Below are 72,089 nucleotides of genomic sequence, written 5' to 3'. Positions count from 1 at the left end.
ATTGCTGACTGCTGAAGTAGTTATGATAGACCCTTTCGTTCAGCCGTGCATTGGTCACCATCATCTTTCCATTCTTTGGTAATTGGTATAATATATCTTGTACTAGTATTTCTTCCAACTGTACCATGTATAATGAGAGTTCTAACTTCTAACCTCAGAAATAAAAAAAAAAAGGTAATAGCTAAGTGGCGGTGAGCTTGGTAGCATGGTCATAGACGTTTATTGTAAATGGGATCTCTGGTAACATATTAGCTGCTCAATTGTACATCTGCAAGTAAGGTAACTTGATAAAACAATAATTAGCTTCTTAATGGTGCCAAATGCTATGTATGTACCCAAGCAATAAGGATACCCGGCTAATTATGTTATTTATTGGATATTAATGATGGATGGAGCCTTCTGCTCTCGAGGATCACTTATCTTTCTGTGTTAGAGGATGGATATATAACTGTGCTCTTGGCTTGGACTGCTATATTCTGATTTGATAGGCTTTGAGACTTGGAGTTAGATATTTAATGGGCATTTTGACAATGGTTTGGTACTTAGGGCAGCGATGCCGATAGTAACGTTCTGAAGGTCCATTATAACTTGCTCATTTACAACTGATGTAGGGTTTAGAAATATAGCAAGTTTTTGTCTATTACAACTGATTTACGGTTTAGAAAAATAGCAAGCTTAATGTACATGATAATTGTCATTTCATATCGAATGTTGAAAGTAGATCGAGGACTGATTTTATCGGAGAGTGGAGAAAAAAGACATTTTGGTCAATTTGTAAACTATTGATCTTGTGGCTTGCATCTCCGATGTCTTGGTCTGTAAAATATTTTATGGGATGTGAATTAACCCATGAATTATGTGTTACAGAGACAGAAGATTTCTGGTGATGTACGGGCTCCAACAGATATATTAGCAACAGGCGATTCCAATGTGGGCACAAAGAACTCAGGTTTACATCTCTACTCTTCATTTCTTCTTTTATGACATTATCTACTGATGTGTGTGTGTGTGTGTGTGTATTATTTTAACTACAACATCATGCTTTTTGAGTTTCAAGTTTGCTGTGTCCACACCTAGTCTGTTTTCCAGTGATGGAATGTCCAAAATGTTTAGATGATATCAGTAGTTGCAAAAGAGTAGGCTTTGGAATAATGAATAAAGCAAAATGACTCATTAAACTTGTTGCGCTTTTCGTTCCGTGAAGCAGTAGGCAATACTCGATTCTGTTATCATGTTTTGATCTTACTGATCGTAATCAGTCTCTGTCCTACTGACATAAGCTTCGGCTCATCGGCTGTATGTATCCAAACCCTTATAGCCTGCTTAGTCACAGGCCCTGAGTTCAAGATACTAGGATAATGTTGCTGATAAATAAAGTGAGCTTTGTCTGACAGTCAAACAAGCCTGATCTTGAATGTGATTGTTGCTCTCACATGGCCACATGTAAGATTGCCTTATATGAGCGTTTGTGTGACATAATTTCTTTTGATGGTTTTCAGATTCGTTGAGTAGTAAACCCATCATTAAGCCTCCAATGATCACATTTAAGGTTAAGAAAAAGCAGGACGAGAAACAAATCTGCGTGAAGAAAGATGAAAGCAAACAGGAAGTTCCTGAGAACACTGTTGGTAGCAATGTACTTGGTTCACTCGCCCATTATGATAGTAGTGAAGATGATGATTAGGGCTGATGACCCTGGTATTATCTTCTGGGATCTTTTCCTCTATATTGCTTTCGGCTCTTGATAACATAATTCTGAGTGGAATCTTCGAAATTGTAGTTTCTACTCTTATGTTGTAGTTGTGTACATACCTCTTGATATCGATACGAGTTTACTGTCAATTGTGCCATTATGTAAAAATGATAGATATTTTGTACCGTAGTGAAGTGAAGCGCTATTATTCTTACATTCAGTTTAATTTGCGCATTGCTTGTGCCGTTAAGGATTAACACGTTAAATTTTTAAAAAATTGGCTGGGCAGCTCCTGTTTTGGGTTGAAGATTATGTACCTCTGTTCTTGAAATTCCATTAGGTCGGCCAATTAAGTAAATGAATTTATGATCTGTAATCAAAATATATAGATTACAGTTTTATGAGGTTTTATAATCTAGAGTAAATTAAAAATTACTCCCTTTTAAGTTGCATTTTTCTAAACTTACTCCCTTATAAGGTTTATTTTATTTTATTTTATTTTATTTTATTTTTTTTACTCCCTTGAGTTGACCTTAGACAAAAAGTTGCTACCATTTTTCAACTCTGGTGAGTATTTCCGTCTCTTTTTGATTTTTTTTACCTCCATTTCTCTAAATTTAGGACGAAAATACCCCTAGATTCTTTCACCTTGTGTAAAAATCACTAATCTTCCTCCTTATCTTGTCAAACTGCCTCACCAACCACCGCCACGCCCTCCTTCCTCTCTAACACCCCACCACCAGCCCTTCCCCTTCCTCATGCGAACCCCGCTAGCCGCCCTTATCTCTCCTTTCTCGCCCTATTTGCGTTTTATTTTGCCGACGCCCTCGAAGATATTTGCTAAATTTTTGAATTTGTGCGGTGGGGCTGGTTGAGATAATCATCAGTGTGTTAGGTGGGAAAAGGAGGTGTTGCTTGTTGTCGGCAAATTCAAATAAGGATGGTCGCGCGTGGAGTGGGCCATTGACGTACGTACATCAGGTAATGAGAGGGAGATCGTCGGAGAAGTATGGAAGTCGTTGGGGGTGACGGTGGTACGATGGTGAAGGTTGTGCGGTGGTGGTGGCTGGTGGCAGCAGGGTGGATCAGGGATATGAGGAAGAGAATGAAGAGAGTGTCTGAGAAGTTGCTTGGTTAGAGGAAGAGAGTAATTTTCTCAAAGGGTAATTTCGCCCATTTACATATTTTTTTCACCTGAGAACTAGTTTGGTAGCAATTTTTTGCCCGAGATCAACTTAAGGGAGTAATTTTAAAAAAAAAAAAAACTTATAAGGGAGTAAGTTTAGAAAAGTGCAACTTAAAAGAGAGTAATTTTTAATTTACTCTATAATCTATAATCATCGAAACATGAACCAAGTAATTGGGGAGATAAAGTGGGAAAAACGGACTTGTACTTCCTCTTTCCCGGTCATTTGTTTACCTATTTTATTCTGGGGCTTCCTGGTCAATTGTTTATCTTTTTATTTTAGGAATGCGTTTGATAGGCAACTAAATCTTCTGCACTTAATTTGGTCAATTTGTTATCTTATAATTAATTTGTTTCCACTGCAAACTCACGAGTTCTATTCTTTGAGTAGAATTCATATCATTTGGCATCAGAGACAGGTTTGAGATCCTTGTTTGATATGGATTGGTTTGACGATCCAATTTTTCTGAATAGCGTCCGTGACGCTTTGCGAATTCTTTATGAAAAATCCAGACCGTCGAAGAAGAAGGAGAATACAAAAATTTCTGAGAGTTTATTCACATAAGGAGATCTTAAAAAGGACAATAATTATTCTCTAAATCTCGATTTACCTCCTATTTTTAACGATTATGGTGACGAGGAGTTTGAATCTGAATTAGATGAGACGGCAGGATACAACAATATTGATTCTTCAATTGAAGTAGGGCGTGAATGGGTGTTAGATAGGGTGAAGTTACATGACAACCCCTTTGGTTCGCAGGTTGGATTCAATCAACCACCTATCTTCGACAGTTGTGTGGATGATGATGCGTGTGTTGCTAATGCTAAGGGACCATATGATTCACTCAGATTTGGCCATAAGTTCGAATTGCAAGGCCTACTAAGCACGAATGCATTCACTTCTATCGAGTTTCAAGATCAAACAGGTGGTCTTTTATTCGAGTTTCAAACAACAATTTGTGCAGCAGCTATGTGCAATTCTCTTGGTGGTGTTTATAATCTCGGTCTGATTTCTGAGCCAAGTATAAGTGTAGCTGATTCAATGGAGTTGACAGAGCAAGCAAATTGTTCTTTGATCGAGTTTCAAATGAAGAAATACGCAGCAGCTAAGGAGGAATCAGCATGTTCACTATGGTGGGTCGACAATCAGATTCGTGACATTATGGCTATGCTTGTGCTCGGAGGGAGGAGGGGTGGTAAGCACAAGTTGATTTGGCACAATGGGATTCTGAAATTAAAGAGAAAGAACGAGCTTAAGGTTTATATCGAGGACGATGACGTAAAAGATGGCACAAGATCATTGCTCATGTCCTTCATCGATCGTGCTTTCAAAACGGTGAGGTTCGTCTTTGATCCTGGCGGTTTCAAGCTACATGAATTGAGGACAATTCCTTTCAAAGTGGGAGGGGATGATCTAAAAATAACGAGCTCAAATGAAGGAGATGACGGAGTAGAAACTGAAGTAAAACGCTCAAGACTCGGGTTTTGATTAAATGACGCGAATTGGACAATGTTTCGGACTGTTTAAGTATTATAAAAATGACTAAAAATCGGACAGAAACTTTGAGACTCGATTTTTGAACACTCTGCTGGACTGTTCGAAATCACGAATTAACACGAGGGAATGGGGGATTGCAAGAATGATTAGAATTGAGTGACTTGGGATATGACTTAATCTAAGCACTAAGCCACTAGATTAAGCCTAAGAGGGATCCAAGCACTAAGCAATGGAGTCACTCAACTCTAAGCACTAAGCAATAGAGGGTCTTCTTGCACTAAGCAAAGAATGTTTGGGAAAAACAAAGTTTTCACTCTTAAGTTTTAATTCATCAAATCTGAATTTTTCCATGTCCAACCTTGGCTTTTATACTACAAGCCATACAATCTTGACCCTTGATTACAAATTAAGATCTAAGGCTCACATAAGAGCTGAAAAGACAACAAGAAAAATGGTCTTCTAGACCTTACATGACTTACACAACTCTACACAAGACAATGACATAAAGCATAAAGATACAACCTCCCTTTGGCATGTTCTATTGACTTATTTATGATCACAATGGACCTTTTAGAAGCTCACAAAACCGGCACATGCTCTTGGTAGCCTTCCAAAGGTGTTTTAGAACTTGCTTGTTCAAAAGAGGAAAGGTTGAAAGCGACCCCTTGATAAGTCTCTTAAACCGTGTAGATGTCCCCATCACTCGGTTTTATCTCCTTTGTTCTACATGGTTCAATTTCTTTTAAGACAAAAAATCTTATGCAAGAATCCTCCAACTCTTTATATGAAGATCCTAGGCCAAAAGTTACACATTTTCTTAGACGGGTTTGGTTTTGGACCTCAAATTGCGTGATGGTCCAAAACCGGGCTCAATGGGACTAGGTGTGCCTTGTTTTGCTTCAATTTCCCCTTCTTGAAAAGGATTTGTCCTCAAATCCTCGACATGATCATCACTAAGTTCTTCATAATAAGGACTTAAATCCCCAATGTTGAATGTACCATGGACTTCATAATCCCCGGGGAGGTTGAGCTTGTAGGCATTAGGTCCAATTTTCTCAAGTATTTCTAAAGGACCGTCGGCTCTTGGCATGAGTTTGTTCTTTCTCTTGTCGGAAAATCTCCTTTCTTAGATGTAACCATACAAGATCTCCGGGCTCAAAATTCTTGGACCTCCTAGAACCCTTGGACTTAGCTTTGTGAACCTCATTACTCTTCTCAATTTGCTTCTTGACTTGCTCATGGATATGGAGCATTTGCTCAACTCTTTTCTTGGCATCATAATCAATAGTGTTCTTCTTGATGGGTGCCAAATCCGTGGGCATCATTGGGTTGACACCATAGACTACCTCGAATGGTGACTTGCCCGTGGTGGTAGAAGGAGCTCGGTTGAATGCAAATTCGGCTTGAGCTAGCTTGAGGTCCCAATCTTTCAAAGACTTAGTAACGGTGCACCTTAGTATCCTTCCCAAGGTTTTGTTGGTAATTTCGGTTTGACCGTCGGTTTGGGGGTGGTGGGAGGTGTTAAAGAGCAACCTAGTCTTGAGTAGTTTCCATAAAGTCCTCCAAAAGTGGCTTATGAATTTTGAGTCCCTATCCGAGACAATCGACTTGGGGATGCCATGGAGTTTGACCACTTCCTTGAAATAGAGCTCGGACACACTAGTTGCATCCTCCGTTTTCTTACAAGCAATAAAGTGAGCCATTTTGCTAAAACGGTCCACAACCACCATGATGGAATCATTACCTCTTGAAGTTCTTGGTAAGGCAACAATGAAATCCATGCTAATATCTTCCCATGGTTGATTTGGGACGGGTAGAGGAGTATAAGGACCTGTTTGGAAGTAGGCCTTTGATTGTTGGCAAGGGGCACACCTCTTGATCACATCTTGGACATCCCCAAGCATCTTGGGCCAATAGAATTGCTCTTGTAGGATGTCATAAGTCTTTTGGATGCCAAAGTGACCGGTAAGACCATTAGAGTGGACTTCCCTCACTAATAGACTTCTATAAGATCCCCTTGGTATGCACAACCGGTTTCCATAAAACAAGAAGTCATTTTGAGTTAAGTACTTGCTCTTGATTTTGATTTGGCCCCCTTGAAGTATTTCCCATTCCTCTTTGAAATCCGGATCCTCTTGGTATAACTCCTTCACGTGCTCAAATCCAAGGACTCTTTGCTCCATGAAACTCACATAATGAACCTCCTAGATAGAGCATCCGCTACCACATTGTCCTTCCCTTCAATATACTTGCTTGAAAAGTTAAAGGATTGTAGAAATTCTACCCACTTGGCGTGCCTATGATTGAGCTTGTGTTGACCATTTATGTATTTGAGAGCCTCATGGTCCGAATGGAGGACAAAGGGCCGTGGCTTCAAGTAGTGACTCCAAAGGGTTAGGGCTCAAACAATAGCATATAATTCCTTGTCATATGTTGAATAATTGAGCTTGGCACCACTCAACTTCTCACTAAAGTAGGCAATAGGCTTGTGTTCTTGCAAGAGGACGGCTCCTATCCCAATTTCACTAGCATCACACTCAACTTCAAATAGCTTATTGAAATTGGGTAAGGAAAGAATAGGCGACTCACAAAGTAACCGTTTGATGGTGTTGAAGGACTCCTCTGCTTTCTCTCCCTATTTGAACTCACCCTTCTTCATACATTCGGTTATGGGAGCCATGACGGTGCTAAAATCTTTGATGAACCTCCTATAAAAAGAGGCTAAGCCGTGGAAACTTCTCACATCCGTGATGGTCTTTGGTGTTGGCCACGTCTTGATTGCCTTAACTTTCTCTTGATCAACAAGAATGCCTTGGTTGGAGATGATGAAACCCAATAATTGAACTTCACCTTGAAAAAATGAACACTTCTCGAGTTTACCATACAACTTGTGTTCTCTAAGGGTTTCGAACAGTGCTTGCAAATGTTTGAAATGCTCCTCCTTGGAAGGACTATAGACCAAGATATCATCAAAATAAACAACCACAAATCAACCCAAATAAGGCCTAAGTACCTCGGTCATGAGCCTCATGAACGTACTAGGTGCATTAGAGAGACCAAATGGCATCACAAGCCATTCATATAACCCATACTTAGTCTTGAAAGCCGTTTTCCACTCATCTCCTTCCTTGATCCTCACTTGATGGTATCCTTGCCTCAAATCTATTTTTGAGAACACTTGAGCTCCACTAAGTTCATCTAGAATGTCGTCAAGTCTAGGGATAGGAAACCTATACTTAATGGTAATGTTGTTAATGGCTCTACTATCGGTACACATTCTCCAAGACCCATCTTTCTTTGGCACAAGCAAGGCCGGAACGGCACAAGGACTAAGGCTCTCCCTCACAAAACCCTTACTCATGAGTTCCCCAATTTGTTGTTGCAACTCTTGAGAAGCTTTTGGATCACTCCGATATGCGGCCTTGTTGGGGAGTGTAGCACCCGGAATGAAATCAATTTGATGTTCAATTCCCCTAAGGGGAGGCAAGCCACTTGGGAGCTCACTAGGAAACACATCTTCATAGTCATTTAAGAGCTCTCGGATTTCTAAAGGGAGGGTCATCTCGTTTTCCCCAAGCATGTCCTTGGCCACTAGGACATAGATATCATCTTCCCCTTTCAACTCTTGTAACATCTTGGCCTCATTGACTAACAAAACCTCTCTTGTCGGTTCAACCATGGATGGTGGAGTTGTTGGTTTGATAGGTGGGGGTAGTGGTGAAAGGATATTTTTTCTTGGACCGAATTTGAAAGTATATGTGTTATCCCTCCCATGATGTACCGAATCCCTATCAAACTCCCAAGGCCTACCAAGTAAAAGATGACAAGCATCCATGGGTAGAACATCACAAAGAGCCTCATCTACATAGTTTTTACCAATGGAAAAGGACACCAAGCATTGCTTATCAACCCTCACCTCGGCCCCTTTGTTGAGCCATCTCAATTTATAAGGACATGGGTGGTCTTGTGTGGGTAAAGAAAGCTTTTCGACAAGGGTACTAGATGCTACATTGGTACAACTCCCCCCATCAATGATTAGATTATAAACCTTTCCCTTTATGGTACATCTAGACCGAAATATTTGTTGCCTTTGATCCATCTCTAAGGGTTGGGGTTGTGTATGCATTACTCTCCATGTTACTAAGTTAAGACCCACATTCGGATTTAAACTATCATGAAGGCTAGGACTTTGTACCTTTAAGTTTTTGTTGAGGACCCTTGAATCCGAGTATGGCCCTTGTGTTTTTCCCATCCGGTTATGGCTCCTTTCCCTATCACGGAGTGGTCTTCCTTTCTTTGATGATGTTGGAATGAAAACATTGAGGGCATTCAACACATGGTCACATTTCTCGGAGAGTCGTGTTACTTGAGTTTCAATTCCAAGTAGTCTTTCTTCACTCATGGTTGTTTTTGTGTTTTTGGATGTGGTTAAAGTTTATATTGAACTCACAAGAAGGTTTCTTCCCAAGACTAACACAACAATGGAATTGTGTTAAACCTTTGCTCTGATAACCAATTTGAAGTAAAACGCTCAAGACTCGGGTTTTGATTAAATATGACGCGAATTGGACAGTGTTTCAGACTGTTTAAGTATTATAAAAATGACTAAAAATCGGACAGAAACTTTTAGACTCGATTTTTGAACACTCTGCTGGACTGTTCGAAATCATGAATTAACACGAGGGAATGGAGGATTGCAAGAATGATTAGAATTGAGTGACTTGGGATATGACTTAATCTAAGCACTAAACCACTAGATTAAGCCTAAGAGGGATCCAAGAACTAAGCAATGGAGTCACTCAACTCTAAGCACTAAGCAATAGAGGGTCTTCTTGCATTAAGCAAAGAATGTTTGGGAATAACAAAGTTTTCACTCTTAACTCTACACAAGACAATGACATAAAGCATAAAGATACAACCTCCCTTTGGCATGTTCTATTGACTTATTTATGATCACAATGGACCTTTTAGAAGCTCACAAAACCGGCACATGCTCTTGGTAGCCTTCCAAAGGTGTTTTAGAACTTGCTTGTTCAAAAGAGGAAAGGTTGAAAGCGACCCCTTGATAAGTCTCTTAAACCGTGTAGATGTCCCAATCACTCGGTTTTATCTCCTTTGTTCCACATTGTTCAATTCCTTTTAAGACAAAAGATCTTATACAAGAATCCTCCAACTCTTTATATGAGGATCCTAGGCCAAAAGTTACACATTTTCTTAGACGGGTTTGGTTTTGGACCTCAAATTGTGTGATGGTCCAAAACCGGGCTCAATGGGACTAGGTGTGCCTTGTTTTGCTTCAGAAACAAAGCAACAGTGCACGCCAATCAAGGAGCTGATGTTTCATACTTGGGTTTGGAAATTAGCAAAGCTCGATGAGTTCTAGTTCAATTCGGATTAGAATACTATATCATCATTAGTATTTCTATTATTATTTGGAGTAGGAATAAAGGTTTCCTAAAACCGTTAGCATTAGTTTTCCTAATTGTAATAGAATTTCCTATTTCCTAGTTTAATTAGGAGCCTAGTTTATTTCCTAATTCTAGTCGGATTAAAATAAGGCAAAGATGCCAGGTCAAGGTCAGTTTAGGCATGTTTCCTAGTTGCTTTAGCTTGGTTTATTAACTCCTATATAAGGAGGTCTTTGGATTGTTATTTTAGACATGTTGAATTAATAAAAGAAAACAGAACTTTGCTTTGCTGCGTGCAATTGTGAAGTTCCGGATCGACGCGTTTCGTTCCAACTCCAGTTCTTGTTTGACACGTTCAAGCATTAACTTAATTGTCTAGCAATAGATCTTGCGAAAATAATCACCATTGGTCGATCTATAGATCTAGATCGAGCAAATATCCCTTATTCTTTATTTCGTTCATATTATCAAAACCACATAAAAATTACCAGATTTCCGAATTCATTAACAGACAAAGACGGTTACTTTTGATTAAAATCATACCAGAATCGTTATACAGACAATTTAACCGACAGTTCAGTTTAGTTAATCCCGCTGCAAGCTCACGGATCTTATTCTTTCGAGTAATTTTCGTATCATTTGTTCCTCTTTTCTTGGTGTTTATGCCAAAACAAAAGGTAAACAAACTGACTTACCATTCTCCCAAAGTGAGTCTTAGGTATACAAATTCAACGAGTGTGAATTTGTCCCTTTATTATTCAGAATTTTTAACACGTAATACATTAACACATAACAAATCGAATAAAATATCTTAATATAAGAGTATGTAAAAAATAAATACATTTTAAAAATGCAAAAATAAAAAAATACAACAAATTACTATTTATTTTAATACAAAGAGGACTCATCCTAAAACTGGCCTCTTAACAAATAGAATCCAACTAATCACCTTATTTATGGTAAAAATCAAATAATTTTACTAATTACTCCTTGAATTGGTTTGGTTCTTGGGGTAACATCTATTCTCTTTTTCTTTAATTTAATCTCATCAAAACATATTTCTTGTTCACGACAATCTTCAGAGCAAAATGACTTGTCACCCCTGTAATTAATTAATTAAACTAATAATTAGGGTGAAATATTGTGAGATAAGTTCTTGGGAGTAAATCCATAGTTTAAGTTGAAAGCATAATCAAAACATTTGCTACAAGAAATGCCTCACTTCGCGACAATATCCCGACTAAATCACAATTAATCGCTTGAAAATATTTGCAATTGGTATTAGACAGACCACAGACGCTATCTTTAAAATGACAGTTATAATAAACTCGTATATAGAAAAAAGGCTATGTTGAAGGATGTACTATACCTATATATATAAATATCTTGGCTATGATCCAATTCCTTCATGCAAGAATGACAATAGCTCATGAACTCTCTCGGAGGTAAAAAGTGGTCATCTTCCGGGGAAGTAACTATTGAGAAAGTTACCATTTCATTTGCATTCTCCTCTTGATAACATCCCACTTCACCTTTAACATAACTTGTAAAACAATTTAACCATCAAACTACAAGTTAATTAAAGTGTCATTTCAAAAAAAAAAAAAAAAAAAAAAAACTACAAGTAATAAATTGCTAAGAGTTCTTATTAAAATAATACTCCCTCTATTCAACATTTATCACCCCATTTCAATATAATACCTCTCACATATAATGGAGAAATGGGGTGATAATTGTTGAATAGAGGGAGTATTCTCCTTGTTTGGATAGAAAATTGTTTACCGTTTTCAAAATTCTCTATTTTCTTATTAGATATTTCCCCTTTACATTTGATTGTATACGTTTTTCAAAATATTTAAAGGAGATTTAAAAGAATGTGCGTATACAATAAAAAGGAAAAAAGAAGCAGAATGAAATTTGTCGAAGGCTTTAAAGTAAGGTACATACCCTTTGGATGGATCAATAGGTAGGCTAAAGAAACCCTTATTGTTGTCTTCCTCAAATAAGGGATTTGTAGATGAATGACTCGAAATGTGATCATTAGATAAGAACAATAATGGCCTATGAACCACATTTTTCGCGGTCATATGGACATTGTCATGCTCTAGGTCTGGGTCTGAGACAAGATCATCGGTCCTCTTCAAAGTCGCAACACCAAGACCGACCTTGTTAGGGACCCATCTCTTAAGGCTCTTGGTTGGTTTGGGCGGTCTTGGTGTCACAAGGTTGGAAGCGTCTGAAGGTGGGGCCACGGTTTTAAGAGAATTGCAAGCGTCTACAAAAAATTGACCACTAAAAACGCGACTAGATAAGCGTAAAAAAGAGCTAAAGCCTTGTTTCGAATCGTTATGTATTGGATTCTCCATGCTCTCAACCTTGTGATTTCCTTCTGATCTTGCCCTCTTCCATGACAACATCCTGCAATTATCACATTGTTCGTAGAAATATGTGAGCGAGTACTCCACACTCTCTTATCCACATTATAACACTCCAATTTACTTTGACATTAGTGACATTGGTTAAATTCTGACTATACTTAAATGACCCAATAATTTCACTTAAATCACCGACATCTAATTAAGATGGATTTCGCATAATAAGGTAAATTATAAAAACAAAATCAACATTTTAACCGAGAAATTTCAGTTTTTAATAATAATAATAATAATAATAATAAGGGATGACCACCTATACTAACCTCCTCTCATTCCTTTATTGCATGAGAATTATTCCCCCTAGGGATGAAGTTAGGGCTGAAACATCAATCTTACCTATATTTTGAAAAAGTTGTTTTTTTTTTTCAAAAAATTAGTGTGTATTGTATTTTTTCTGAAAAATTCGCCTGAATCATGGTCTGATCAGCCTGTGCTTAGCTTCATCTCTACTCTTAACATAGTTGTGTTATTTTTCAAAATATTTGTACAACTATCATGACACAAAAAGGTAACAAACCTTGAGATTTCTTCATTCTTAGAAAGCAAAGCTGTAAATGTAAGGGATATGCAACTTCAACTTCCTTTTTTAAAGTTATTAAGATTTGTTATCTACGAACATGGTCCAAAATCAAAAATTTCACACGACCATATTGAATTCAAGAACTACATGAAAAAGATTTATGGAAATCCTAATTGGATTGCGGATTTTCAATTTCTCATTTTCGATAGGACATAGTATCGAACTAAATAAAAGAATTCACATGGTATCGAACTAAAAAAGAATACATATACACGCGTCAAAATTTCATCCTCGATAGTAAAATAAAAACAAGCCATTTAAAATTATAAAATAAATTGACAATTTGTGTACCAGAAATTCACCTGATTTTTCCTTTCTTCTAATTAAAGGAGTTTTTCACGGTACGACTCCAGCCAAGAGAGACCAAAATTAACTAGTCACTATATATAGTTACACTCCCTTTTAAAGCTCGTTTTCTCGATATATAAAGTATTTTCTCCGTTTTACAAATACCTTTAGGTTTCGAATTTATTGAATGCCGAATGTGTTTGTGGATTAAAGGAAGTAACTTATGTGTCCCTTGACTAACAATGTAACAAAGAAGTTAAGTTTATCAAACTTAGGATTTAGGTGGTTGTATACTAAGAAATAAATAGAAGTTACACATAAATGAGAGCAGTCTTATACAGAAAGAGATGAGAATGATATTTTACCATATACGGAGTAACTAATCCAAATTTAATAAAGTTTAAAAAGGGACTAAGAATTTACGAGTTGAACACCATCAAAGTAGAATGACGCAGTCTGTTGAATGTGCGGCTAGTTCACTCTCAAAATACATATTTCTTCATTTATTTACCTTTTATTTTGACACTAAAACCCAGGAAATAAAAGAGAATGTTTTATGAATAACAAGTGGACCATAATGGAGATATATGATCAAAGTATCCTTCTGTAAAACATCAATACCTTGTATTAATGTAATTGATGAATATGATTTTATTCAATATGAACTTAGTTCTTACAATCTGATATGAGCTAGTATTTATAGCCCAAGTATAACCGACCTAACTAACTATTAACAACCCAACTATAGTTAGTTTATGCTAGTTTAGTTTGTTAGGAAGTTAGTTACTTATAACTAACTTCTATTAACTATCTCTATATGTCAATATCCCCCCCTCAAGCTGGATTTTGGGTAGGAATTAATCCAAGCTTGGAGGATAGAAACCTGTGCTGTTCTGCCCCTAATGCTTTAGTCATGATGTCAGCTAGCTGTAGGCCTGTTCGAACATGCTTTGTGATCAAAAAGCCCTCATCTTGCTTGTCTCGAACATAATGGCAATCTATAGATAGATGTTTGGTTCTCTCATGAAAAACTGGGTTCTGAGAGATGTGTTGAGCTGCTTTGTTATCACAGTTAAGAGGAATGGGTTTAGGAACAATGATTCTAAAGTCTTGCAACAGATTATCCAACCAGACTAGCTCAGATGTAGTATATGACATGCTTCTGTACTCGGATTCGGCACTGCTTTTAGAAACCGTCCTCTGCTTCTTAGTCTTCCAGGAGATGAGGGACTGCCCTAGGAAAACACAGTAACCACTGAGGGACTTGCAGGAATATGCACACTGACCCCAATCAGCATCAGTGAATGCATTCAACCTCAGGTCTGAATTAGCACTGTAAAACAATCCTGTATTAACAGTCTTCTTGAGATACTTTAGGACATGTATAGCAGCTTGCATATGAGGCATCCTAGGCTGACTAACAAATTGGCTTAAGTGTTGAACTGAGTAGCTTATGTCAGGCCTAGTCATATTGAGATATAACAATCTTCCAACTAGGCGCCTGTACTTTTCTGGTTCTTCTAAAAGATCACCAGTGTCAGTACTTAACTTCAAGCCTCGTGGCATAGGAAATTCTGAAACTGTTGCATTCTCCATGTTCATGTCAGCCAATATATCTAGGATATACTTCCTCTAGTTGATGAGCAGACCAGTTGCATTTCTGGAGATCTCTAAACCAAGGAAATACCTCGCATTTCCTAAGTCTTTTATTGAAAATTCTTTGTCTAAACCATGTTTAATCTGCTGGATTTCTTGTGCATCATTCCCAGACAAGAGGACATCATCTACATAGACCAAGGCAACAGCAAAGGCCTTTGTCACAGGATTTAGTTTAGTAAACAAGGAATAATCTTGTCTTGATTGAGTGTATCCTTGACTGAGCAAGAATTTAGTAAACTCCTTGTTCCATTGCCTGGATGCCTTTTTGAGTCCATATAAGGATTTTTTTAATCTGCAAACTTGGCCTTCTTTAACTCTATAACCTTCTGGTGGTTTCATGTAAACCTCTTCATCCAAATACCCATGGAGAAAGGCATTGTTGATATCTAGTTGATACAATGGCCATCCCTGAGCTGCTACAATAGCTAACAAACATCTGACAGTTGTGAACTTAGCCACTGGTGAGAATGTATGTGTATAGTCCCTATCCTTGACTTGATTATAGCCTTTGGCAACCAGTCTAGCCTTAAACCTTTCCACGCTACCATCAGCTTTGTATTTGATTTTGAAAACCCATTTTGATCCAATGGATTTCTTATCTTTTGGTAGAGTAACAAGATCCCATGTGTGATTGTCCTCTAGGGCCTTGATTTCTTTGTTCATGGCCTCAATCCATCTAGGATCCTTGCTGGCTTGGTAATAGGTATATGGCTCATGCTCTTGTAGAGTATTAGCCAAGGACACTATATAATTCTCATCAAAATCCTGCAATTCCTGTAACACAGCAGCATGTAGTGCACTGGATACTATGGCAACATTACTTTCAGGTTGCTGTCTTGATAACTTCAGTGGACAGTGATACCCCTGCAAGACCACAGAGGGCTGTCTAGGTCGTGCAGACCTTCTTATGTTCACAATAGGACCAGTGGTCCTTGGAACAACATCAGGAGTCACAGATGCAGTGACTGCAGGACTCACAACCTCAGTATGAGGTATATTCTCAGTATTATTGCTATTCTGATCAGTATTTAAATTTGCAGTTGGACTGCTGATATGTGTTGACACTAATAAAGTAGAAGTAGCAGGATTAACAAGACAAGAAGCATCATTTGTTTTAGGTTCATGAAAAGGAAATTCGTCTTCTTTAAATATGACATCCCTACTAACAAAAATTTTCCTTGAATTAATGTCATATAATCTATATCCCTTTTGATTATGTGGGTATCCTAAAAATACACATTTCCTAGCCCTTGTCCCAAACTTATCAGAATAGGTCGGGGGCATAGTATAGTAGAATAACAACTACAACCAAAAACTTTTAAGATAGTATAATCAGGAGCCTTTTTATATAACAACTCATAAGGTGTCTTCCAACCAATAACATGAGAAGGCATAAGATTAATAAGGTGTGTGGCAGTTAGAATGCAGTCACCCCAGAACCTAATTGGTAAAGATGCATGAATTCTTAAAGATCTAGCAGTATCCAAAAGATGTCTATGCTTTCTTTCAACTCGGCCATTCTGCTGTGGCCTGCCAACAATGCTCGTTTGATGCAAAATACCCCTCTCTCTAAACAAATGACCACAAACATGATGAAGGAACTCACTACCATTATCACTTCTGACTAGCCTAACTTTAGCACTGAACTGTCTTTCAATATAAGCAAGGAAATCTTTAACTAAACCAGGAACCTGGTCCTTTGTCTGAAATAGTATGGTCCAAGTACTTCTAGAGAAATCATCTAATATAGTCAAGAAAAATTTAGCACCAGATAAAGCAGGAGTCTTGTAAGGTCCCCAAACATCCATGTGAATAAGATCAAAAATGCAAGAAGCTCTTGAATTACTATGTGGAAAAGGTAACAAGTGATGTTTAGCCAAGATACAAGTTTCACAATGAAATCCAGATACATCATTAGCATGAACTTTGTGAGCAAATTTCAATTTATCCATGGAAATGTGTCCTAATCTAGAATGCAAAAGAGATACATCTTTAGTTACTTTATTACATTGTCCTGAACATGAACCAAAAGATGATTTCTGAAGTAAAATAGTTACTACAGCAGCTATATGCTTGACTAAGCTTTGAGTAGAAGTGTCCTGAAATCTATATAAGTCCCCTATTATGGTTCCTGTAGCTATACATTTTTTACTGGAAAGGTCCTGAAACAAACATTTTTGAGACAAGAAAACAGCAGATAAAGAGTTATGATCAATCAACTTACTAACAGATAACAGGTTTTGTTTAAAATCAGGTATTAATAAAACATTTTGCAGCACTAATTCTGATGTTAATTGTACAGTGCCAGATATAGTCACAGTTTTACTCGTGCCATCAGGTAATCCAATTATTTAAACACTGAAAAGAATGAGCAGAATGGGCATGATGTATACCTGCAAAATTAGAGGATGAAATACCCTGATTAGAATCAGAAATGCGTTTTAAAACCTGATCCACTACAGATGTAACCAGTCCATTGATCACAGAAGAATCAAAAGAAACAGACTGTGTTGTGCCTGCTGCAGTACTGTCATTGCCTCCATCAATTGGTGATTCTTCTTCCAGAACATCAACAGCATTAGCAGACCTCCTGGGATTAGCACCAGTCTTGTTATTACCCATCTTGCCCTTCCCTTTAGCTGTCTTCTTAGGAAAACCAACAACCAGGAAGCACTTATCAGAAGAATGTCCTAGCTTCCCACAAGAAGAGCATTCATTGACCCAAAAACATTCCTCAATATTATGATTATTCATTTTACAATGGCTGCAGTACTTAGAACTGGAAGTAGCAGCATTCTGATTCTGAAATTTCTTGGGTGGATTTGATACATCAGATGCTTTGTAAGTTGCATATGCAGTAACATCAGAAATATTAGTGACAGCATCAGTGAGCTGTTTCTGCTTCTCAATTTTTTGTAAGAGACCCAAGACTTTACTGAGAGAAGGAACTGGATCCATTGACAGTATTTGAGTCCTAATAGTGTCATACCCAGAGTTAAGACCCATCAAGAACTTGATTAGCTTGGCATGTTGATCACGAGCATGCATTCTTTTGAGTAAGGAACATGAACAAGCTGCAAGTTTTCCACAAGAACAGTCTGGTACTGGATCCAAGCTGTCCAATGTTTCCCATAAATGTTTCATTCTTCCATAATATTCAATGAGAGAAGAATTAGATTGAACAGTACCATTCAATTCTTGAGTAAGCTGATAAGTCTCAATAGAATTTGATTGCCCATATCTTTCCATTATCTCGTCCCATAATTCTTTGGCAGTTCTTATGTATTTCAGATTCTCACGCAGTGGTTTATCAATGGAGTTAAGAATCCACTTGAGAACCATAAGATCACACCTGATATGCTAATGATATTTCTTGTCTGAACTGGCAGGTTTAACCAGAGAACCATTGATGAAACCATCTTTGTTCTTCGCAGCAAGAGCCATGAGAACATCCTGCTTCCAACTCAAGAAATCAGACCCATCAAACAACGAGGCAGTGAGTTGAGAGAGATGAAAATGTAAAGAAGAAAGATGAAGATTAGTTGAAGATATGAATGAATGTTTGATGAAGATTGTATACGAGTATTGATGATTAATGCGGAAGCGTGTAACCGATTCTTGATTGTTCAAGAACCTGATACCATGTAAAACATCAATACCTTGTATTGATGTAATTGATGAATATGATTTTATTCAATATGAACTTAGTTCTTACAATCTGATATGAGCTAGTATTTATAGCCCAAGTATAACCGACCTAACTAACTATTAACAACCCAACTATAGTTAGTTTATGCTAGTTTAGTTTGTTAGGAAGTTAGTTACTTATAACTAACTTCTATTAACTATCTCTATATGTCAATACCTTCATTTGTTTACGTTTGATATATGTTTTCATGCCAATCGTACCTATTTTATCATATATTGTAATCATTTTTATCAATACCTGATTTTATAGCATACGTACCTATTTTATTACTTTTTGTACCACTTTTCCATGAAGTTGTAATAGGTCTCTCAATAAGTTTAGTAAGCGACCGTCTCTCAGAAGACCTACTCTTAAAATAGAACAGGTAGACAAATAATCGGAACGGAGCGAATAATTTAGTAGCACCATCCTTTAAATGAATAAGCACCAACTACTATTAAAAACATCTGCTATGACATAATAATGGAGATTTTTTGAACTTTTACTTAGTTTCATATACTATTTCGTGGGTTAATGAGTAATTCGGCGAACTAATAAGTAAATGATTAGGTTATCGAGTAATTGGAATGATAAATAGACGATTTAATAGGTCATTTATGAAACTAAATTAGCAAAGACAAGAAACAAGGTCATGGTATAGAGTAATGTATAGAGTTTAGGGGTAAGCCATAGAATATAAAAAAAGAAGGGGTACAACGTAGAAAACCGAAAATCATAAGGGTACACCGTAGAATATCCCTTTTTAATAATATATAACAAAAGATATGAACAAAAGAAAACAAACATTGGCATACGGGCATAAAACAAACGTAAACTATCATATGGAACAGAGGAAGTATTTGCTTAGAAAAATTTCGTGACCATCATGTTTAGTTTCAAATAATAATAATAATAATGAAATATTTCTATCACATCATACCCTATAATTAGTGCAATTTCATTTATGTAACAAAATAAAAAAATCGTTTCAATATGTTCATACAAATTGAAAAATATTACCCTTTTTAAACGGAATAAAATTATCTATTGCATAGAATAGTTGTCTCAGTTATAGATATGATATAATTTATAATGAAGCATATTTATAGCAAGTCATTTAGGCGGGAAATTTTTAAGAAACTCTTATTCTTTTAGTATAAGGAGAATTCGTTAAACAAAAAATGACGAAGAGCGTGCTAAATCCCGCACACCATTTTACTAAATTCCGCACATTTTTTCTCCTTATTCCAAATGTACCCTCCTCATTTCTAACACCCAGCCAAGAGAAAATGAAAAAACCCAAAAAATTAACACATCTCATTCTCCCTTCGTCCCTCCCAATCACCCACCCCTCTCTCAATGATGAATATTTAGAGCAACCAAATCTGGCTAATGCTTCAAAATATAAAGTAAGAGAACACGCACTATCTTCCATTAGCATCAATTAAATCAATTAGCACCAATTATTAAAATGAAAAGCGCAAGAGTTTAAATATGGGCATCTTAAATTTGCAGCAACCTGCAATTTGCAGGTGTTTTTCATTTGTCAAAAGGCGTTTCTCATTTCAATTTAGTCTCTCCAACTAATCGTGTAATTGACATATTGTCTAATCAAATTAATTCAAACCCTAATTAAAAAAAAAACATTTTCGAAATAAATAAATTAATTAATTAAATCAATTTAAAGAATGTATTAATAAAATTGTTGATATTATGGAGAAATTACATGTAGTATGTGCGAAATACGATCCATAATCGTTGACTTGTTAATGAATTGGTTAGGTTTGTGAGAGAGGAGGAAATAACTCTTTTTAGGGTGAAGGTTAAATGTGGAATATTAGGACAAAATGTGTGGGATTTAGCAAAAGAGTGTGCGGGATTTAGCAATTGCGTAATTCTTATTCTTAAGAGGTTATTTGAATTATGGAAATATGGAGTTAACCGAAGAAATTATGACCTATTTAGTGTCATGTTCGTGTCAAAAAATCTCAATTCCAACCCAACCTGTATAAGTTTTATGTCGTGTCCGTGTCAATAGAACTACATAATGGACTAGTGGGTTCACTACTTCACTTCATCATAACCTAAACCCACTGATCTTTTGCCAAGTTCATATCATATTTTGAACGGATCAACAATTGCCATCTCTAGATATTACTTCGTACAATAACACTTTTGACTACAAATGTCCCAAATTGGTTATGTAAATGATTTACGTGGGCCGTGGGGTTTATATAGAATCAGGATTTATCACCCTTTGGGCTAGTTTTTGAGGTGGATTCTTCCATTTATATCAATGGTATCAGAGCTAAACACCACGTACAAAAAAAAAAAAGAAAATACCGAACAGCCTATTGCTGGAGACGCCTGCATTGCATTGTTGGCCCAGCCAGTAAGCGAGAGGCGCTTCGATGTGGAGCGCGGTGGAATGATACGACCCATTGCAAATGTCCCACACAGGTCATGTAAACGACTTAACAAGCAGAAGCAAACATGAAAGCCAGCAACGTAAAAGTTTTATTGCCAGGCGTTGAAAACATTCGAGTCACCAACTTTCCTCCACCTTCAAAATATATAGTTCGCTTTCTCTGTGTCTCAGCCCTTCTTTCGAGGTTTAACACTAGCATGTATTCCCAAGAATGTCTGGCATCATCAGGATCCTTCTCCCTTCACAGGTAAACACTGCAAAAAAAATGAGAGAAATGAAAGGTCTTGTTGACCCAGAAAATAAACACAGAGCTTGAGATGTTCGTAAAATCTACAAGATTCCTGATACTACCCTACTTTCCAAAGGGGATGATTCACGAGAGTTGTCCCGGTACTTTCCATCCTTCTCATTTATATTATCCTTGCGCTTTTGTTATTAACTAGAGATAGTATATGAAGTGATGATACAGAATGGGCTCGGTTATTTTGGAATGGACCAAAAAGAAAATAGAGATAATATAAATGGGGCGTAGGGAGAACACGACTGCAGTCCATTTCATTTATGTCATCTAGTACAATGAAATAAAGCAAAATGGTTCACTAAACTATCGGTGTTTTTCATCAGGTGAGGATTGTGCCTCTCTCCTTTTGACACTTAAAATCAATGAACACATTTATGATAACATTTTTGAAGGTGGTTTTTGGGTCAAATGAGATGAGAATGAGACACTAAAATTGGACACAGGATCCTTACTCCCCGTAAAGAGGTTTTTACAAGCAGTTTTCAAATGGGTCATCCGAAAACAACTTTTTTTATGCTTTTAGGACAGAGGTAAGGTTGCATACATCTTACTACCCACCTCGTCACGAGTGAGGGGCTTAGCGCATTTGGGTAATGTACTCATTCTCATTTGCTCTCTCTCCATTAGTCATTAGACAATATTCTACACACTAGTCAGATGCATGAATTATAACATCTTCAGGAATATCCAAACCTTTTCAAAATAAATTTGTCAATAAATATGACATCACGTTGTGAATATATTGAACTCCTGTCCTAGAGAGCAATAAAAAGGGTAACAATAGGATATAGCATAAGAACACCAAGAAACATACGCAACATCAGCAATGAATATGAACGATCAAGGCTTCAAGAAAAGGTACTTAATTCGGAACTTGGAATTATCTACCAATCTGTTACCAAACTTGTACTCCTTTTCACCTAAAAATGACTTGCAAATAAAATTCTGTTGATGTTTGATTGCCATTCAATGACCTAAAGAATAAAAAAATACTCGAAAATTTAGTTCTAAGCTATTGAGATACTATGCCATTTTGAAAAGAGAACTCTGGGAAGAAACACACCTGACACGCTTGTGCTAAAAGCTGCAAAGAACATTAAGCAAATCCAATGAAATGCTCCGATGACCTGTAGCAATCAAGCCATAAGTCCATAACCACAAAAGGCAAACTGATAAGGAAGTCGCCCAAATTCATAAAATGACAACAAAAGAAGCTCCATAGACTGCAAAATGAATCCTTGAAAGGTTGAACAGAGTTGGGCTTCAATATGAATGTAAGTACATATCCCAACTTTTCAACAGAGACTCTCATCAAAACATGGTAAAAGAAGCCAGATATAAAAAGCATTTGATGAGTAAAACATTGACTTATTTATGAACTTTCAATATATATGGGGCAGAGTAGCAACAGTTTAGTTAGCCACCTTATTTATACTAGCACTATTTTACACCCAAAATACCGAAGAGAAAAAGTCTATTGATCATTAAAAATGCACAAAAATTTAAGAAAAATTAAAGTTTAAAAGATAAGTTGGTTTACAGAACAAGTTATTCAACTTTGGTAACTCAACACAAAAATGGTTGGAAAACTTATACAACACCATTAGTATAGTAGCCCAAAGAAGTAATAGACCATCAAAAGCAACTGGTTACAGTTTATAAGGAATCTTTAGTTCAAGAATCAAGGCAGGTCACGGTAAAGCCAGAAACAATTTATTGACGGATGGTAAATCCATCTAAGAAGAAAGATGTCAGAAAATATGTCTGTTGTATTAATTACAATAAGACTTGCAAATAATTCAAGCCCAATTTTTCGTTGGAAATTCTAGTGGCATCTGATAGCACATTACATAACTTTTGAAGCCCTTAGTTTCTTACAATGACATTACTCACACAAAGCGACAGTTATCAACTGTTAGATAACTTCTCATATACAATTTCATAAACTGACTTAAAAGACAATTCACTAGTGATCCAAAACAGATACCCGTACAATGTAATTCTGAGTGAAGAGAAAGTAACATGACGTTCATCAACATTATGACTCGACATAAAAACAATTCACGAATAAAAAAGGTAACTTTCACATGAGGCCATGAAAGAATTTTCAACTATGACCACACCCTCTCCTCTATATGATACAACAAAATACACTCCGTCTACTCAATCTGGGTTCACTACATTTTGTTTCTCGGGACATACAAATCAATCACTACGTTTTCATTGTGAATAAAAATTACATAACCCACAAGAACACTCTTACATGAGTGTGGGCCTCATTCTCCTTTCACATATTTTTACTCCTAACACTTTGATTCAAATGCAAATGTAGTGAGTTCAAGTGGATGGACGGAGTATATTTACTGACCATCTCTGCGAAATTAAGCTGAAGTTAGAAGTAAGCAAAGCAAGAACAATCATGTGCAATACCTGGTCATTGTCATGAATTAGCACAAGCAGGTTCATCATCAACTGTTCCCACTGCCTCAAGAAGTGAAGAGTAAGTGATCTGATCATACTTCAAACCATTTCTATCCATTTCCTTGATTAACTTTACTGACTCCTCAAACATACCAGCTCGACTTAGACAGCTAAGGACAGTATTGTAGGAAACTGCATCTGGCTTCATTTTTGAATTTTTCATTGTCTCAAACATTTCCATGGCCCTTTTGGGACCACCTGTTCTAGCTAAGCCATTTAATATTATATTATGAGAATTCAAATCCGGAGCACAACCATTCTCATCCATAGTACGAAGTAGAGTTTGTGCTTCATCAAACATGCCACCCCTCACCAAAGCAGACATGAGAGCATTGTAAGCATATACATCAGGAGTGCACCCAAGTTTCTTCATCTCATTAAATAGATCTACTGCTTCACTTAAGCAGCCACATTTACCAAACTGTTTTATCATTACAGCGTAAACTCTTGCACTAGAAGTACCCGAGTTTTCCCGCAACTCTTGGAATAACTCCTTTGCAGCGTCATAACGCTTTGCTTTCCCTAGGCTGTTAATCAGGCTACAATAAGCTGCTGGGCAAGGCGGAAAGCCCTTCTCATCCATCTCCTCAAGAAGTAATAGTGCTTTCTCAACTCTGTTTTTCTTGCAAAGACCGTCAATCAAAATTGAGTAAGTGTAAGAGCTCGGGGCAATTCCAGCCGTCTTCATTTTCTCAAACATTGCAGAAGCCTGAGCTACTGGAGCATTGGCATCAAATAAGCTTTTAATTACAGTGTTATAGGTAACCACAGTTGGTATACACTCCAAAGTTTCTATATCTCCAAACAACTTAAGAGCCTCAGGTAAACGACCTGACTTGCCTAAAACATTAATTAAATTGTTTATTAGAACAACATCAGGTTTGCATCCCTCATTTAGCATACTCAAAAATGTATCATATGCTTCATCGACTCGACCAATTTTTCCAAGTCCCTTTATCAGTTCAGTGTATGTATAGACAGTCGGAGCACAACCCTTTTCTTTCATTTCTTTGAGTACATCTAAAGCCTTATCAGCTCGGGCCTTCTTGAAATGAATGGCCAGTACAGTTGTATAGATCTTTGCATTGGCATGTAATCCATTTTCCTTCATCTCATCAAAAAGCCTTATAGCAGAATCATCACGACCCAGTTTCCCATAAGATTGTATTAAAGCACCATATGTCATTGTGTCAGGAAAGCAGTTCCCATCATTGCACATCTCATTATATAGCTCATGCACCTTTTCATAATGACCCCCTTGCATCAACATCAAAATAATAGAGTTGTAAGTTGCCGTTGTAGGTTGGCACTTGCGCGCCTTGATTTGATAAAAGATTGAGACGGCTTTGTTCACCATCTTAGCAGACCCAAGCATTCTCATGATTTCAGAAAATTCAGATGGGCTAATGGCACACGGACTTCGAACAAAATCTTGGATTGTTTTCCATAGTTCACCATATGATCCAGCTTCAAGCAAACAATGAATGAGAGACATGTACGTCGTAGAGTCATGCTCAAAGTTCCTCCTCTTCCCTGCCCACTTGAAGAACTGAACCTTGACATTAATGTCAACCTCAATTTTCAGAACTTCGCGCACCAACCTGTGATCCACTTTCAGCTTAAGTACTTCTAGAGCCTTTTCTGCATCAGGGCCCCACTTGAATATTTTCAAAATTCTTATAAATCTTTCATCCAAAGTCCGAGTAGAACTGTTTCGATTCGATGAAGACACAGGGGAGTCATCTCCGGGAGTTTGTACAAGAAACATCTTAACTATCTCCCTCTCTGTTGCATACAAATTCACAAATAAGTCAAGTGAATGGCTTCATTGGATATTTGGAGGCATAAAAAGTAAGGGAACACATGACATAAACAAAATCAGGGCATGTTAGCCGAAAAATGCATTGAAGTTCCCTTTAGTTTTTGTATATCACTAGCATTTTGGGTTAACCGAGTCATTATGGCAGTCACGTTCGATTTACATACCTTCCCATAATTTGTTGCTATTGTTAACTTAGATGAGTACAAGGTACATCCACAATATACATTTGACTCATCTTGGAAATTCTAAAGCAACTTGGAAAGAGAAAAGGCCACGAGAAAGTAGCTTTGCCTCTCACAATGTCAACATTACCCTAGAGGCTACAAGCTCATTCAAATGGTAGGGTAAGGGGGTCATACATACGCAGCCTCACCTCTATGTTAACAACAAAGAGAGGCCTTTTCCGTTTTGCCCTCCTACATATTCAAATTCTAACAAATCAGAAGCTCAAATGTAGACACTTACATAGTACTCCATATGTGTTGATATATAGGCAAGATGTCAACAACAATGGCATATCGAACCATGCAAAGAGCAAACAACTTAGTACTAATCAAAGGCTTTTCTATTACAGATATCATCAAAAACCCCGATCATATGCTAAACATCTCTTAACACAACACATGACAAGTGAACACCTAAAAATGCATATAAAAAAGATAGCAATCACCAGATTTACAACTTAGGGCTCGCTTGGAATGGAAGTAACTATTACCGGAGTAATAGACCTTAAATGAACTAAAAAATGGAGGGAAGTGATGGAGGTTGAACTATTGAATATAGAAAGGGGGAAGAAAAATGGAAGATTAAGGGGGTAATAGTTACCCACCTCTCCCCCAAAGTAATTCATTAGCTCCATATCGAGGTAATAATTCCTCCTCTACCTCCTCTTTCCACCCTCCACAACCACCACTAACCACCCAACTCCTCCCATTTCTTCTTATTTTAGCCTCCGTTACTCCAGTAATAGTTACTCTCATTCCAAGCGAGCCAACCACGAACAATGTCAACAAACCAACAAATTCAATCACTAACTCATAATCAATCCGTAACACGGCGATTGCATAAACCTCTAACAATTAGAAAAGGATATGAATGTATGAATTTGCAATAAAACAATGAAACCTACATAATAATCCCAAATTCAAATAACCAGGAAAGTACCTGTTTGCTTAATTCGTCGACATAAACCAGGAAAAGTTGATATTGCTCGTCTACCAACCGCCATTCCGAACACCATGTCTCCCAAAATTCAATTACCCTGCTAAGAATAAAGACTAGCATGTAATTTCCACCATTAAAATTGCACCCTTATCATTATAACATGATTTCACACCCAAAGTATACAAATGAACAAACTTTTTCCAAATCAAAGCTAAAATAATTCACAGAAATAGTGGGTTTTCAAGAATGGCAGAAAAAATGTAGGAAACCATCAATTCAATCATTTACTTAGTTGCGGTTTTACACTAATATAGTCTAAAGTCGGATTCCACCGATAAGGAAACGACCCGTAAAATGTTAGGAGGGGAGTAATATGTATTTTAGGATATGGGAGAACAAATTTACCTTTTCTCCGACAAAATAATGGTCCTGTTCTTGTTAGCGTAGTAAGAGTTTCAGACTTATACGGATAGTGTCCGTTTAAAGTGAGAATTTGTGCTAAAACTGTGTTGATACGTGAAATAGACTTCACAAATGAGATTTGCTCGAACTCAAATTATTTGGGAAGGTTTGATTTAAATCGTGTTTTTTTTTATAGAGTTTTCACTCTTCTTACATCTAATTCAAACAAACAAATGTAAAATTTTCATATCTATATATATATAAAAGAGAGTTTTTTCGAGCGATCTGAGAGCGTCCACATCATCCAAATTCAATTTAGGAAAGTATAATTTTTGATGTAAAAAATAAAGTAGAGAATCTTTTAATTATTATAATATGTATATTTCCTAAATTATATTCAAGTGATATTTCTAATTTTTATATCAAACTTTTACATTTCATTTGCCAAAAAAATATCGTTAAAAAAATTATGAAAATAATATAATTAGCTTTGTGGTAAAAAATGCTATCATTAGAGTATAGATTTCATATTATTTGCACATATTAAAGATGGTGTACTTTTTAATATGTAAATGTAATACTCCGTATTTATGGTCTTGGGGGTACTCTATCGAGTAGCCCTTACTCTGTCGAGTAAGGGTACGTTGCAGAATAAAATAGTTTCTGACCTGTTGGGCACTCGATCGAGTAGCTGGGGCACTCGATCGAGTAGGGGGGTACTCATCGAGTACCTTGGGTACTCGATCGAGTGTCCGGTTTTACGGGGGAGTTTTCTCGGGTTTTGTTAATTACGCGATTAAGGTATTTAAACCAATTCGTCTTTGTTCTAAATCACTTTTTACAAAACCTAAAACCTGTTTAAGAGAGAGAGCAACTTGTCTTCTTCCTAATCGCGTTCTTGACAATTCCCGGAGTTCAGACGGTCGGTTTGCATCGTAGTTTGTGTCGTTGGATTCCTTGCGTCGAGGGTAAGCTTTTAATGTAATTTATATAATGTTTTGTTAAGATTAGTGAAACCCTAATTTAGGAATTGGGGGTTTTTATGAATAGTAATTGAATAGTAGTATCTATGTGTTGTATGGTAGGAGGAGAGTTCATAGAAGAGGCGTTTTGAGACAGCTGTAGATACCGTCTGCGTGTTGTGCTTTCCAGGTAGGATTTCCTACTCAGTATTAGTCCCATAATGGGATATTGGTTGATGTGTTGAGATTGATTGTTGATATAGTAATTGTATTGTGACGGTTGTGATTGCGATTGTGTTTGTGATTGTTGTCTGTGGTTCTTGAGGCGTGTCCTCGGCTGAGTGGGGTCACTTGCGGGAGTGATATCACGCCCTAGTTTCGCCCTTCGTGGAACCCGCCACGAAAGGGGATGTGCACATTAATGGACAGGGTTATCGCTCGTACGATGAGCGGGGCTTAGGTGGGAACAGCTGCGGTCCCCCATCGGGCGGTGGTCCAAAGGGACGGTCGATATTGAGATGATGGGAGTTGGTGGTGTTTGTGTGTGTGTGATTCAAAATTTGTCTGTTTGTCTTATTGTTGTTATCTATTTTGATTGTGTGATTAGTACTGACCCGGTGTTGTTTTGTAAACCTGCGGTGATCCATTCGGGGATGGTGAGCGGATATTGAACAGTATAGAGATGATACGGTATAGCCGGGACGGCCACGACATGACGATAGAGTCTTCCGCCGTAGTTTAGCATTTATTTACATTTCGATTGAGAACGATTAGTTTTGGAATAATGTATTGTACTTTCGATTTGGTTTCGAGGATTGTACTTATTCATTAAACTACTTATAATAAATGTTGTTTTCGTTTTGTCTATTTGATTATCATACCTCGGGCAACCGAGATGGTGATGTCTTCATACCCGAGTGGTCCTGGTAAGGCACTCGGAGTATGGGGTGTTACAAATGGTATCGAGCGACGATCCCGAAACCCGTAACCAATGAACTTAATGAACATAGGGAGTCAATTAAAATGAACCCGGGGTAAAAGTTGTAGGAGCTAGTGCAAAGGCTTGGGAGACGTCCTAAAGTCGCGGGGTCGCCCTACAACTTTGAACCGGACACATGGGAACGTGTTTGTTGAGTCGTCTGTGTGATTGTTTAACTTGTGCAACAAAGCGATGAAGTGTGTTGATTGTTTGGTGTTGAAGTAGGAGGTTGAGCATGTGAAAGAGAATGATTATATGTTGAACATGTTAATGAGTGATAACAAGTTGAATGATTTACGATGTGGCTTTTAATAGCGTAATGAAATGATTTCGTAGTTAGTAGAAGGATGCGTAACATGTTTATGATGATATAATATGATTTATAAATTTAGCATGTTAGTATGTGACGTAATATGCGGGTATCTCTTACGTATTGGGGGTACTTGATCGAGTGAGGTGACTCGATCGGGTAGGTTTTTGCGATTTTGAGTCCGAATCGAGTTTTGGGGCACTCGATCGAGTAACTAGGGGTACTCGATCGAGTAGAAAATCACTCGATCGAGTAGCCTAGATACTCGATCGAGTGGGTTAGAGATCGAAGGTCCGTTTGGTTCTGAGTTTGGGTGCTCGATCGAATACATGGGGCACTCGATCGAGTAGCCCGTTACTCGATCGAGTGGGTTTGGATACTCGATCGAGTAGGTCCTATGCAGCGCGTTTTCGTGTTTTGAGGTTTAGTACGCGTGTTTATGTTTATCCCTTTCTTATATAGCTTCAAGATGCCGCCCAAGAGAAATGCTTTGTACGCGAGAGCAGAGCTTATGACCACGGATGACATCGTCAAGATGTTAGAGCACCAGGACGCTCTTACTGAGACCCTGAAGAGAGTGAATGAGGACAAGGATAAGAGTAAGGAGAAGGAGGTTGACCATGCTAAAGTCAGCCTCTATATCGCGAGGTTTAACCCGAAGGAGTACAAGGGAGTTGAGGAGCCTAACCACCTTGATAGTTGGTGAGAGAGATGGAGAACATACTTTGGATTTAGTTCGTTTGTCCGATGAGATGAGAGTGGATCAGCCGCATTCTATCCGAGGGAGGCACCGGGCAAGTGGTGGGATTCCGTAAAAGTGAGTGCCAAGGAGATATATACCAACCAGGGGTTACCTCGCTATACCTTGGGAGGAGTTTCGTAGGGTCGTGAGGAAGGAGTTCGTACTAGAACATGTGAGGAGTAAGTTGAGGGAGGAGTTCGACAAGTTTAAGATGACGGCCGAGATGTCCGTGGCCGAGTACTACAGAGCGGTTCAATGAGAAATCCAGATATGTTGAGGACATGGGTTTGAGTGAGGAGAATCTGGCTTTGAGGTTTGAGAGAGGGCTAACCACGAAGATTATGGATAAGTTACCCGTGGGAGTCCTTACTTCGATGTGAAGGAAGCATATGAGAGGGCTGGGAGAGCTGAGAGGCTAGTGGAGATGGCTCAGGAGAGGTCGGGTGGAGAGAAGAGGAAGTCGGAGAGCGAGGGTGGTGGCCAATCTAATTTCAAGAAAGGCAACCACAATCAATCTAAGGGATTTTCTTCTGTTCGGGTTTAGTCTTTGGAACTTCCTTTGGGCGAGGTCGTGGGAGTGTGAGCAACAAATGGGAGTGACTCCTTTGGTTGTGGTGGCGTAGGCCACAAGAGACATGAGTGCACGAGCGCACCGGATCTTTTCGGAGACTCGCACGAGCTTTGCGAGCAAATGGACCAGTGGATCATGGCCAAACCGAGGAGGTCGAGCTATCGAGTGGAGGCAACCGCAACGGCGGTAATTCTTATGCGAAGACACCGATGAACAACAACAACAATCAAGGGTCGGGTGCTAAGCCGATCGCATCGCCTAGTCTTGTCCAGGGAGGTGGGCAGAAGACCAGTGGCAAGTTGTTCATGATGGACAAGAAGGCAGCTGAGGAGGATGCGCACGTTATCACCGGTACATTCCTTGTTAATGGTATTCCTACGTTTGTTTTGTTTGATTCGGGGGCTTCTCAATCGTTTGTGTCTTCGAGTCATGTAAAACAGTTGGGTTTGAGAGTATATGAGTCTGTTAGGGAGCAAGTTTTCATACCTTCGGTGAGTCTCGTATCGTGTGGGAGGTTGTTTAGAGATGTATCTTTGATAGTTGGGCAAGTCGATTTCCCGTAGTAACTTGCTAGAGTTTCCTTTTAATGGTTTTGAGATGATAGTTGGGATGGATTGGTTAGGAAAGTATAAGGCTAAGATAGACTGTCATCAAAAGAGAGTGTCCCTTAGAGGTCCTAAGGGTGTAAGTGTGTCTTATCGTGGGTTTCTAGTCAAACCCAAAGTTAAGTTGATTGCAAATTGTCACTTTGAAGTCGTATCTGAGGAAGGGATGTCCTCTGATTTTGTGCCATGTGAGAGATGACCGGATAGAGAGCCCGGCAGTTGAGGAGATACCAGTGGTGGGAGAGTATGCAGATGTCTTTCCAGAGGAGATTCCGGGGTTGCCACCGAAGAGGGAGATAGATTTCACCGTTGAGTTGAAGCCAGGGACGGGGCCAATCTCTAAGGCACCGTACCGTATGGGTCCTAAGGAGATGGAGGAGCTTAGGAAGCAGTTGGATGATTTGATAGAGAAGGGATAAATTAGACCAAGTGTATCGCCTTGGGGAGCACCAGTTCTTTTCGTGAAGAAGAAGGATGGAACTTTGAGGTTATGCATAGATTACCGGGAGCTGAACCGTGTGACGATAAAGAACAAGTATCCTTTGCCAAGGATAGATGACCTGTTTGATCAGTTGAGTGGTGCAACGGTCTTTTCTAAGATCGATTTGAGGTCGGGATACCATCAGGTGAAGATTAGAGATGTGGACATACCGAAGACAAATTTTCACGTCGAGGTATGGCCATTATGAGTATGTGGTGATGCCATTTGGGTTGTCCAATGCGCCGGCGGTGTTTATGGATTTGATGAATAGGATCTTCGAGCTTCTTGGATCAGTTCGTAGTAGTGTTTATCGATGACATCCTAGTCTACTCTAAGACTAAGGAGGAGCATGAGGAGCATCTGAGGATCGTGTTGCAGACGTTGAGAGATCATGAGTTGTATGCTAAGCTGTCCAAGTGTGAGTTCTGGTTGGAGAAAGTTGCTTTTCTGGGGCATGTAATCTCTAAAGATGGGGTAGCTGTGGATCCGGCGAAGATTGAGGCAGTGACAAAGTGGGAAGCACCGAAGAATGTTGCTGAGGTAAGGAGTTTCTTGGGTTTAGCTGGATACTACAGGCGGTTTGTGAAGGATTTCTCCAAGATAGCTAGACCGATGACAGCGTTGATGAGGAAAGAGAACAGGTTTCGTTGGGATGAGAGTTGTGAGAAGGCGTTCCAAACCTTAAAGGAGCGTTTGACCACAGCTCTCCCGTCTTGGCATTACCCGAAGGGAGCGAGAATTTCGAGGTCTATACAGATGCCTCGAAGAATGGGTTGGGATGTGTGTTGATGCAGAATGGTAAAGTGATCGCCTATGCTTCTAGGCAGTTGAAGCCTTATGAGGAGAACTACCCTACTCATGACCTGGAGTTGGGTGCAGTGGTGTTTGCTCTCAAGATTTGGAGGCACTACCTTTATGGAGCAATCTTTAAGGTATTTTCTGATCACAAGAGTCTCAAGTACATCTTCACGCAGAAGGAGTTGAACATGAGACAGAGGAGGTGGATGGAGCTGATTGGTGATTACGACATGGAAATCATCTACCATGAAGGAAAGGCCAACGTCGTTGCTGATGCTTTGAGTAGAAAGAGTGTACATTCCTTGTGTACAGCTCTATCTTTGATGAGGCTGAGGGATGAGGTAGCGAGCTTCGGGATTCATATGATGCAGAAAGGAGATGCTATGGGTGATATGACAGTACACATGGAGTTTTATGATGATATTCGAGGTAAACAGGCTTTGGACCCTAAGATAGTGGAGTGGAGAGCTGGAGTAGAGAAAGGGACAGTGTCCCGGTTTTCCATTCATACAGATGGTAGCTTGAGGTTTGATGGTAGGTGGTGTGTTCCTAATGACGAGGAGTTGAAAAAGACAATCATGACAGAAGCGCATTGCACACCATATTCAGTTCATCCGGGTGGAGACAAGCTTTACAAAGATTTGAAGAAAACGTTTTGGTGGCCTGGGATGAAGAAAGAGGCAGCTGAGTTTGTGTCCCGTTGTTTGACATGCCAGAGAGTTAAAGGGGAACAGAGAAGACCACAAGGTAAGATTCAGTCTTTGGAGGTGCCTGAGTGGAAGTGGGAATCCATTTCCATGGATTTCATTGTGGGTTTACCTAAGAGTCAACAAGGTAACAATATGATTTGGGTGATAGTGGATCGGTTGACCAAGTCAGCTCACTTTGTTCCAATGAAAGATACATGGACTAAGGCACAACTGGATATGGCCTATCGAAAGAACGTGCTTAAGTTACATGGAGTCCCTAAGGACATAGTGTCTGACAGAGATGCGAGGTTTATATCGAGGTTTTGGAAGGAGTTGCAGGAATCGTTGGGAACAGCTTTGAAGATGAGTACAGCATTTTATCCTGCGACAGATGGGCAGACTGAGAGAACAATCAAGACTCTTGAGGATATGTTGCGAGCTTGTGTGATGGATTTTGGTGGTAGCTGGGAGCAGAGGTTGGACTTAATAGAGTTTTTTTCTTACAACAACACTATCACACCAAAAGATTGGTATGGCACCGTTTGAGGCTTTGTATGGGAGGAGATGTAGGAGTCCGATCTGTTGGGACGATAGTCTTTGAGGCAGTGGTTTTAGGACCAGAGATGGTACAGAGATGGTGGAACAGTTAAGATGATCGAGAACGGATGAGAGCAAATCGGGATCGACGAAGAGTTATGCGAGATCTACATCGTCGGGACATAGAGTTTCAGGTTGGGGACAAGGTTCTTCTGAAAGTGTCTCCTATGCGTGGAGTCATGAGATTTGGGAAGAAAGGCAAGCTAAGTCAGAAGTTTATAGGGCCTTATGAGATCTTAGAGCGAGTTGGGGAAGTGGCTTATCGTTTGGCTTTACCGGCTGCTTTGGAGAGAGTGCATAATGTGTTTCATGTATCGCAGCTGCGGAAGTATGTGAGTGACCCGTCACATGTGTTGGAGGCAGAGAGCTTAGAGCTGGATGAGTCTTTATCATACCTTGAGATGCCTAAGCAGATCCTAGACCGAAAAGTTAGAAAGACCAGGAGTGGTGAGACAGTTTTGCTTAAGATCCTTTGGTCTAACCATGAGACTGAGGAAGCTACATGGGAGGCGGAGGATATCATGAAAGAGCGTTACCCTTTCCTTTTTGATCAGGTATGTATGGTTACGGGGACGTAACCTTGTTTCTTTTAGGGGGGTAGGAGATGATCGCGAGAGTTTTTAAGAGTTTTTACACCCCTTTTATATATGTTGTGTCGGTATGTTTGTCGGGATAAGTTGGGTTAGTAGCATGTTCTATGTTGTGTTTATTTTTGACCTTCGAGTCGGGAAGCTTATGGGAGTACCTTTGTTTGGTAGTGGTTTGAACTTCGGGGACGAAGTTCCTTTTAAGGAGGGAAGACTGTAATACTCCGTATTTATGGTCTTGGGGGTACTCTATCGAGTAGCCCTTACTCTGTCGAGTAAGGGTACGTTGCGAGAATAAAATAGTTTCGACTGTTGGGCACACTCGATCGAGTAGTCAGGGCACTCGATCGAGTAGGAGGGTACTCGATCGAGTACCTTGGGTACTCGATCGAGTGTCCGGTTTTACGGGGGAGTTTTCTCGGGTTTTGTTAATTACGCGATTAAGGTATTTAAACCAATTCGTCTTTGTTCTAAATCACTTTTTACAAAACCTAAAACCTGTTTAAGAGAGAGAGAGCAACTTGTCTTCTTCCTAATCGCGTTCTTGACAATTCCCGGAGTTCAGACGGTCGGTTTGCATCGTAGTTTGTGTCGTTGGATTCCTTGCGTCGAGGGTAAGCTTTTAATGTAATTTATATAATGTTTTGTTAAGATTAGTGAAACCCTAATTTAGGAATTGGGGGTTTTTATGAATAGTAATTGAATAGTAGTATCTATGTGTTGTATGGTAGGAGGAGAGTTCATAGAAGAGGCGTTTTGAGACAGCTGTAGATACCGTCTGCGTGTTGTGCTTTCCAGGTAGGATTTCCTACTCAGTATTAGTCCCATAATGGGATATTGGTTGATGTGTTGAGATTGATTGTTGATATAGTAATTGTATTGTGACGGTTGTGATTGCGATTGTGTTTGTGATTGTTGTCTGTGGTTCTTGAGGCGTGTCCTCGGCTGAGTGGGGTCACTTGCGGGAGTGATCTCACGCCCTAGTTTCGCCCTTCGTGGAACCCGCCACGAAAGGGGATGTGCACATTAATGGACAGGGTTATCGCTCGTACGATGAGCGGGGCTTAGGTGGGAACGGCTGCGGTCCCCCACTCGGCGGGCGGTCCAAAGTGGACGGTCGATTGAGATGATGGGAGTTGGTGGTGTTTGTGTGTGTGTGACGATTTGGTCTGTTTGTCTTATTGTGGTTATCTATTTTGATTGTGTGATTAGTACTTGACCGGTGTTGTTTTGTAAAACTGCGGTGATCCATTCGGGGATGGTGAGCGAGATATTGAACAGTATAGAGATGATACTTTTGGTATAGCTGGGACGGCCAACGACATGACGATAGAGTCTTCCGCTTTGTAGTTTAGCATTTATTTACATTTCAGATTGAGAAACAGTTAGTTTTGGAATAATGTATTATACTTTCGGTTTGGTTTCGAGGATTGTACTCATTCATTAAACTACTTATAATAAATGTTGTTTCTGTTTTGTCTATTTGATTATCATACCTCGGGCAACCGAGATGGTGATGTCTTCATACCTGAGTGGTCCTGGTAAGGCACTCGGAGTATGGGGGTGTTACAGTAAAATTGTGTACTTTTTAGTATGTTTTGTCCCACATTGGAAAATAAGTAGGTGTGGTGAATATACTACATATAAATAGTAGAATTGTCCCACATCGAAAGATTAGTATAAGGTAGTGTGATCCTATGATTATAAATAGGAGACATATTTGGAACTTATGTATCAACCCAAAAATTTTTGAGTCTCTTAAATATTGTTTTAAAGAGCTCTCTTAAGATTTTCTATTATTATCTCTACGATATGATATGAAAAATAAAGTGAAGATTGATGATAACTACTCGGGAAAGAGTTAAGAACATGAACAAGAGAAGCAAAAATCACTTAATATTGGTGTCACATAGGCAACCTATAATGAACAATATTACAACATACACAAAGTTAAAGCACAATACAAAACAATGAGTTTTTACTAATGGTTGTCTCCTAACACAAAGACAAAACTAAAGATTTTACTAATAGTTTGTCTCTGAATGCACTAATAGAGCGTTAATGTGTCGTTATATGTACGATATAGAGATCCCTATCTAAAGATCATCGATCGAGACTAAGTGGGTTTACCTTCAAAGAAAAATAATACGTATACAATAATGGTTTTTTTTAAGAAGAGACATTTACTTCTTGGTATGTTGTATCTTTCACATTGAAAAATAATGTAGGCATGACGAATATACTACGTCTAAATAATTAAATTATGTATCTCACATCGAAAGAATAGTATATAAAAGATATGTACTTTTTAGTAGGGTGAAATTTAAATAGGAGGCATCCTTGAAACTTAGGTATTAACACAAAAAATTTATATATAAAAGATATGTACATTTTAGTATGTTATATGTCCCAAATTGAAAAATAATGTAGGTGTGGTGAATATATTATGTATAAATAATAGAATTGTCTCATATATATACATTTTCTATATTATATTAAAGTGATGTTTATAATTTTGATATAAAAAATTTATATTTCATTTGACAAAAAAGTATCGTACGAAAATTATATAATTAGATGGTGACAAAAAAATGCTATCATTAGAGTGTAGATTCTATTGTATTTTCTCATTATTAAATCGAGTTGATGTCAAAGTAGGTGCGAAAAAAATGGTGTACTTAGTATGTTATTTGTCCTACATTGAAAAGTAATGTAAATGTGGTGAATATACTATGTATATATATTAGAATTGTCCCACATCGGAAGATTACCATAAGGCAGGGTGATCTTATGATTATAAATAGAAGTCATAGCCCAAAATATTTTGGGTCTGTTAAGTATTGTCTTGGAGAGCTCTTAAAAGTTTATATCATTATTTTTTACCTATAGATTTTATATGTCCCACATTGAAAAATAATGCAGGTGTGGTAAATATACTACGTTTAAATAATATAATTAGAATTGTATTAAAAAAAAGTTCTATTATTAGAGTATAGGTTCATATCATTTGCATATATTTTAATTATGATAAAAAAAATAGAAAACAAACGTATGAATATTAATAGATAATATAGTATTTGCTTATTATTAAATCGGGTTGGATGTCGAATTAGGTTCAAAAAATATGGTGTACTTTTAAATATGTTATTCGTCTCACATTGAAAAATAATGTAGGTGTGATAAATATATACTACGTATAAATAGTTGAATTGTCCCACATCAGAAGATTATCACAAGGTGAGGTGATCCCATGATTATAAATAAAATATGGAATTAAGAATTAGGTGATGAAGTGTTTGTGTAATAGATTACAAAATAAAAAGGAGTCACAAGTCATAGGAGTAATGACGAAAGTTGTCAAATGGTATTCTTGGAAAGAAAAAGGTGAACACAGGGTACCATTTGTAGAAACTTAAAATTAGGGGTACCATGTGTAATCTATCAAAGTTCAAGGTTACCATGAGAAATTTCCAATATTATAATGATATACTCCCTCCATTCAACTCTACTTTACAGGTTTCTCTTTTGTACACTATTCACAAGCGGACATTCAACTTCAGTTTTCTCTTGATACATAAGTTAAAATATATTCATGTGAGATCTTATTTGATTCGTCTTTAAGAGTACTTTAAAAATATCTAACTTTTATAATTTTTACAAATACGTAGTTAAAGATATTTACCGCGTAAAAGTCGCGTTGACAAACGTGATAAAGCAAACATGTAAAGTGGAGTTGAATGGAGGGAGTAGTTAATTAAATTTTCATTTAAAAGAGAGAGATATCTGTACCAATAAAACAATAAAGAGTATATTATTATTTAATTGTTATTTTATTGTCATGCCATCAAACTTAACATCCATTTAACAGACTTTACATTAGGGGGTACCATAAGCAAAAAAAATGGAACCTTAAGGGTACCATAGGCAGATTCTTAAAAGTAGGGGTAACATGGAAAATCTGACAAAATTAAGGGGTACCACGGACATTTTCGTATCTCAATTATGATAAAAAAAATGAAGAAAAACAACGTACAAATATTAATGGAGAGTACTTGATCATATTATTAAATTTAAATATAACTAATATATATAATGAGTAGCAATTGTCCGTATTCGGTATTCGGGATCTGGTTGGATGTCGAATTGATTGCAAAAAAGATGGTATAATTCTGAGTATGTTATTTATCCCACATTGAAAAACAATGGAGGTTTGATGAATATATACTACGTATAAATAGTAGAATTGTCCCACATCAGAAACATAATCCAAGTTTGGTGAATATATTACTTATAAATAGTAGATTGTCCCACATCGAAAGATTAGTATAAGGTGGGGTGATTATATGATTATAAATAAGAGTTAACTCACGTATATATTAATCTTTTTTTTTTTTTTTTTTTGAAAGAGATATTTTAATAATATGTAAACAAAATCATTAGACATAGAATGTAAACATTAAACTCTTATAACTTTTTTTTTTTCATTATAAATAAGCTAATTACCCCGTTGCAACGCACGGGCACTCAAACTAGTAATATATAGTTTTAGATGTATAAACATATAAATTGTGTTGGGATTGTTGAGAATCGAGCTTATTTTAACCGTGTTGTTATTGTATCGTTTCTGAACGGGACACTGACTGTAAAACATGTCATTTTAGGATATGGCTATTTCAGAAAGGGCTACTTCGTCAGGTAGAGGAATTAATTAGTAAAAATTGCCTACAAAGAGTCCTTACCTATTCACAAATCACAAGACTCTAACTCTACACACAAATTCTCATTGATGGCGGCCTATATCCGTCACAAGGTGTAGACGGGTCAAATAGTTGAGTATTTGGCTGAAATGGGCGGGTGGGGCAACTAGTGGGCTTATTATTATATTATGAAGACTCTCGTTATTTGTGCTCCTCACAATTATTCTATTGTACCAAACCCCACAGACACACCCAACCCATCACCCTTTTGAGAGACGTTAGTCACACTCAATCATCTTTTTAAAAAAAAAATCCTATGCAATCTTCTTCTTCCATGAACTTCTTCATTGTTGCATAATTTGTTGTAAAATTATGTAAATCTTCACCAAAAATATCAAAACAAGAAATTATTTTTCACTTAAATATATGGCAGAGGAAGAACTTTGCTTAGCTTTAGAGACGGTTTTATAAGATAATGTATGTGTTGTTGATAACGATGATAGTGTCGTTCCAGTCGTTACTGATGATGAATTTGTGATGATGATAATAAATAAAGGTTCGTTTTTTTCCCTTTTTATTATGGTTAATTTTTTTGTTGTGTTTCTCGTTGAAATTCATGGCATTATAGATCAATTTAGGTCATCTTTTGTTTTTGTGTTCTTCATTCTCTCGTCTTCTATATTTGGTTGTCTTCTACATAATATCCAAGCTATTTTTTATGTCGCTGATTTAGTGTTGTTGTTAAAAGATATCGGAGGATGATGAATATGAGACGATGATTATAATACTATTAAATTTATTATTACTGTATCTTCAAAATATGAGCCTTCCTTCGAAATTTTCATGAGCTTGGAAATCTTACAAACAAGAACTCTCTATATATTCATCCTGTTGTCTATAATTTTCTGTCAAATATGTTTCTCAATTTATGATACATTGTATGTTGTTTTGTTGTTTCAACAGAGTACTATTTTCGGATACCGTTCCACAATCACGTATTTAATGTTGTATTTCTGTTGCAGTCTACGACCTAGTCAGGGTCTCTTCTTGGAATCAAAGCTGCCAAATGGGAGCACATTTACGCTCTCTATATCAAACATTCACAACAGATTGGATTTAGTGTCAAGAAATCCACATCTCGTAGGGCTCAGACTAAAGAACGACCGTTCTTGCGAAGGGAATCACGGGAACAAGAGTAAAGCTGCCCTCAATGGTGGTGTTGAAATATTAAACAGCAACTTGAGGAATGTCTCAATTACTCGTTGTGAGTGCAAGGCTTGTGTTCGGACGCAAGTAAATGAGGAAGGATTATGGGAGGTACTGCAGCATGAGATTGAACATAATCATCCGTTAACCCCACCTGAGTGGCAGCATCACCATCGCTCCGAGCGTAAAATTTCAGAAGCCGAGGGCGAGTTAATAAAGGCAATGACTGATGGCCACGTGCCCCCTTCTGTGCAATTCAGAGTTGCTGCAGCTGCTGCTGGTGGTGATGAGTTTGTTGGCCACACAAAGCGAGATCATATTAACTATGTTAATAGACTACGGATGAAAAAAATCGAAGGAGGTGATGCAGCAACATTGATCAACATGTTAACAGTTAGGCAAGCGGAGGAGCCGGGTTTCTTTTTCCGTGTCCAATTTAATGAAGAAGGAAGATTAAGTAACATATTCTGGCGGGATGCGATGATGAGGGAGGACTATTTGTTGTACCGAGACGTTATCATATTTGACACTGCCTATCGTACGAATAGGTACAATCTTATTTGTGGCGCCTTTGTTGGTATCAACAATCATTGGTCGAATGTTATGTTTGGTTGTGCTTTCTGTCAAAACGAGAATCAAGAATCATTTGAATGGTTATTCAAAGTCTTCAATGAATCCATGGGCGATGAAATCCGACCAGTCTCTATCTTTACCGACCAAGACCAAGCAATAGCAAATGCCATCAAAGAGGTTTGACATTATCTCATTACAATCGACAACATAAAAATGTTAAACAGACCATGTCACCATATTTGTATATAAATGTTATCAAGTTCACCTTACATTCTTTTGTCTAAGCTATCAACATCTTTTCGCTCTAATTATCATGTCACCACCTGAGCTGATATATGTTCCTCCTGCTACTAATCTTAAAAGTGGTAACATTTATGATTGTTACTGACATTTTAACACATTTAACAGATGACACCATTGTCAGACTAATTAATCTTTTATAGTGCCTACATTTAGGTCTAAACTACCAACATTCGTATTTTTATATACATGTTGCATTATGAACTGATTTATGTTCCTCCTGCAATCAATATTAGAACTGGTGACATTTAGACCCCGTGACAGTAACATTGTAACACATTTATCAGTTGACACCATACTCATCTACAAATGTTATCAAAACAAAATAAATTTTATACTGTTTACATTTCTCTCTAAGCAGCCAACATTTCCTATTGTAATTACCATGTCACCATCTCAACCCTTATATGTGTCTCCTTTTAACAAACTACACCACGTTTGACATTTCATACAAATATTTTGTTTGTACATCTTACAATACTGTCTAAACTACCAACATTTGTTATAACTCATTAATATGTTGCCATATGACCTGATTTATGTTCCTCATTATATCAATCTAAAGAGTGCTTACATTCTAAGACTTTAACTCTAACATTGTACCAGGTTTATCAAATGTCACCTTCTTCAGTATAAATGTTGGTGTTATAAGATCTTCACACATAAAATAAATAATTTGAAAACTCATTACAATTTTGTCTAACCTATCAACATTTATATTTACAATGAACATGTTACCATTTTTGTCAATTTCTATAAACAGCCTAAACAGCCATATTTTTTGTGATCACATATAATAATGGTGACATGTCCACAGGTGTATCCCACATCAAGGCATAGGTTATGTCAATGGCATATTCAACAGAACGCCATATCTCACTTTGGGAAATTAAAGGGTGATCGGCCGTTTCAGAATTTATTCAACAAGTGTCTAAATGGTTGTTACAATGAGGTTGAATTTGAAGATTCTTGGCGGAAAATGCTGAAAGACTATGGATTAGAGGGCCATTCATGGTTTAAGAGATTATACAAACATCGTGTCAAATGGAGCACTGCATTGAACAATGAATACTTTTCAGCCGGTATATTATCGTCTCAGAGGAGCGAGAGCACAAACCATGCTATAGGTTTCCAAGCTTCAAAGACCACTTCAATCACTGCTTTTTTTGGGATATTTGAAACCACGGTGAAAAGATGGAGAAATGAGGAGGAGCGGAAAGAATTCAACGGTATAAGATCTACCCCAACCTCCGTGTACCCTCTTTCTGATCTCTTGCTCCATGCATCCCAAGTTTATACCGTTGAGCTCTTTCGCATCTTTGAGAGAGAATTTGCTCTTGCCATGGGAACTCAGGCCACTATCTTACCAGTTGATGATCCTCTGTTGGTGTACCGCGTCCAACCTGGTGTTTCTGAGGAAGGGCCACATCATGTTACATATGATTGCTCTAATCAGTTAATAGAATGTACTTGCCGAAAGCTTCAGGTTATGGGAATATTCTGCAGTACATTATCCGCGTCCTCCACATGCATTCAGTGGGCGAGATACCGTCCAGGTATATATTGCGCCGATGGACTAAATTTTCAAAAACAGCTGTGTGGGAGCGGCTCCTCCCAAGCGACATTCGAAGAAGCGCTGCTAACGACGCCATTAACTGGCGTCGTTCAATGTTGATAGCTACGAACCATCTTATCACTAAATGCCACAATGTGGCTGAGGCAAGAACTATTTTTGAGAAACTGTGTGTGAAAGCTAATGAAGAAGTGCAGTCGTTACTTTCCAAACTTAGTATGGAAGAAGAACTACGTAACGAAGATCCATCCAATGTGCAGCCGACTGGTCCCCCAACACTAGATCCAGTACGTTGTACGATAAAGGGTCGTAGTGCACGTAAAAAAAAGGAATTTGGGGCTAAAGAAGAGGGCTAAGAAAGCGACCGAAGAACGCAGTACCATGTACACCGTTGTTCCGCGCCTCATTTGAATTCCACGGTTCCAAATGAAATAGGTGAAACATTTTGGGAAGTTTTTGGCTGAAGGTGAAGTGTTTTGTTAGACCAGTTAATTTTGTGGGAATATTGTACTCATATAAGCTGTAACATATATAAAATCAGATTTATATATCTGCGTTCATACATGTTACCATTTTATGACGATACAAACTGGTCACATTTGTAGAACAAGGTGGTGACATTATTACTTTTACTCCCATGTCACCGTTTTTATTGTAATATATGTATTTTGACTTGAAGTTTAGTGTATGGCTGTTTATTTTGGATAATTTGCGACCTTCGACATGTGTGTTTCTGTTGAAAGCATGGGTTACCCTTATCACATTTGTAAAAGAAGGAGGTGACATTATTAGTTTTACTCAAATGTCACCATTTTTTGTTATAAACTTATTTTATTCGAGTTCCTTTGCCACCTTTCACTAGTGGCTTTTTGTTGATAAGTACGAGGGGAATTTACCTGTGGATGATAGCATTGTATAACAATTGATTATTAACATTTCGTTTCATACAAAAGTCAACATTGTCAGTTAACTGTTAACATGGGTACATTACTGATTATTTATGGTGACATGTATGGAATGTTAATACTTTACTACAACAATGTCACCATGTCTGTTCACACATGAGAACAACCGTGCTTTATAAGCTGCTGACATTTATGGTCAACATCAAAATGTTACCACTTTACTAGAACAATGTGACCATTTTTGTTCACAGATGTGACAATATTCGCCCAACATAAGGTTGTTACAATAGTAGGAGTGTAAGACAACCTCAAAATGTTACTACTGTACTGGTAATAGTAATACCAATTTAGTCTACACATCGGTAGATCATAAGTTGCTAACATAACGAGGACAATACACCAAATCATTTCACAGTACGACGGACCAAAAGTGGTGCCCCAAAATACATCATTATCAACAAGCTGCAAATATCAGCCCCTTCTTCACTTCCTCTTATTACCGGCTTGTGGACGACGGACTCGGCTCGTGGCACGGTGACATCGAAGTGCTACTACGAACAGACCTGCAGGCTTAGGGACTGGACGGTCTCTAGCACGAGTGTACCTGAGCCCGTACGAGCGGCTTGGTGCTTCCTTGCCAATGTCATCTATCCCCAAGTCAAACGATGGTGGGGGTACCACGTTTTCCAAAGCTTGGTCCACCTGATCGAGCATGGCAATGAAGTCAGCACAGAACACGGGATCGTTATCCAACTTTTACGTCAAAGACTCTGCTACTTCTCCCGTCTCTCCAACATCAGTTGTCTGCTGCTGCCGCGCCTGCTGAGACAGGGGAGGATCCGATGTCCAATCCGCTACCATTTCACGATGTAAGCGTGATACTAATTGTTGGTTCCTCTTTGACTGGTACCACTTCAGTACACGCTCCTACACATTCACCAATATCGATGTTGAGCATATTTAACTAATCAATACACTAATATGGGGATAAACACACATACATATAATGTCACATTTATGCAGAACTACTTTAAGAATGTAACCATCCTTAATCAAGATGTCACCATAATTAGTCAGAATGTCACAACTTTAATTTCTCAACAAACACCTACAAATCACTGTTATGCTGGTCACATCTCAACTGTCCATAAGAATGTAACCATCTTAAGTCAATATGTGACCATATAATGCTTGTTATAACCAACACAGAACATGCTGACAAATATCATACTACAAGAACCTGCATATCATAACCAACATTGCCACATTTTAACATTATACCATAATGTAACCATCTTATCTCAGAATGTCACCATTTTAATTTGTACACACACACACCACTTGCTGTCACAATTAATACTACATCACCTACATATCGCAGCTATGATGGTCACATGTTATCAGTCCACGAGAAATTGAGGTTGACAGTTTCAAATTTAAAGAGTTAATCAAAATGTATCTAACTTTAGCTCAAATGTCACCATATTCAGTTGTATACACATAACATGCTGATTAAGGGTTGTCCTCATATATCATAAAATATTAATTAATTTTCAAGGGAAGGGAATTGTTGGTATTTACGTCGATATATAGACGGCGGAGATCCTCGTCAGTAGGGAGGTCATCTGGCAGCGGTAAAGACACAGTCCTACATCCCTGGCCACGTGCAGCTGCACTGTTCTCTGCCGGACGAGCTTCGTCTTGCATGGTAGCTTCTACTTCAGGCACCACAGTTTCAATCGTCTGTCGATAGAATGACTTTTCCAGATAAAGGAAAACTGGGTATGTCTTCAGATCCCACACCCCTATACCAAATCCCCTATGAACTGTGTAAGCCTTGCATTCCTCCTTAACTCGCCTCTTGAGGTCGTCATAGGTCCAATGCTGTATCAATGGTATGGTACTTGGTGCAGGTAATCCCCTCCAAGTCAGTCGGTGAAAGTAGAGTAACTGAAAGAACATTAGGCATCCCCCAATGCTTTTCGAGTTGTTGCCCTTCCATGACCCCACTGAATAATCAAAACGATCCATAATGAAAGAGCACCAGTCCATCTTCGGGATTCCAGCCACATCCTCGACCGCGCCAATTAACCTCGTGTCAACTCGATTGTGAACGGTTGGGGCCAAGAACGATCCCATTGAGAACAACACAAACATTCTCTTAAAATCTGGTCCACCGCCTACTAATTGCAGCATCTCATCTCTAACCTTGTCCAACGGTATGTCTTTATTCGGCCAACGCACCAAATCGCTTTCTCCAAGACTGCACTAACTCTTTATCTTCTGTACCCACTGGTACATCCTCCCCCGCACACGGCAGCATGAAAACATCGTAGACATCATGTTTACAGATTGAGAAGTGCACAGACCTATTGAATAATATCAGCCTAGTATGCGTATCATACCGATCCAACAACCAATCTACCATTGTATGAATAAACTTTGACGCCTTCAACTCAAGAAGCCCTCCGAAGCCAATATCTTCAACGTCTTTTCTCTGAGCTGTTGATAAATGGGTCACGACATAATGTAGGGAAGCTGGTGACCCATGTCCCTCCACTCCTTTCAATTTCCTATATTTGAATACAATCAATTAGCGTTAAAGAATACAGTTAACATGGTTGCATGAACAAGATTATTCAAAGTAGTCTCAATCAAATGCTAACAGATTTTAAAGGATTGTAGACATACGTTCCTTCCTTTTTCGCTCGTTTTTTTTTTTCACAGCCACTTCGCCACCTGTTAACTTTCTCTTTGACCCTTGACCAACCTCCACCTCTTTCCCTTTGACCTTTTTCTCAACAGCAGCCACTTTGAGATCCCCTGCTTGCACCAAAAAAGGGCATATCACAAATCTATTACCATTCTAAGAATAACATTTTAACCATTTTAGAATGAATTTTATAATGCAAGATGGTCACATGTTAATACTAAACAATATGTCACAATGTTAAGCAAGATATGTCAGCATGTTAAGATTTATGGACACTCAGACAAAACTACATTTACTCCACAAAAATGGTCACATAATCAACAATTTTTAATATGTCACTATGTGTTATTATATATGTTGTGTTTTTAAGTTCATGTCACATCTTCACCCTACTATGTAACCATATTAAGATATTCATAAAACTCAACAGGTACGTACATTTTCAAACTATGATCGTCACATTTCAAACAACATCACATATGTCACTATGTGTATGTAAAGATGTCATGATGTTAAGCTCATGGCACAATATCTGAACATTTTTATGTCACCATGTTTACAAATTTAGTCTACATTACAGTGGTGACATTTCATAATGTGTACAAACCACAAGGATATGTTATCGTATTTTCTCAATTATGTACCTATGTTAGTATTTAAACATGTTCATCATAAAGTGGTCACATTTCAAACAACATCACATATGTAACTAAGTGTAAGAGAATATGTTAGGATGTTAAGCTCATGTCACAATATCTGAACACTGTTATGTCACCATGTTTAGATATTTATTTTACATTACAGTGGTGACATTTCATAATGTGTACAAACCGCAAGGATATGTTATGGTATTTACTCAATTATTTAATCAAGTTAAGACATGAACATGTTGATCATATGGTGGTCACATTTTAAACAACTTCACATATGTCACTATGTGTAAGAGAACATGTTAGAATGTTAAGCTCATGTCACAATATCTCTGAACACCGTTATGTCACCATGTTTAGATATTTATTTTACATTACAGTGGTGACATTTCATAATGTGTACAAACCACAAGGATATGTTATGGTATTTTCTCAATTATTTAATCAAGTTAAGACATGAACATGTTCATCATATGGTGGTCACATTTTAAACAACTTCACATATGTCACTATGTGTAAGAGAACATGTTAGGATGTTAAGCTCATGTCACAATATCTGAACACTGTTATGTCACCATGTTTAGATATTTATTTTACATTACAGTGGTGACATTTCATAATGTGTACAAACCACAAGGATATGTTATGGTATTTTCTCAATTATTTAATCAAGTTAAGACATGAACATGTTCGTCATATGGTGGTCACATTTTAAACAACTTCACATATGTCACTATGTGTAAGAGAACATGTTAGGATGTTAAGCTCATGTCACAATATCTGAACACTATTATGTCACCATGTTTAGATATTTATTTTACATTACAGTGGTGACATTTCATAATGTGTATAAGCCTACAAGTTTTTACTCAATTATGTAACCATCTGAAGATATAAACATGTTCATCATATGGTGGTCACATTTTAAACAACAATGATATTTACCCTACACTAAAATGGTCACATATCAGACTGTTTACAGATAACAAGGATATGTTATTGTATTTAATTTAAATAACCACAATAGATCTGGAACATCTACTGATCAAAGCAGTAACATGTCAAAAGTGACTAATATGTGACCCTGTTTTGCCATATTTGTAACCCTGTCAAATTTTGGTCAAAAAACATCCAAACACATATATCAGATCAAACACTGGACATTTATCAGACTAAATGGTCACATTTCTCAGACAAATCACTAACAGCTTACCATCTACCGTGCTTGTGTCATCATTGGTCATCTTCTTTGCACCCATAGCAGCTGCCATTTTGATAACTTTACTCAGCATATCTGCCAAGCCACCATCATCAGATTGCGACACCTGCTTCTCCTCCTCACCGTCGTCTTCCCTTTCATCGTCGCCACTGCCTTCCCCGTCATCACTGTCTTCCCCTTCTACCTCATCACTGCTTTCAGTTTCCTCCGAAATATCCTCTGATTCATCACTTTCTTCCCCTTCATCTCTTTCCACCGGCTCCCTAAATGAAACCCCAGATTTCACCTTTTCTTTTCCCTTCTGCATCGCCTGCTTCCCTTTACCTTTCTTCTCATCTACCAACAGAAACAAAATCAATAATCCAAATCACCAAAAAATTGTTATTAGTGATTTTGTCTACAAAAAACAAAATCACCAATACTACTCAATTCAAGCATGCATAATACAATCAATTTTATGCACCGAAACAACACTAACAACACCAAATTTGAGCTAACCTGACATTATTTCAACCTAAACAACAACAGATCTGACCTTTTTTGACCCAATTTAATTACATTAATGTCACCATTAACATGTTCAACATCTCCGTTTATCAAATATACTCATGCATGCATGCTTCAACAACAACATTTGACAATAAACACCATATCTTTCACCTAATGTTACCTGACACCGCATTTCACAACAAACAACATTGAACAAAAGCAATATCATCATACCTTCCATAGTTTTCTTCGGTGGTGTCCTCCTCGCCATTTGTTTCTTACCCATGGAATGCGAAAAATTTGTAGAGATCAAGCTGATGACGGATTTTGAGAAGCTAAAATGGCGATTCAAAAGAGAAAACAACAATTATTGGTGATTTGGTGTAGAGAGTGATAAGAGAGTGATTAAAAAAATAAAAGCTTATGTGAGAGTGTGATGAGAGAGAGTGGAGTTTGGGTTGTATAATTACACTAACACAAGACGAAATATGGGGAGCTCCCCCATTGTTTATTATTTTCTTTGTTTGCTTTCCCAACAATTTCTTCAATTGTTTATTATGTAGCCTGCCCCACTACTATCCATATCCATTAATATGGTATTAATTTGACCCGTCTACACCTTGTGACGGATATACTCCGTCACAAGAGAGACTAATTGAACTCTACAAGGGTGTATGCTGTTTATTCAGTTTTTTTGCTGCAAGTATGTGATTTTAAGTTATTACGGGTCGATTTCACAAATTTGGTCACTATTTCAGAGTCCAGTGAAGCTTGGATGGAGTCCCAATTAGGTCAATGCCGGTCATTTTCAAGTTGTGCAATTTTTTTTTTTTTTTTTTTTTTTTTTTTTGACAATCGGGTTAACAAGGTCTACATTTTGATAGCACGCTTAGCTAACCTATGAGCGGCTTTATTACAAATTCTAGGTACATAAGCAAAAGAAACGCAGTGAAAGTTTGCTGCTACTTCAGTGATATCTTCGACAGTATTCCTTATCCAATGTTTGAGTTGAGAGAACTTTAGGACTTGAGCAAGAACCTGTAAACAATCAGAGAAAATGGTAACATGAAGGATATTGCGAGAGAGCGCCCACTTCAAGGCCTCCCTAATTGCCAAAGCTTTCGCCTGCTCGGCATTTTCAGCACTTCCTTTGATACAGAATTCACACACAACCTCATTACCAACCATAATACACCCACCCAAACCAGTAACAAGTTCTTTAGACCACGCCGCATCTACATAAATATGAGACTGAGAGCAGTTCAGAGAACCCTGGATCAAAGGGAAGAGAACTCCATTCCTAAGGTTAATCAAATCTTCCTGCAAAGGTGTTTGGAAAGTCAAGGACCCCGATTTCCTATCCTCCGTAGAAAGAGACAAATTAAGAGAATCTTGGTATAGTAAGATAGCACCTATAGGGGAGCACTCGGACTTATCAAAGACCTTTCGCACCTTACCACCCGGATAGTCCGGATAGTACACAAAAAGAAAAGACAAGCCTCGTGTTTATTATCGGCCTTAAAAAGAACAGAAAGCCATTACACACCCAAGACTGGAGGTTCAAATTATCCCCGATTGAGCCCGAATCCCCGAACACTTCCATTTCCAAACTCTACTAGCAAATGAACAATCACGGAAAAGATGATCGGGCGTTTTTCCGTATCTTGTGAGTCACAAAGCACACAAGTAAAGGGGCCATCAAAACCCCTCTTTAAGAAACCCTCCCCACGGGCAACGAATCGGTGAGAATTTTCCAAATAAGAATGATCCACTTTTTCGGCCCGGAAGGTTCCAAAGGATTTTCTCAAAAACACCCATACACGCACGCAGTGAACTCTTGAAAGGTCCTTCGGGGTAGCTGAAGTAGTCCAAGTGTTTTTTAGTGCAATGTGATAGCCAGTCTTAACTGAATAATTTCCAGACGGCGAAGCCGACCAGAAAAAATTATCACTCCCTTCAGAGCATCGAATCGGGATAGCAAGAATGTCTTTCGCAGAGGTTTCATCAAAAAACATTGACACGAATCTAAGGTCCCAACAGCTATTGTTACAAATAAGATGTTTGATTCTCAAGTTACTCAAATTAGGGGAATCGGTAAGAAGCCTTAAGCATAGAGGTTTCGGCACCATTCCATTAACCCATTTAGTATTCCAAACACTGAGATCAGAGTGTGGAGAGATGTTCCAAGCTAAGAGAGGTTTAATGAGTTGAAGGCCCCAAACAATACCTTTCCATCCCCACGAAGAATTACTCTTGCCATCATTAAAGAGCAGATCGCCATCACGCCATCTTAGGCCATATTTAGCCCCAATAGACTTACTAAGAATAGAATCTGGGTGGGTGATCATTCTCCATCCAATCTTAGCTAAGAGAGCTTGGTTGAACTCTTTCATACGTCTAATACCTGGACTCAAAGATTCCCTTTAGGTTGGCTTAGGAAAAGCCTACTACACCAACTAATAGAAGGAGATTTCTTGTGACCCGCCCACCAAAAATGTGACAAGATAGCATCCAATCTTTTTGTCACACTTATCGGTATTTTGAATACCGATAGAAAGTAAACAGAAAGGGAAGACAAGACAGAAGAAATCAAAGTCAATCTACCCGCCGGCGATAGAAGAACACAATTCCATGAGGATAATCGTTTCCTAACCTTGTCAATGATAAACTCAAAAATTTCTCTTTTGCTTTTGTTACACCCAGAGAGGCCCACATCAGTAGGAATACCCAAGTAGGAACCCATGTTCGTGCCACACGGTATATTGAAGGTTTTCAAACATTTTCGAGCAAAGGAAAGACTAGAGCACGAGCTTAAAGTACCGATACACATTTCATTTGTGCAATTCATTCCAAATTCATATTCGAGTTGTGGAATGCAATCTGGCCGCGGTCTCAGCCAACCTCATCGGCCAGCCATCCAAACTGGTCAATTTTGCCAACATGATGCTTGATTCGACAAGAGGTATGATATTAACTTTATTATTTTTGGTCCATACGTGAATAGAAGAGAAAAGTCGGAACAAATGCCCAAAAACTACTCGAGGGTGCTAAAACAAAAAGGGAAAAGTAAACAAAAAAAAATGAGAACAGTTCTTGATTTCCCTTGTTCTTAGTTCTGCCTTGGGTTGTCTACTACACTCTACAGTTTACACACCTTGGCTTTCAACCAGTAGTACTGCCTAGTGCCTTCAGCGTTCATTGGTTTATTCGGAGCCTTATAATGAATGCTTGTTAAACAAAAGGAGCCAGGGAAAAAAAATAAAAATCCCTCGAATGAGCGAGAAAAGTAGCCCGATTTGATTTCCAGCAACAAATTGCTGAAATTTTCATAAACACACATTAACAATATATTAGATGCCTAATAATCATGACCTCCACTAAAGAGCGCCTAAAAACAACCACCATACTATATATCAAACTTAACATGCTTCAAGGAAAATAAGATTACAAATCCTCCACAGCATTTCGGGTGTAAAAAAAACACCTAATCCAAAATCCCTCCGTAATCATAAGTGTCATTGGACTCCATAATAGAACACAAAGAAGAGAATTTTAGACATGGAGACCAATGCTAACCACAGAGGGTCACCTAAAACTAAACAGTCGAGCAGCTTATTAAGCTGAGCCTGGAGCTGGCTCGGGCTTCTCAGTGTCCATAGGCTCAGGGTTCGGCTCTTCGTTGGTCTCACTTGCACTAGGGTTCGCATTGCTGTCACCCCCAGGAGACTGCGGCTCACTTCCTTGCGGTTGTTGTGGCTCTGGTGTTGCCGGCTTTGGTGGAGCTGGCTTAGGTTTTGTCATTATTGGTCTACACAACCTGTTAGTGAATAAATTTAACTGTCACACCTGAATTATTAGGGTCATTTTAGGATGCATCGGAAACAAACATACCTTCGGTATGTTACTGACACATCCTAAAATGATGGCTAAACAATTTGATATGGAATTGCTGAAAAGGGGTGATTTTGGATGTACCGTAACAAAAATGGGGGTAAGTATTTTTCTCTCAAAAAAAAATGAGATAAGTATGACATTGTAACAATCTCCTAATTTAAGCAAAGGTAGAAGTTAGAACAAACCAAAAAGGAAAAAATGCAATAAAAGTAGCCGACCAATGGTTTGCTGCATGTTCCATTTTGGTCTGTCCCAACTCCCAACCAATAGTTACTACTTCTTGTAGACATGATTTGTTGGTAAAGAATGAGTGTAGAGTTGCCAAAAGCCAAAAACCGATCCACAAACAAACGTGTGCTATTGGCAGGGACATACATTGCATAACATAATCCAACAACACAATTACAATTTACAAGCCAAAATTAAAGTATATGTTCATAAGCACGAGTTATTGTGAAATGAAGTACTAGAAGGATTGGTGATCAAATTTTAAAGCAAAAACTTGAATCACAAAAGATTTGAGGGAAATGACATGATAAATACCTGGTAACCTCATCTGCTTTCTTCATTATATCAGCTGACCTCAAAAGAGGAGTTGCGTATTTGGGGAGTGCATCCTGCTGTTGCTGCTTTTCTCTTAGCCACGCCTCTGCATCTCCACAAGCATTTAAGACCTACCCATAGGCACATCACAGAAACAATGTCAAATGACTGAATACACAAGTCGTATATGACGGAATAACTAAATATAAATATACACAGTGCTACCTTTTGTTTTTCTGGAAGCTCAATATGATCAAATTTTGGATCAGCTGAAATTGCTGCTTCCCGGAAACTATTGACACAATTAACAAGTTGTTGGGCGACACCTCCCCGCTCCATATGCTCCTTGTAACGTTCCTCAATAGGATCACCTTTCTGCAATTCAATATTTATAGGGGGAGCTTTGCTTATTATCAAAAGCAAAAAAAAATTGTGTATGTAACATAGTCTTTCTCATTCACCCCAATGAGAGTGTACGGAGAGAGAGCAAAAAAACATAAGAGATTATCAAGCATCTGAAACGTAATAGGGTACGCAACTTATATTTTCTCCCACCCCTTATTACTTAATTAATTGTTTTTATACGGAAAACCAGAAATTGATGAAAAGAAGAGACAAGGGCAAATATTAGGGAAGAAAGAGGATATGCTAGTACTCACAAAGGTACGTAAGAGCACTACAGTGGGACAACTCGAAATGAAAAGGAAAAAGAAAATAGTGGAGCAGAGGGAATGTGGGAAGGATGTATGCATACAACCAAGTCATCTAGGGTTGTATTTTTAACTGTCTAGCACAAGACTCATTTGAGCTACTCACCTTTTTCAGATCATCAAGCTTTGCAATGTAAACACTCTTGGTCTCATCTTCTCCATCCTCATACAACCAGTCTTCTACCTCCTGGAGTGTAGCAATGAATTCATCCTTCTCTGAAGGAGTGACAAACTCAAAATATTTGTCATTAAGCTGGACCAAGACAAAACAGACGGATAGAATAACAAATTAGTTGGTAACAGTGACAAAGAACTCGAGCTGCATGTTCCACGAGGCCATGACATTCCAAAAGGTAAAGAGCATAGTATCACGTACCTTGTTTCTCATGTCGTACACATAAGCTTCCACAGCGTTCTTCCGATCCTTAGTTTCCTCCATGACACGATCTTGTAAGGCCATTTCAAATTCCTTCTCAACTGCGTTCTGTACCTCACCTCTAGACAGTCCGCCATAAACCTCCTCGGACACAGGTACACTGGTTTTCTTCACTTTTTTCTTTGAGGCATCAGCCTGTAAAACAAAATACAACAATGAGGTTGACTGACGAAAAAAATTCACACTACAAAAATCAATGCCACATGGGATACTGCTACCATGCTACAATTAGCATGAATGATCCACTACAAACACATCTCATCAGCCAAGAAAAGAACTAATTCCATTTGCCATAGAAGGAACTTTGGCAGACTAAAAAACCATACATTCAGATGGCAGAATTCTATCCAAACCTAATAGCGCCATCATTAAAGAGACAATGCATTCCGGCTTCAGTGATGGCATAAAGATACGCTAGCTGGATTTATAGTTTCCAGGCAGCCATTATGCTATTTCCAGTTATATAGCACCCATAGAAAACATACATTACAGAGGTGTCCATCAATGTTTCAAAATATTGCAGGTATTGGAACAGCATTTCCGCACCTAATTTTTTAGGTGGAAAAGATAAAAGAAGTATGTGTTTTTTACATACAATTAGGTGATAATAAAGAAAATTTAAACTACAAACATGCCTTATACTAAACGATATTTGCATCTGGTAAATGCCTTTGAACTACCTACCGCATTTCAAGGTATTTAGTTCCATATCCCGACCCAAAGACTTTGCAACATTAAATGCATCTGTGAAGGATACAATTTATACCAGGGCTTAAGATGCACGAGAAAACACCGCAACACTTGCTACTTTGCCAGCACAAGTCACCAATACCAATGTGGCACTCGAGAGATAAAATTCCCCACAATTATTTTCACTATACTAAAAAGGTCAGCACTCGAACGACATGAGCAAACAATAGAAACCCAACATAAGAGCACACCTTGACATTTGTGTCCATTTGCACTGGCCTTTCTTCAGCCTCTGGCACAGAGACCCCAGCAGACTCAGGCATGCCATTTTCTGAGGCAGGGGTTTCACCCTTAGCATCTTGCATTGTAACATCAGTTTCAGGAAGGAGATCTGCATTGGGAACATCCGTGTCCATCGTAGCAGCCTCTTTCACTAAAGGAACATCAATGTCTTCTTCTTCCAAGAGCTGGGAATGAAAATAGGAAAGCTGAGTAAGCTTTTAAAAAATAGAGGACAGACTCACACATGCACAGTCTGACATGCCCACAGGAAATAAAAAAGGAGAGGAAAAACAAACTGATTGCTTAATCACCACTAGAGCAGTAAACTCACCGTAGCTGACTCGACCGACACGATTCCATGCAAATTTAGTCTTACTCTGACTTTAATTTTTGCACGATCACCTTTAGCAGATTGGAATGGACCGATCTACTCATTCAAGAAAAAGACATAGATGTTAGAAAAACAAATCAAGCAAGCCATATGAGATCTGGGAAACTTAGAAATAATACTAACCGTATAGGAACTGATCTGGGCTGGGGCCTGCAACTCACTAACATCAGCATAATGCAAATTGACAACCAATGTGCCTGATCTCATAATTGTTACCGCCTTCAAGCTAGGTATAGGGGTTCCTTTGGGAATAACTACAGTGCTCTGCTCCCCCTCAGTCGCTCCATTTTGTCCCTCGGTAGCAACACCTTTCCATGACATGGAGATAGGGAATGGGAAGCTTTCATTAACCTGCACACAAAACAACCCATATTTTAGTCATTAAGATTTTCCACTCAATAAACCAGCGTTGTAATTTGTAAGAGTATGAAAATGCACAACTGCTGAAGCCGTATCAATATTACACACTGTCCCCTCAGGGCATCTGATATATTACTATTACACAGAAGTTAGGTTTAATACTGAGGGTTGGAGATACTGCAAACTCAGACACCTGAAACTCATTGTAATACAAGGTATAGGCACTAGAGACAGAGAGTCTAATATAATCAGTGGAAAATAAAAAGTAGATTCGAACAAATGACCAGCTCAATCACCTGAAACTCTTTGACTCTGAACGTGGGGCTAAGGATTGCACACTCCAAAGCACAACCCTTTGCAACACACTCACTGGCATTCATTGTGCGCCGCGGCTCCTTCCCGAAAAAGTCGGTCATAATTTTTATGATGGCTGGAACCCTTGAACCTGAGCCAACCACCTCGACAGCATGGATTTCTTCATTAGTAAGGCCAGCTTCTGTTAGAGCCTTTTCCAAAGGTTTCTTCACTCGCTCCAAAATAGGGATACTGATTTGTTCAAATTCCTCCCTGTTAATGATTCCTCTGACATCCTTCTCTTCCATTAAGCACTCAATGTTCAATGGAGCCACAGGATTGGCACTAAGTACCTTTTTAAGCTTCTCACAGGCCGCCCTAAGCCTAAGGCAAGCCCTTGCATTCTGATACACATCAATTTTATACTCCTCCTTGAACTTGGCAGCAAAGTGCTCAAATAGCACCTCATCGAAGTCTCGTCCGCCAACAGATCGGTCAAACGAATGAGCCAGGATCTTAAGTTGACCTTTTTTGAAGGCAGCGATGCACACTTGCAAACATGAATGTCCAACGTCAACAAATGCAATGTTTATGGGCTCATTTTCAGGCAAATCTGTCTTGTATATACCATAGGCCAATGCAGTAGCTGTTGTTTCATGGATAAGGCGCAGAGGATGTAGACCAGCAATTGTTGCCGCATCTAGGATAGCTCTTCTCTGAAGATCGGTGAAATATACTGGAACTCCAATGCAACAGTCCACAACTGCAGCATTCAAATTTTTCTCTGCTATTCCCTTCAAATTTGAGAACAACATACCCAATACCTGTGTCGGGGTGAACGTCTTGGTTTCCCCAAGGTACCTTGCATGGATCAAGGGAAACCCATCAGACCCCTCTGTCACTGTAAATGGGACTGATTTAAGATCCCTTTGCAGCTCGGGATCGGAAAATTTCCGACCAATTAGTCTTTTTATCTGAGAAATGGTGTTTTTCGGGTTCATCAATGCAGAAGCAGCTCCAGCTGTTCCAACAAACCGCTGTTTCTCACCGAAGGAAACAATAGCAGGAGTCTCCCGCTTGGACTCGTCGTTGAGGACGACATCAATACCCCTCTGCCTTGCAACGGCAACGACGCAGCTTTCGTTACCAAAATCAAACCCGACCACGCTCATATTCAAGTACAGAGCTGATTAATCTGAATAAACTGAAAAACAAAAGCATACGATTAGAGGACTAGTCCAAGTAGAACACAGCATCTTTGATAAGCACAGAACACAGCTAAAAAGAGCTGAAAGTTATTTAACCAACCTATGAAGCTTGTAAGTTACGGAGAGCTATAAACTTAACCACAAAAACAACATTGTCAATTGGGCTACTCAAAGTTTAGAACAACCCCCTTTAATCACTGTGACTAATGGTTTTGGAGCATGCACATACAATGAACTTAACAAATCTCGGGAAAACGGAACCCACAGAAATAAAGGGAACAGCCAAGACCAGAATAATGACCGGCCCGCAAGCAACAGTCACCCCCGTTCATTCCCACGCTGCAATGGTGGGGTACGTGTAGAGTTTAAATAATGTAACACACCCACCTCCACTGAAGTCTTGGTTCAAAAGTTCAAGCTAATATGTAAGGAAACTACAAAAAGTTATATGGACTCAGCATTCCTCCTCAGTTTCCCAATGTCGACAAAAGATAAATAAGAATCAACGACCTTTGAGAAGGCGGAGGCAATTACCTCTAAAGCTGCTACCTAAAAAAAACATAGATATCACTCGAAAATCACAAAGCCACATTTACAAAACTAAATGTGTGCAATCAAACTTTCTAGAATATTAAAATCTATAAATCCCTATTCAACAAAAACTTAGTACAAGTTATTGCTACAGCATCAATGAATCAATAAAATGACCAAACTGATCACAATAATCATCAAATCGATATATTTATCTTTCAGCTACACACTTCAATCGAAACTCAAATAAAACCAACGGCATAACCACAATGTCTCAAGGGCTTCAACAAATAGCGAGCTTTTACGTTAGTGAGTCTACTGACACATGAAGAAAATTGCAACGCGGCTACTTCCAATAATGAATAAATTAGTGAGCCATTTCACTTTATTCAATCGTACAATATACTCCCTCTGTCCCGATCATTTGTATACCATTTCCATTTCTGGGTGTCTTCGTCATTTGTTTAGCTTTCTATATTTGGCATGCTTCTAATAGCTTATTTGATCATCCAATTTCAATATTGTCCACATGTCATCCAATAAGACTACCCGCCCCTCCCATCCAATAAGGTTATTTGTGACAAAAGCAAAGGCAAATAAATGACCGGGCGCGGAGGGAGTAACATTGATAAACTAACACTAAAACAATTTTATAATATTCATCAAAACCCTAATAGCAAATCTCCACAAAAGTGCACTTAAACAGTAATTAATTAAGACGAGTAAACATCAAGATGGATCTACTAAGACTAGGAAAAACATGGAAACAACAAAGAGGAAGAATGTAAACAAACGTACAGTGGAAGATGAAAATTAGGGTTTACGCATAAAACGCACCGTACAGGGAGAGATCTAAGGAGAGAGCCAAACAAAGAGGTGGTGGTACGTTCCCTTGAGTTTGAAGAGGTTTCTGGAAGGATCCTAAAGACTAGAGAGTTTTTATATAGACGCCAAAAATAATTCAATTCCACATCGCATGTATTTCTTTTCCGTTCATTCAACTCTACATTGCACCTTTTCTTATTTGGTTGTACTTTTATTACTATAATACTATAATTTCACTACTAAGACCCACTTTTAAACACAAATTACCCCAAATCTTAACACTTTCTATTTACTTGTTTTACTTTTAATACTATAATATAGTTTTTTTAATATTTGTGCATAAAGTATATATGCAAAGTGGAGTTGAATGGAGGGAGTAATAGGTTGTTTAAAAATCTTATTATTATATGATTGTTTTTTTTCAAACACCATCTTTTAAAAGAAAAAACGTTTGTCAAATATAATTTTTAATAATTTTTTATGGTCAAACACGACATTTTGTCCAAAGTTTGAGCACTTATAATAGGGTGACTTTCAGTCGATATTTGAAATAACAAACGAGGTCGGCTTGAGGTGTTCTTGAACTCGTTGGAAATGTGAGAGTACAAGCTTTCCAGATGTTGTAAACACGGTGGTCCAAGGAGGCCTTATGTGGAGTAGATTGGTGTGTAAAGTAAGGCTGGTCACATGGCATTGATGTAAGTCAAAGTAGAATTTTTTCGTGGGTCAATTCATTCCCATTGAACCACCACTTGCAACCAACGACCACCACAAACAACACAACTACAACATACCCTGCACTCCTCTCAACCTACATACCAAATGTCAGACCAAACAAAACATCATAACCCTATTAAAAGACCCACGAAAACCCCTCTAACAACCCACTGTAAACCCACACTTCTAACCCTTTCTCTAACCAGCCTTACTTTACGTACCAATCAACCCCACATAAGACCACCTTTGGCCACCGTGTTGACAACTCCTGAAAAGCCTATATTCTCACCTTTCCAACGAGTACAAGAACACCTCAAACCGACCTCGTTTGATATCTCAAATATAGATTGAAAGTCATCTCATTGCAAACGGTCAGGAAGTTGTCAGAATCCGGCCAAAAAGTCATGTTTGACAAAAAAAATAATTATTAAGAGCATCCGCAAAGGAGGGAAATAAGCTCCCCTTTTGCCTTCTCTTTCCTCAAATGAGCAACCTCATTGTTGCACTAACCTCCCCATTTTTTGGGGTTCCACTGTTTTTAGGGAAGGTCCCCAACAAAAAAGTAAGGCAATTTTTGTTACTTTTGGGGAGCTTCCCAAATTTATGTGTGTGAATTGGGGAACCTCATTGTTGCATTGATGTAGTTATGAAATGGGGAGGGTAAATGGAAAAGTTAGTGGAAAATGAGGTGGACGAATAAAAAAGGAAAGAGAAATTATGGGGAGCCTCACCTTTGCGGATGCTCTAAAGGTTATTTTTGACAAACTTTTTTTTTTAAAGTAGTGTTTCGAAAAAAAAAATTTTTAAAGATTGTGTTTGACAAAAACTCTTATTATAACTAGTATAGATCCTGCGCAATGTGCGGTATATATATATATATATATATATATAGAGAGGAGTTCAAATGAGTCCACCTAAAATGGTGAGTCCTCTAAGTCCTAATCCTAGCCATTGATCAACTAAGATGGATAGTTGAGATTTTAAAATTTTAAGATGAAAACTTTAATGTTTTATAAATGAAACTTTAATTTATGTGTGTAACTTTAATTCTTTATAATTATAACTTTAATGTTTAAGATTATTTTATAAATAAAAATTTAAATTTGTGTTATAAAATTTTATTTTAAATATATAAAATTGATTTTTGACTATAACTTTAGTATTTTACGAGTGAAACTTTAATGCTAAAAATTGAAACTTTAATTTTTTTAAACAATTTTTAATATAAAAATTTGAATTTATTTAATTTTACTGATTTTTAAATATAACTTCAATGTTTTACGAGTGAAACTTTAATGCTCAAAATTGAAACTTTAATTTTTTTAAACAATTTTTAATATAAAAAATTTGAATTTATTTAATTTTACTGATTTTTAAATATAACTTCAATGTTTTACGAGTGAAACTTTAATGCTCAAAATTGAAACTTTAATTTTTTTAAACAATTTTTAATATAAAAATTTGAATTTATTTAATTTTACTGATTTTTAAATATAACTTTAATATTTTACGAGTGAAACTTTAATGCTAAAAATTGAAACTTTAATTTTTTTTTTCCAATTTCTAATATAAAAATTTGAATTTATTTAATTTTATTATTTTATAATTGTAACTTTAATGTTTTACGATTATAACTTTAGTCATAATTTTTGAAACTTTAATGTAGTTTAAGTCTTTGGCGAGTATAATTAGTACATATCAGAGCGTAACTTTTGTCCATCTAAGCGTAACTTTAGTCCACATATGCGTAACTTTAATCCATGCCGGTGAAACTTTATAGTAATAACCACCTACAACCACCACCCTCACCTCCTCCAAATCACACGACCCAATACCACGACACCACCACGACCACCGCGTCTGACCACCAGCCATCACCACGTCAGACCACCAATTTGAGAGAAAAAAAAAGTACGACATCACCACCATTCCCGGCCCCATAAATGTTCCACCACCAACAACAACCACAACATCACCAGCCCGACGTCCTTAACTCCGATCTAAAAACAAAAAAAAAAAAAAAAAAAAAAAAAAAAAAAAGAGAAAGGAGAAGGGAGAGCGCAGTAGAACGGCATACGCTACAACACAACTACCACCAACCACCGCCTACTACGACACCATTAAACCACAACCAGCAGATTGTTTTTTTTTTTTTAAAAAAAAAAAAAAAAAAAAAGAAAACAAAGCAGCGACGCAGATGCGATGGACAGGAGGGAGGCGGCAAAGGGAGAGCAGGGTGGCGGCAGTTCTGAGGAAACGGAGGACGGGGGTGTTATGGTGGCCGTTGTTGTCGGAGGAAACGGAGGACAAATGCGGTGGATAGGAGGGCGGCGGCAAAGGGAGAGCAGGGTGGCTGTTGTTGTCGTCGGAAACGGGGGTGTTGTGGTGGCTGCAGTGGTGGTTGGGTAGTGTTTAGGGTTGGTTGGTGAGTGAGGCATGAGAGAGACGGAGAGAGAAAGGGAGGAAGAGAGAGAAGTGGGAGGTTGTAAAATGAATGGAATTAGGGTTTGGTGGGTTTTATATAGCCTCTTTATTTTTAGAATTAATCTTAACCATTGATTTTGTTTTAATCTAATGGTTTAGATTAGGACTCATTGGACTTACCTATACTAAGGGACTCACTTGATCCCATATATATATATATAAAGTATTTATTTTTTAGGATGTTATTTATAATAGAAAAACTAATTAAAGAGAATTGAGTGAAGTTATAAAATTAATAATTTACTGATAAATAACAATTATAAAGTAATATCATCATTTCTATAGAGTAACTAATAATTTTAATCTCAATATTTAAGAATAACTAAACATGTAAGGGTCAGTTTGTAGGTAGAATAATTAGAGCTGTAAAACGCTTCAACCTGGAAAGGCCACGTGTCATGTGCAGATAAATTTGTCCACGTCTCAATTTCATGGTTCATTGTCGCAATTTTTCAATTATTACATACTACTTCCTATAATCCTATCTTAACTAGATTAATTAATTAATAATTAATTAGTTTAGATCGTATGCATGGTATGCTATCAATACTATATATTAAATCCAGAAATCAAGGGACTTTAATGTAATTAAAGAAAATTATGCAAATTAATTATACTATATAGTTTTAAATCACTAGCACCGTGTGACGGACCCGATTCAGGGATCTCAGTGCAAATATTATATAGTTTGGGTTAAATTAAATTATATAGAAGCTTGGTAGTTTCCTTAACATTTGTAAGAGACTAAAACATGGTCAATTTCCCTAAAATAAAATAACTAATTAAGATGATCAATTTCCTTAAAATAAAATAATTAATTAAGATGGTCAATTTCAAGGAGACTAAAAGAAAGAAGATGTTTGGTAATTTTCCTAAATATTTATAGAAGACTAGAAGATGGACAATTTCCTTAAAATAAAATAATTAATTAGTATAAACATGCACACTCATGGTATTAATTATTATCATCGTAAATATATATTAAATTTAAAATCTATGTAATTTTATTAAACTTTATAGTTTATTAGATGTATAGAGATGTTAATTATTTAACATACAAAAATATAATATAAGTAGGTTATAAATAATTCAAATTAGATTCCATAATATATAATATTGCATAATTCTTTTGATTTGATTTAATGCATATATGTAATATATTTATATAAATATATAATCCTCTTAAAATTGCATGCCTAAGTAGTAAAAGTAATTTCGTCAGTAAAGAAAAGAATTGTAGTAACATTGAATATAGTTATATGATAGTAATCACTCATTTGAATAGTAAAAGTAACAATATTATCAGCGAGATTAGTGAAAGTGGTAGAAACAACGGGAGTAGTGAAATAATCAATATTTATGCGGCAATAGTAAAAATAACAATAATTACGGCGGGAGTAGTGAAATTATCAATATTAATGCAGCAGTAGTGACAGTAACAATAATTACGGCGGGAGTACTGAAAGTAACAATGATTACGGGCAAGTAGTGAAATGTTATTACTATTGTTTCATTAATAAGAGTAAAATATTAATAGCAGTAGTAGTAAATTTGTCTCAAAATTTATTTCATCGTAATTTTAGGATATGCCATAGAAAAATATATTAATTATAAATGTATGGGTTATACAACTTTAAGTAATTTTATTTAATGAAAAAAAATTTAATGGTAAGTAGAGGTAGCCCGGGCGAAGCCGGGCACCAATACTAGTATACATATAGTTTTACATTTTTAGTGTATTATTTATGAAATTTAAATTAACTAATATTATTTTTTTTTTTTTTTTTTTTTGCAGAAAAGTTTTAGATCTTATTATTTCATCAAGATAAAACATTACATACAAGATCTTTGCCACCCTTTCCTACAAAGGAGACCAAGGAGGCCCCCTAAAAAAGAAAATAACCAACAAAAAGCCTAGGCAAAAGTGCCATACAGACGCAAAGAGATAGCACGTTTAATAACAATACAAAGAGAATCAGACGAGGACTTAGTCCCCTTAAAAATCCTAGAGTTCCTTTCCTTCCAGATGAAATGAAAAGAAGCCATCAAACTCGCCTTTTGCTTGTCAGTCCTGAATTCAGAGAGAAACGCCTGAACAATAGCATCCAAGGAGAAATGCAGAGGAAGGTGAACCCATGTAGCAATGGCAGCCCAAACTTGTCGAGAGTAAGAGCAATCAAAGAAGACATGGTGAAGATCCTCCATAGAACATTCACAAAGCACACAACGATTAACCAAACATAATCCACGGTTAATAAGCTTAGCCACGACAGAGAAGGCTATCATTCAAAACCATAACACCAAAAAAAAGAGTATTTAGGGTGACAACCTTTACCATGAACAATAGAATGCCAAGGCACGGGCTCACGCCTATTTCTCACCAGATCATAGGCTGCATTTGTGTCAAACCGAGCATGATGGGTAAGAGTCTCAAGCAGCTGCATTGCAAGAGAAGAAGAGCCAGCAACATTAAGAAGAAGGTCCTTCATCTTAACCACATTGTTCCAATACCAAGAATTTGAAATTGTCTCCCTGGCTAACCAAATACTCTGCCCCTTAAGAATATAAGTGTGAACCCACCTAGTCCAGATAGACTGAGGCTTATTAAACAGTTTCCAGACCCATTTTACCATTTGCGCACAATTCCAACTGAGAACTTCTTTTATGCCTATCCCCCCCCTCTAATTTTGGGGAACATAGTAATTGCCACTTAAGAAAAGTATGCCTACGAGTTCCATCAGAGATACCCCAAAGAAAATCCTTGCAAATCTTGTTGATTTTCTTAATGACCACCTTGGGAAATAAGATACTAGCCCCCCAGAAATTGTTTAATCCAAAAATAATAGAGTTCACCAGCAAAGTCTTACTAGCATAACTCAATTGCTTGTTAGCCCAATGCTGAATGCTTGCTTTGAGTTTATCAAGCAGAGGCTGATACATATCCTGAGTAATTCGTGCATTGAACAAGGGCAAACCCAAATACCTGAAAGGGAATTTACCCTCACTAAAACCAGTGGCAGCCAAAATGAGACCCTTTACATCAGCTGCTACCCCTCCAAAATAAAGGTCAGTTTTAGAAGGATTAGCAGCCAGGCCTGAAAACAAACTAAACTGATCCAGACAGTCAGAAACAGCTTTGACAGAAGGGAGGTCCCCCCTAGTGAAGACAAGTAAATCATCAGCAAATATAAGGTGAGTAAGGTTCAACTGAACACACTTTGGGTGATAAGAAAAGTTCTTCACCTTAGGAAGAGTCCTGAGAAGCCTTGACAACACCTCCATACAAAGCACAAAGAGGTATGGGGACAAGGGATCACCCTGTCTGAGCCCACATTTACCAGGGAAGAAGCCTTGCACTTCACCATTTATCAGCAAAGAATAATATGGAGAGGTGACACAAGCCATAACCCAGTCCACAAAAGTTGAAGGAAAATGGAGGTAGAGCAAACAGTCCTTAAGGAAAGTCCAATTAACAGAATCAAAAGCTTTCCTGATGTCTACCTTGAGTAGACATCTAGGAGTGAGATAAGCACGGCCATATTTAGAGACAAGCTCATGAGCTAACATAGTATTATCAAAAATATCTCTATCAGCCACAAAAGCAGCTTGCTCTGGACCAACAATGGAGTCCAGGACCTGTTTAAGTCTATTAGCAAGAATTTTACTAATGACCTTATAAAACGTAGTACAACAGGCAATAGGTCTGAAGTCTTTGACAGTAAGAGGGGTATCCATCTTAGGGACAAGGACAAGCAAAGTGGAATTAGCTACCTTAGGCATAAAACAAGTTTGAAAGAATTCCAGGACAACATTCTTAAAATCCTGACTAACAACAGTCCAGGCATCCAAAAAGAATCCAGAAGAGTATCCATCCATACCTGGGCTCTTATTTCTGTCTATAGATTTCAATGCATCCAAGATCTCATGCACTCTCACAGGTTGTGTAAGGGAGCCACATTGCTCTGGAGACACTGTATCTTGTAGAAAAAGATGGGGAGGCAAAGGCAATACAGGAGTAGAAGAGCCCAGGAGAGAAGAGTAGTAGTCAAGGAACCCCTGAGCCACCTCATGAGAGCCAGTACAAATCTTACCAGCTGCATCAAGAATGCTCCCAATGTTGTTCCTAACTTTCCTGGCAGAAATCTTTGAATAAAAATATTGAGTACTTAGATCACCAGACTGAATGTGTTGAACTTTGGCCCTCTGGAACAGGATTTGCATCTCAGCTCGTTTAATCTGAAGATACTCCTGCACCAGAGTTCTCTCCTCCCTAAGGAGAGCAGAATCCATGGGAGAACTACTAAGATTATCCTGGCATTGCTTAAGAGCCAACTTGCAACTAGCCACCCTGTCAGAGAGATTAGTGAAAGAGGAAGTATGAAGCTTTCTAAGACCACTCCTAAGCTGCTTAAGCTTCTGAAAAAGAGATATAATGTGCCCACCATAATAATGAGAACTCCAACTCCTGCAAACAGTGCTCTGGAATTGAGGGGAAAGAGCCCAACAGTTCAGATACTTGAATTTTGGTCTGCAGGGAGAAGCCATACCATCAATTTGGACCAGACAAGGAGAGTGGTCAGAGACTCCAAGATTCGAAAAAGTGGCGTAGAGAACGAAAGCTAGCAAACCACTGAGGAGACACCAGAATCCTGTCCAACTTAGCCCATCTGAGACCATCACCCTGCTTGTTGTTCCATGTAAAATGGCAACCAGTAGCAGGGTGGTCCACCAGACTACAATTGTCAATACACTGACTAAACTCATCAATGTCAGCAACCTGGACATGAGAAGAGCCCAGCCTTTCATCAATATTCAAAACAACATTAAAATCTCCAAAACATAACCAAGGCACTGAAACCTGAGAGGAAATGGACTGAAGATGAGACTAGAGCCCCCTTCTATCAAGCCTAGCATTAAAAGCATATACAAAAGTAATCTCCATTTGCTGTTGGGAAGCAATATGAAGAAGAGAACAGTGTATGTGCTGAGCTGACTTGTGAAGAACAGTAAGAGCAATAACCACAGGGTTCCAAAAAATCCAAATACGACCATTATAATGCTGATCATTATTATGAACCAGCTGATAAGGAAGAAATCTACTACTAATATCCATGAGAGCTGTGTGCTTGACATGAGTCTCAATTAGAGCACCACAGTCCACCTTTTTATCCAGCAAGAGATGGTGAGCCTCTTCTTTGTTTTAAGGGTCATTGAGACCCCTAATGTTCCATATTGTGAGGATCATGGGAGGCGGGGAATGTCTCCGGGATCCAACTCAAAAACCACAAAGATCCTCGCCCTCACTGACAGAGTGCTCATCCTCAGTATCCAGAACAACAACCTCAGAAGAAGGCTCTGCAGTGTGATCAGGCTCAATTAGATTTCCATCCTGAAGAGCAGAGAATCTGTTGGTAAGTTTAGTAGCAACAGTTGTCTTCACAGGAGATTTCTTCTTCTCAGGAATTTTAGGGGTACTCACAGAAGCAGTTGAAGGGGCAACCACCTGCCGAGCATCCACAGCTTTTCTTTGGCCTATAGACAGTCTTAGCGAGTCTTAGGCTTACCAAATGAGATTACATCTATCTTTGGTGTGCCCAACCTTCTTACAGGCAGTACAAAAGTGAGGCACCCATTCATAATCAATCTTCTGCAAGAGTGTACCACGATAAGGTGATTGAATCTGAACTGCCTTTGGAAGCTCCTTAGAAAGATCAACGTCTATTAAAACTCTAGCAAAGGCCAACTTGCTTTTGTTTGTGGTGTGTTCATCAGCACAAATAGGATTGCCAACAGCACTAGCAACCTTACTCAAGCCAGATTTCGACCAAAAACAAGGGTCCAGATTAGGAAATAGCACCCACACAGGAACATGAGTAACATTTAACTCGTCCACCACTGTAGGGCTCCAAGGCTTAAAGACAAGAGGAAATCCATTTACGTTCCAAGTATCTGAACGAATTTTCTCCATGTCTTCTGCACTTGCAAACCTGAAATAGTACCAGCCTTTTGCGAAGTACAGAATCTCTGGGGTTGTGATATGCGTCCAATACTTAGACACCAAGCTCTCAATTTGAACCAGCGTAGATTGCCTACCCAGAACAGTACCCACCAGAGTAGTCTGCCAGTATTCAACTTCTTTTACAATGTCCTCTTCCTCAATACTAACCGAGGAGTCAACCACAGGAAAGAATGAAAGATTCATACCTTTAGAAGAATTCTTCAATACCTGAGAATAAGTTTTAGGAGCATTACCCACCGGAGGAATCGTCTTCGTTCCAGAAATCGCCGCCGTCCCAGAAGTAGATGCAACCCCCTTTTGAGGAGCCTTGCCCGATGACGGCATAAAATTCTCATCAAGCTCATCTGTCACATCTTCAACAACCACAGAATTATGATCCACAGAAGCAGAAGGAACAGAAGGTTCCGCTGCCCTCGGCGGCCGGCCCCGGGCCATGGTTGCGATATTATTATTATTATTATTATTATTATTATTATTATTATTATTATTATTATTATTATTATTATTATTATTATTATTATTATTATTATTATTATTATTATTATTATTATTATTATTATTATTATTATTATTATTATTATTATTATTATTATTATTATTATTATTATTATTATTATTATTATTATTATTATTATTATTATTATTATTATTATTATTATTATTATTATTATTATTATTATTATTATTATTATTATTATTATTATTATTATTATTATTATTATTATTATTATTATTATTATTATTATTATTATTATTATTATTATTATTATTATTATTATTATTATTATTATTATTATTATTATTATTATTATTATTATTATTATTATTATTATTATTATTATTATTATTATTATTATTATTATTATTATTATTATTATTATTATTATTATTATTATTATTATTATTATTATTATTATTATTATTATTATTATTATTATTATTATTATTATTATTATTATTATTATTATTATTAGGCCGATTTGCATATTACTACCTATTATAGTTAAAATTTTGCAAAATACTACATATTATACTTTTTTATTCAAAATACTACATACATAGTTACAACTCCTCACAATTTCATACCTAATGACCTAAATTAGGTCTTAATTAACCATTATAAGATGATTTTCATTAATTTTTCTCTATTAATTCAATTCTAGCCTATTATACTCTTATTAATAATCTTACTCCCTCTTTCAATCCATTCCTTTTCATCATTAATCTACCCACCACCACCGTCATCAACATCAATCCACCAAATTTTTTGATGATTTAACCTCAATTATGACTTAATTAAGCTTATTAGGTAGCAATTTGAGAAGAGTTGTAACCATGTAGGTAGTATTATGAATAAAAAAGCATAATATGTAGTATTTTGAAAAATATTGGTTATAATAGGTAGTAATTTGCAATTTTTCCTTATTAGTATTATTATTACGTTTCTCATCGTTATATTTTGATTTGAAAATTCAAATTCAAATTCATATTAATCATGAAATGAGTATTTCAATAGAAGTTTTTTTACCGATAAATTAATGGTGTTATTTTACAAAATTTTACTGTTAATATATTTTTAACTGCAACTTTTCATCATAAAAATCGTTGAATTTTTATCGTATGATTCTTTATACAAGGAAAAAAGAATTTCTTTTTATATCATAAAAAGACTGGAGATAAATTTGTGTAAAATGTGAAATACTAAATGACATAAATATAAAAAATCTAAAACATTATGTGTATTATAGCCTACCATACTTATTACTTCAAAATATGCTAAAAAAAACTAACCTTATTTTAGGAAATATATTTAGGCGGGAAAAATTAGAGTTTTACTTATTCTTTTAGTAAATAGGTGTGGACAGCGGGGGTGCCCACGGGGGCGCTTGGGAGGAAGAGAACAAGCGTTTGCATTTTTGTTGGAGTCGCCACCAATTTTTATGGGAAATTGGAACCGTTCGAATACCTCGTGCCATGTCTAGACACAAAGTAAAGACATGAACACTAAGCAATCGTTACCCTTAGCATTCTATGTCTAGAATGACTCTCGTGGATGCCAATGAACACGGGTGTTCACGGAGATCTGGAGTAAGGGGTGAGGGTACGTATTAGGAAGCTCTTTTGATCGAACACCTAATCCCGCCCGCCTCGATAGCGGTCTCTACTAATGATTAGGGACATCATTTATACTCGATATATCGTCGGCTATATGCATGCAATGCAACATCCAAGTTTTAATCCTAACATGTGAGAATTAATACTAAGTCGGTGAACAATTAATTTAGCAAGCAATTGGGTCGAAGTATGATTTAATGCTCAATTACATGTGAAAACATACAAATGAATACGAAATACAATGATGAATACAATAAATAAAATTATAATAATTACATTGGGATAGGTGATTTATGTCGAGAATACCTTCAAAACGGATAATTTGAGAAAACGAATAAAAGAATAAATAAACGAACAAAACAGAAGGTGGTAATACGAATAATAGTTAATTATACGTAAACTAATAAACTAGGTCAAGGCAAAAACGGAGCTCAGAGACAGAATTCAACCCGGAACAGGCGCAGCAGAGCTGTGTCCTTTGGAATAGGCGCGCGATTCTTTGCGTCTGTTTTTGACCCGACTTCGTCGTGAAGCGGAATTGCGTGTTGTTAACACTCATTGGTAAATTTAATGATTGATTAAATTATTTACTCGGATGAAAGTGATTAGTGGATTATTTACATGTGATTGATGGTCATAAAACAATAAAACATAGATGAGACGAAGTTAAACGAATTAATTACATGAACAAACGATTGATTAGTGACATGAGTGAATGAAATAAACTAAACAAGATGAATTGATGACAAATTAATGACGAACATGCATAATAGACAGATGAAAATATATCAAAGGAGTCGAATTCCAGAAATTCAATATGAACAAATCGAATTTCTATAACCCGGATTGAATTTAATGACGAAAACCCGCAAATATGAGATTACAAGGGATTTAAGTCGGATTTAAAGACGAATTAAACATATTAAAGATGATAATTAATATACATGTGAAATTACTATGCTATTGTATCAAAGAATTGACGAAAACAAACGAAAACAAATCAAACAAACGAATTACAGAGGACGGAGGAAGAAGAAAAGAAGCAGGAACTGCGGTAGCCTCACGAAGAGGCGCAGCAGGAACTGCGCTCCTTCAAAGAGGCGCAGCAGTTGCTGCGTCTTTTCTCGACGTCTGTCTACTGGAAATCCGTAAAAAAGAGGTTTTAAACAAGGCTTTAGAAATCGGTTTTAATTGGTATTTTCGACATAAACCTTACAATTGATGATACAAAAAGTAAATAATAAATAAAGAGAGATTTACACCCTCAGACTTACATGTTTGACGAAACGAGAAGGACTAAGATATCGATTAGTGATGCTCGACGCGAATGTAAAGAAAGTGCCCTCGTGAGAGGAAAACGATTAGATTAATTAAGTTGATTATGGTGGAGTTGGTCAAATTGGTCGGTCATGTAAACGAGGCTGGTACTCAGAAGGATCCGAGCTTACGTGGTCGAATGTTCAAGCACGTAGACGCCAAAAAGTAAGAACAAAGGTCTAGAATGCAAAGGGAGAAGAGAAGGGCGGACACTCGCGTGAGAAATATGAGGAGCGAAGGCTCCTATTTATACTAATCACGTGAAGGAATTAGGGTTTCGGAGACTCTTTGGAAGTGAATCTCGGAAAGATATGAAAAAGATACGAGAAATACGCAGAAAAGGACCTGGGAAGAGGCGCAGCAGCCACTGCGTCTCTTGGAAGAGGCGCAGCACCTGCTGCGTCTGTTCCCAAGTGGTTTCCTCCTGCGGAAGAAAGATTTCCGTGTTAAAGTTATGGTAGGACGGAATAATTTGGTTTTCCTTAATATTTTATGTGAATATTCCGGGAAATTGTTTACCAAAGAATAAAGATTATGAAATATGGAATAGAAATATCCGGAACATTCCAGAACATTCTGACTCGGGATTTAACG

At 37.6% G+C, this 72,089-nt stretch overlaps 6 protein-coding genes across 8 annotated transcripts in view; 1 reads left to right on the top strand and 5 right to left on the bottom strand.

Annotated features, from left to right (window-relative positions):
• Positions 1–1,907, top strand: part of LOC141648039 (splicing factor YJU2) — a 6,809-nt gene extending 4,902 nt beyond the window's left edge. The window contains exons 8-9 of the mRNA XM_074456455.1: positions 868–949; positions 1,500–1,907. Of these exons, the coding sequence (XP_074312556.1) occupies positions 868–949; positions 1,500–1,684 (267 nt within the window). The 3' untranslated portion in view covers positions 1,685–1,907. The remainder of the gene's footprint in view (positions 1–867; positions 950–1,499) is intronic.
• A 12,015-nt stretch (positions 1,908–13,922) lies between these two features.
• On the bottom strand, positions 13,923–14,684 carry LOC141649692 (secreted RxLR effector protein 161-like). The gene has a single exon (XM_074458374.1). It carries the CDS (start codon positions 14,682–14,684, stop codon positions 13,923–13,925), a length of 762 nt encoding a protein of 253 aa, XP_074314475.1.
• Positions 14,685–20,555: 5,871 nt separating this feature from the next.
• On the bottom strand, positions 20,556–27,047 carry LOC141648038 (pentatricopeptide repeat-containing protein At3g16010). Of its 2 annotated transcripts, XM_074456452.1 has the most exons (5): positions 26,632–27,033; positions 23,595–25,430; positions 22,228–22,291; positions 21,979–22,138; positions 20,556–21,117 (listed from the first exon to the last, which is right to left on the bottom strand). In XM_074456452.1, the coding sequence occupies exons 1-2, from the start codon at positions 26,705–26,707 to the stop codon at positions 23,605–23,607; spliced, it is 1,902 nt and encodes a 633-aa protein (XP_074312553.1). In that variant the 5' UTR covers positions 26,708–27,033; the 3' UTR covers positions 20,556–21,117; positions 21,979–22,138; positions 22,228–22,291; positions 23,595–23,604. The 2 variants fall into 2 exon arrangements, with proteins under 2 accessions (XP_074312553.1, XP_074312555.1); XM_074456454.1 differs by lacking the exon at positions 21,979–22,138 and having other exon boundaries at positions 26,632–27,047.
• A 17,146-nt stretch (positions 27,048–44,193) lies between these two features.
• Positions 44,194–46,173, bottom strand: LOC141646289 (uncharacterized). The gene is made up of 2 exons (XM_074454237.1): positions 45,190–46,173; positions 44,194–44,535 (listed from the first exon to the last, which is right to left on the bottom strand). The coding sequence occupies exons 1-2, from the start codon at positions 45,802–45,804 to the stop codon at positions 44,365–44,367; spliced, it is 786 nt and encodes a 261-aa protein (XP_074310338.1). The 5' UTR covers positions 45,805–46,173; the 3' UTR covers positions 44,194–44,364.
• Positions 46,169–49,150, bottom strand: LOC141646290 (uncharacterized). Its single transcript, XM_074454238.1, has 3 exons — positions 48,914–49,150; positions 48,185–48,526; positions 46,169–46,431 (listed from the first exon to the last, which is right to left on the bottom strand). Exons 1-3 carry the CDS (start codon positions 48,963–48,965, stop codon positions 46,280–46,282), a joined length of 546 nt encoding a protein of 181 aa, XP_074310339.1. The 5' UTR covers positions 48,966–49,150; the 3' UTR covers positions 46,169–46,279.
• A 2,918-nt stretch (positions 49,151–52,068) lies between these two features.
• Positions 52,069–59,062, bottom strand: LOC141648037 (heat shock 70 kDa protein 15-like). 2 transcript variants are annotated; one of them, XM_074456450.1, is made up of 10 exons: positions 58,856–59,062; positions 56,282–57,483; positions 55,749–55,976; positions 55,566–55,661; positions 55,204–55,419; positions 54,203–54,397; positions 53,933–54,079; positions 53,342–53,491; positions 53,117–53,247; positions 52,069–52,496 (listed from the first exon to the last, which is right to left on the bottom strand). In XM_074456450.1, exons 2-10 carry the CDS (start codon positions 57,449–57,451, stop codon positions 52,295–52,297), a joined length of 2,535 nt encoding a protein of 844 aa, XP_074312551.1. In that variant the 5' UTR covers positions 57,452–57,483; positions 58,856–59,062; the 3' UTR covers positions 52,069–52,294. The 2 variants fall into 2 exon arrangements, with proteins under 2 accessions (XP_074312551.1, XP_074312552.1); XM_074456451.1 differs by having other exon boundaries at positions 58,817–58,932.
• Between the last annotated feature and the right edge of the window lie 13,027 nt (positions 59,063–72,089).

The sequence above is a fragment of the Silene latifolia genome, chromosome 3 (assembly GCF_048544455.1).
Source record: "Silene latifolia isolate original U9 population chromosome 3, ASM4854445v1, whole genome shotgun sequence".
Taxonomy (NCBI): Eukaryota; Viridiplantae; Streptophyta; class Magnoliopsida; order Caryophyllales; family Caryophyllaceae; genus Silene; species Silene latifolia.
Note: the sequence above shows the minus strand (reverse complement) of the source record. Positions and strands in the feature narration are given on the sequence as shown.

Excerpts from the sequence above, each read along its gene's own strand:
- LOC141649692 (XM_074458374.1), bottom strand. The coding sequence starts at position 14,684 with ATGGAGAATGCAACAGTTTCAGAATTTCCTATGCCACGAGGCTTGAAG.
- LOC141648038 (XM_074456454.1), bottom strand. The coding sequence starts at position 26,707 with ATGGTGTTCGGAATGGCGGTTGGTAGACGAGCAATATCAACTTTTCCT. Across the intron at positions 25,431-26,631 it reads TCGACGAATTAAGCAAACAG|AGAGGGAGATAGTTAAGATG; the intron begins GTACTTTCCTGG and ends TGTATGCAACAG.
- LOC141646289 (XM_074454237.1), bottom strand. The coding sequence starts at position 45,804 with ATGCTGCAATTAGTAGGCGGTGGACCAGATTTTAAGAGAATGTTTGTG. Across the intron at positions 44,536-45,189 it reads TCCGCCGTCTATATATCGAC|GAGCGTGTACTGAAGTGGTA; the intron begins GTAAATACCAAC and ends GTGAATGTGTAG.
- LOC141646290 (XM_074454238.1), bottom strand. The coding sequence starts at position 48,965 with ATGGGTAAGAAACAAATGGCGAGGAGGACACCACCGAAGAAAACTATG. Across the intron at positions 48,527-48,913 it reads ACCGAAGAAAACTATGGAAG|ATGAGAAGAAAGGTAAAGGG; the intron begins GTATGATGATAT and ends TTCTGTTGGTAG. Across the intron at positions 46,432-48,184 it reads TGACACAAGCACGGTAGATG|GGGATCTCAAAGTGGCTGCT; the intron begins GTAAGCTGTTAG and ends TGGTGCAAGCAG.
- LOC141648037 (XM_074456450.1), bottom strand. The coding sequence starts at position 57,451 with ATGAGCGTGGTCGGGTTTGATTTTGGTAACGAAAGCTGCGTCGTTGCC. Across the intron at positions 54,080-54,202 it reads TGTACGACATGAGAAACAAG|CTTAATGACAAATATTTTGA; the intron begins GTACGTGATACT and ends GTCTTGGTCCAG. Across the intron at positions 53,492-53,932 it reads AGCTTGATGATCTGAAAAAG|AAAGGTGATCCTATTGAGGA; the intron begins GTGAGTAGCTCA and ends ATTGAATTGCAG.